Source organism: Saimiri boliviensis, chromosome 7 (genome assembly GCF_048565385.1).
Source record: "Saimiri boliviensis isolate mSaiBol1 chromosome 7, mSaiBol1.pri, whole genome shotgun sequence".
NCBI lineage: Eukaryota > Metazoa > Chordata > Mammalia > Primates > Cebidae > Saimiri > Saimiri boliviensis.
The window spans coordinates 12,397,236-12,459,041 of NC_133455.1; the positions used below are offsets into that span (position 1 = coordinate 12,397,236).

The 61,806-nt window shown below is 45.8% G+C and overlaps 2 protein-coding genes, 2 non-coding genes and 1 pseudogene across 5 annotated transcripts; 3 read left to right on the forward strand and 2 right to left on the reverse strand.

The window, feature by feature from the left end:
• Window positions 1-1,428: 1,428 nt before the first annotated feature.
• COQ5 (coenzyme Q5, methyltransferase) lies at window positions 1,429-24,680 on the forward strand. 2 transcript variants are annotated; one of them, XM_039471604.2, is made up of 7 exons: window positions 1,429-1,663; window positions 8,963-9,112; window positions 11,771-11,992; window positions 17,911-18,017; window positions 22,328-22,416; window positions 23,566-23,677; window positions 23,760-24,680. In XM_039471604.2, the coding sequence occupies exons 1-7, from the start codon at window positions 1,462-1,464 to the stop codon at window positions 23,859-23,861; spliced, it is 984 nt and encodes a 327-aa protein (XP_039327538.1). In that variant the 5' UTR covers window positions 1,429-1,461; the 3' UTR covers window positions 23,862-24,680. The 2 variants fall into 2 exon arrangements, with proteins under 2 accessions (XP_039327538.1, XP_074258255.1); XM_074402154.1 differs by lacking the exon at window positions 1,429-1,663 and adding an exon at window positions 8,077-8,178.
• Window positions 6,358-6,678, forward strand: LOC120364908 (large ribosomal subunit protein eL42-like; annotated as a pseudogene).
• On the forward strand, window positions 21,596-21,657 carry LOC120365171 (U7 small nuclear RNA). Its single transcript, XR_005580182.1, has one exon. It is a non-coding gene; the product is annotated as a U7 small nuclear RNA (small nuclear RNA).
• A 5,114-nt stretch (window positions 24,681-29,794) lies between the features above and the next one.
• On the reverse strand, window positions 29,795-32,781 carry DYNLL1 (dynein light chain LC8-type 1). Its single transcript, XM_039471605.2, has 3 exons — window positions 32,647-32,781; window positions 32,300-32,437; window positions 29,795-30,438 (listed from the first exon to the last, which is right to left on the reverse strand). The coding sequence occupies exons 2-3, from the start codon at window positions 32,429-32,431 to the stop codon at window positions 30,301-30,303; spliced, it is 270 nt and encodes an 89-aa protein (XP_039327539.1). The 5' UTR covers window positions 32,432-32,437; window positions 32,647-32,781; the 3' UTR covers window positions 29,795-30,300.
• Window positions 32,782-45,066: 12,285 nt separating this feature from the next.
• LOC120365104 (U5 spliceosomal RNA) lies at window positions 45,067-45,182 on the reverse strand. The gene has a single exon (XR_005580123.1). It is a non-coding gene; the product is annotated as a U5 spliceosomal RNA (small nuclear RNA).
• Window positions 45,183-61,806: the final 16,624 nt, after the last annotated feature.

Here is a 61,806-nt window from a genome sequence, read left to right on the forward strand (position 1 = left end):
TTTATTTCTTTTAACAAAGACATGAGAACTATGAGTACATAGATGAGTCATTTCTCCCTTGTATTATTCCTTTTTTTTTTTTCTCATTACTATATCAACGAGGATCTTCTATCATTCTTAAAATAAAAGAGAAAGAAACAGAAATCCCAGTGCAGTACTTCCCAAATGAGAACGGTAGGTGTCCATCTGTCAGGCTATATTAAACCAAGAAGAGAATTTTCATTTCAAAATAGTTTCTCCTATTGGCGCTTTCTCCTCGTGAAATATTTACAGGAAACATACATTTAAAATGGAATGAAAGAAACATACAGTAATCCAAGAGAAACTCAACGATATCCATTCTTTCTTTTGCACAAGATGGTCCACATTACCCTTTGCATTAAAAAAGAGTGAAAATCTGGGGCTGAAGTGAAACACTCATAACATGCCAGTTGGAGCTAGGAATGTAGCTTTGTGTCAGCAGGAGACCAAGTGAGCGGTATTTGGTTTTGGCTTGCTAAGTGGACCAGAACTTTCGTTACCATTTTTGAACTTCCTTTTTTTTTTTTTTTTTTTTTTTTTTTTTTTTTTTTGAGACAGAGTTTCGCTCTTGTTACCCAGGCTGGAGTGCAATGGCGCGATCTCGGCTCACCGCAACCTCCGCCTCCTGGGTTCAGGCAATTCTCCTGCCTCAGCCTCCTGAGTAGCTGGGATTACAGGCACGCACCACCATGCCCAGCTAATTTTTAGTATTTTTAGTAGAGACGGGGTTTCACCATGTTGACCAGGATGGTCTCGATCTCTTGACCTCGTGATCCACCCGCCTCGGCCTCCCAAAGTGCTGGGATTACAGGCTTGAGCCACCGCGCCCTTTGAGCTTCCTAAATTCATAAAATGGACAGACCAAAGAAGTCTGTCCCATGTTTATTTTTCAGAGGAGTCTGGCATATGTTTCTTATGAATTGTCTGCAAATCTCTTGCATGAGAATCGCCAGTTTGTTTAAACAGAGATTAAAGAGATATGCTAGATGTATTGATTCAAAATCTCTGGTTGTTGGAGACCCAGGAATCTGCATTTTAAAACTTAAACCAGGTAATTCTTATGCTCAACAAAGTGTGCAGGAATTGGCCCGTGATCTTGGGTTTTAAACCACACCATGCCTCAATTTCCCTCTTCTGCAACAGAAAACAAGAGTTCCTGGATATCTTACGAGTTAGTACTCTTCTGCCTAGCAGGATTCAAAGACATGGTCGCTAAGAGGTGACCCAGGGTTCTCCCAGAGGTCCCCTCCTTCCTGGTGAATTGTAAATTCAATTTGAGAAGAGAGAGAGGAACGGATCCGTATCCTAGAGATTTTGCATACAGACCTCAATATCAGATTTCAGGGCGCATTCGGCTAATAATGTTTCCGCCCAGCCGCCGTCGTTCGTCTGGTGACGCAACACGGCGTACCTTCTGGCCCTTGTAACTCGAGTATCAAGATGGCGGCCCCCAGAAGCTTGGCTCTATGGAACTATTGCGGTCGTAGGTGGTCGCGGGCGATGCGGGGCTGTCAGCTCCTCGGGCTTCGTAGCTCTTGGCCTGGGGCCCCACTAAGTGCGCGGCTCTTGTCCCAAGAGAAGCGGGCAACGGAAACGCACTTCGGGTTTGAGACTGTGTCGGAAGAGGAGAAGGGGGGCAAAGGTGAAAGGGGCGAGAGGGTGGATGGAAGGATCTGACCGTCCGTAGTCTCGTTTCTTCTGGCCAGTTAAGGTTGATTTAACATCCGGTTAGTTCCAGTGTTGTTGGCTGTGCTGTTCTGATTTATTTTTGTTGTTGTTTTTAAGACGGAGTTTCGTTCTTGTTGCCCAGGCTGGAGTGCAGTGGCGCGATCTCGGCTGATCGTAACCTCCCCTTCCCGGTTCAAGCGATTCTCCTGTCTCAGCCTCCCAAGTAGCTGGGATTACAGGCATGTGCCCGTCTAATTTTTTATTTTTAGTAGAGACAGGGTTTCTCCATGTTGGTCATGCTGGTCTCGAACTCCCGACGTCAGGTGGTCCGCCCGCCTCGGCCTCCGAAAGTGCTGGGATTACAGGCTTGAGCCACCGCGCCCGGCTGCAGTTCTGATTTCTAAGAAGTGTCCCCTGCCTGACCCGGCGGCGCTTAGACGCCCATTTTTTTAAAGCAAAATAATGTTAACTAAATGCCATCAACTGAGCGTTTGTGATGTGTCAGGCAATGTACAGACATTATTTTCAATTCTCATTTCACTATTAGTGGGAATTGTTATTACCATATTACACGTGAGGAAATTGAGACTTAAAGATTAAGCAAGAAGTTGCCCAATTGAACATATTTAGTAAGTGACCGAACCAGTATTCAAACCCAGTTTAATCTGAGTCCGAAGCCCACGTTCTTTTCTTTTTTCTTTGAGACGGAGTTTCGCTCTTGTCACCCAGGCTGGAGTGCAATGGCGCGATCTCGGCTCACCGCAACCTCCGCCTCCTGGGTTCAGGCAATTCTCCTGCCTCAGCCTCCTGAGTAGCTGGGATTACAGGCACGCGCCACCATGCCCGAGTAATTTTTTTTTTTTTTTTTGTATTTTTAGTAGAGACGGGGTTTCACCATGTTAACCAGAATGGTCTCGATCTCTTGACCTCGTGAGCCACCTGCCTTAGCCTCCCAAAGTTCTGGGATTACAGGCTTGAGACACCGCGCCTAGGCTGCCGAAGCCCACGTTCTTTAACTCTTGAGAAAAATAGGTTTTGTTTTTTTTTTTTTTTTTAAAGAAAGAGGGAGCCGGGCGCGGTGGCTCAAGCCTGTAATCCCAGCACTTTGGGAGGCCAAGGCGGGTGGATCACGAGGTCAAGAGATCGAGACCATCCTGGTCAACATGGTGAAACCCCGTCTCTACTAAAAATACAAAAAATTAGCTGGGCATGGTGGCGTGTGCCTGTAATCCCAGCTACTCAGGAGGCTGAGGCAGGAGAATTGCCTGAACCCAGGAGGCGGAGGTTGCGGTGAGCCTAGATCGCGCCATTGCACTCCAGCCTGGGCATCAAGAGCGAAACTCTGTCTCAAAAAAAAAAAAAAAGAAAAGAAAAGAAAGAAAGAGGGAAACTATCTTCTGTGAACCTCAGCTTCCAAATTTGCCGAGTAGGACTAACTGTAACCCTTCTTCTCTTGGAGTTCTTGTGAGTATCAAAATATTTGATACATGAAAGCACTTTAAACAGCCCCTGGCACTTAGTAATTGTTCAATAATGTTAGATACTGTTAAGCAGTTTCTTTTTGTCAGCACTGTGCCACAGGCAATAGGAAAAGAAAAGGATTTTTTTAATTTTTTATTTATTTTTTATTTTTTATTGCAAGGAAGGAGAGGCTCAAGGAAACATCAGGAAGTGGGTATATGAAGGAAAAGATCAGGACTGTTTTAAACTCTACCAGTAGTATTTATAATTATGAAGGTATAGGCCCATTTTACAGATGTATAAGGTGAGGTTCTGAGCAGTTTCTTTACTGAGTTACCCAGGAAATAAGGGAAAGTGCCCACAGTGGAATTTCCCATCCCCTTAAATACTGCCCACCTCAACCTTGCTAATACATAGCTCTACTTTAACACTTTGAACGTCAAATTCAAATTAATATTTTTGTCACAGGACTGCATACCCAGAATGCCAGGTTCATCCATTCCTATTTCCTCAGTGCCTGAAGCACATAAGGAGCTTGTAACTGCTTATGGAATGAAATAAGCAGAACCAAGTACAATGATACCAAACATTTTATTTTTTATTTTATTTTATTTTTTATTTTTAAGACTAGTCAAGTGTAGTAGCAAGCACTTATTAAGGGTCTGAAACCTTCTAAAATATTTCACTTTAATTCTTATTTATTTATTTATTTATTTGAGACAGAGTTTCGCTGTTGTTACCCAGGCTGGAGTGCAATGGCACGATCTCGGCTCACCGCAACCTCCGCCTCCTGGGTTCAGGCAATTCTCCTGCCTCAGCCTCCTGAGTAGCTGGGATTACAGGCACGTGCCACCATGCCCAGCTAATTTTTTGTATTTTTAGTAGAGACAGGGTTTCACCATGTTGACCAGGATGGTCTCGATCTCTTGACCTCATGATCCACCCGCCTTGGCCTCCCAAAGTGCTGGCATTACAGGCTTGAGCCACTGTGCCCAGCTATTTTTTTAATATTTTAACTTATCTTTCTCATGTTCATAGTGACACATTAATTCTTATGACTGAAACTGTAAGATAAGAACTATTAGTCCAGTTTTTTTTAGGGGGCATTGAGTCTCCCTCTGTCGCCCAGGCTGGAGTCCAGTGGCTCGATCTTGGTTCACTGCAACCTCCACCTCCCAGGTTTAAGCGATTCTCCTGCCTCAGCCTCCCCAGTAGCTGGGATTACAGGCATCTGCCACTATGCCCTGCTAATTTTTGTATTTTTAGTAGAGACAGGGTTTCATCATGTTAGCCAGGTTGGTCCCGAACGCCTGACCTCAAGTGATCCACCTGCCTCAGCCTCTGGGATTACAGGCATGAGTCACCATGCCCACCTTACCCTAGTTTTATAAATGAAGAAAATGTGAAACAAATATGTTAAATCACTTGCCCAAGATTCTCCTAATAAGAGGCAGAGCTGAGATTTGAATTGGGGTGGGTTACTCACAAAGTATATACTCTTATGGAGTAATTAGGAATAATAATAATAATGCCTAATTTCCTTATTGTGCTTTACAAAGTTTAATCAACATTTCACACAGTCGCAAGCAGGGAAGAAGTTACCTACTGGACTAAACTTTAGTTCCAGATTGGGGACTGAGATTGCAGTATAGACAGTCCTTGTCTTGCACAGTAATGCAAGACTGAAAATTGGCAAGCTGGCTGGGCGCAGTGGCTCAAGCCTATAATCCTAGCACTTTGGGAGGCCAAAACAGTCAGATCACCGGAGGTCAGGAGTTCAAGACCAGCCTGGCCAATATGGTGAAAACCCCATCTGTACTAAAATACAGCAGTTAGCCAGACATGATGGCAGATTCCTGTAATCCCAGCTACTCAGGAGGCTGAGATGGGAGAATTGCTTGAACCCGGAAGACAGTGGTTGCAGTAAGCCAAGATTGCACCACTGCACTCCAGCCTGGGCAGTTGAGCGAGACTGTCTCAAAAAAAAAAAAAAAAAAAGGTGGGGCATGGTGGCTCACACCTGTAATCCCAGCACTTTGGGAGGCCAAGACGGGCAGATCATGAAGTCAAGATATTGAGACCATCCTGGCCAACATGGTGAAACACCATCTCTACTAAAAATACAAAAAGTTAGCTGGGTGTGGTGGCAGATGCCTGTAGTACCAGCTACTCAGGAGGCTGAGGCAAGAGAATGGCTTGAACCCGGGTGGTGGAGGTTGCAGTGAGCCAAGATTGCACCACTGCACTCCAGTCTGGCAGCAACAGAGTGAGACTCTGTCTCAAAAAAAAAAAAAAAAAAAGAAAATGTGCAAGCTGAAGTTAGGCACAATGACCTTAATGGGAAAAATTATAATTATTCTAATAATTTTATTATTAGATATATCTAATATAGATATAATTAAAACCCTGTCAGTTACAAATGTATAGAGAAATGAAAAAATATACTAAATATATACTAAAGCTAATATTTATTTATGGCTGGGCACGATGGCTCACACTTGTAATCCCAGCACTTTGGGAGGCTGAGGTGGGCAGATCACTTGAAGTCAGGAGTTTGAGACCAGCCTGGCTAACATGGTGAAACTTCATCTCTACTAAAAATACAAAAAAAAATTAGCTGGGTATGGTGGCGCATGCTTGTAATTGCAGCTAATTAGGAGGCTGAGGTAGGTGGGTTGTTTGAATCTGGGAGTGGAGGTTGCAGTGAGCCAAGTTTGTGCCAGTGCACTCTAGTCTAGGCAACAGAGCAAGGCTGTCAAAGAAAAAAAATTTGAATAAAAAATTAGAAACCTTGAGAATTTGTTTTATTTCCTTGTCAAAAATTTGCCAAGAGTAGTTTGATCATTATTTGCTACCTTCTTGTCATATGTAATAGCTTTTCTATGCCTTGGCAAATTGCTGCTGTCTGTGAACTGAGTCACTGGTACAGTGACGAGTCACCTAAGGTCTGTGAAAGAAGTATGTGATTGGTTACTGATCATGCTGTGTATCTGTTATTTACATAATGATTTGTAGACTAAAGGATGTACTTTAGGGCCAGGCGCAGTGGCTCATGCCTGTAATCCCAGCACTTTGAGAGGCCGAGGCGGGAGGAACACCTGAGGTCAGGAGTTCAAGACCAGCCCAGCCAACATGGAGAAACCCCTTCTCTAGTAAAAAATACAAAATTAGCCAGGCGCTTTCCATGCCGGTAGCTCTCATGCAAAAATGGTAAACGTTCCTAAAACCTGCCAGACTTTCTGTATGTAGTGTGGCAAGTACCAACCCCACAAAGTGACACAGTACAAGAAGGGCAAGGATTCTCTGTATGCCCAGGGAAAGCGGCATTATGACAGGAAGCAGAGTGGCTATGGTGGGCAAACTAAGGCGATTTTCCTGAAAAAGGCTAAAACTACAAAGAAGATTGTGCTGAGGCTCGAGTGCCTTGAGCCCAACTGCAGATCTAAGAGAATGCTGGCTATTAAAAGATGCAAGCATTTTGAACTGGGAGGAGATAAGAAGAGAAAGGGCCAGATGATCCAGTTGTAAGTGTCATCTTTTATGAAGACAATAATATCTTGAGTTTATGTTAAAAAAAAAAAAATTAGCCAGACATGGTGTCAGATACCTGTAATCTCAGCTACTCAGGAGGCTGAGATGGGAGAATAGCTTGAACCCAGGAGGTGGAGGTTGCAGTGAGCCGAGATCGTGCCATTGCACTCCAGCCTGGGCAACAGCGAAACTCCGTCTAAAAAAAAGAATGTACTTTACGTAATTACTTACATTTGATAATACCATTGTACTTGAATTGTGGTGTTGGGGGACTGGTGTTATTTAGCTAATCCACAGTAACTGAAATTCATGCATATTGGAACATGCAAAGCAAGGACTATTTGTTTATTTTTGACACAAGGTCTCACTATGCTGCCCAGGCTGGAGTGCAATGGCTGTTTATAGGCACAATCATAGCACACTGCAGCCTTGAACTCCTGGGTTCAAGCAGTCCTCCCCCATAGACCCCCGAGTAGCTGGCACTCCAGGTGTATGCCACTGTGCCAGCAAGGACTGTTTATACTCAGTGGGTAAGCTTTAGTGTCCCTTAGATACCCCAAAAGATGCTCAAAAGAAAACAGCAGGCTGGACGAGGTGGTTCACGCCTGTAATCCCAGCACTTTGGGAGGCTGAGGTGGGCTGATCCTGAGGTCAGGAGTTTGAAACCAGCCTGGCCAACATGGTGGAACCCTGTCTCTACTAAAATACAACATTAGCCAGGCATGGTGGCAAGCACCTGTAATTGCAGCTGCTCAGGAGTCTGAGGCAGAATTGCTTGAACACAGGAGGCAGAGGTTGCAGTGAGCCGAGATTGTGCCACTGTACTCCAGCTTGGGTGACAGAGCTAGACTGCATCTCAAAAAAAAAAAACCCACAAATGAAAAAAGAGCACACTTGGAAATCTCAAGGTTGAGAATAGGCATTGAAGATTGAGTTAAAGGCGGGCTCTGTAGTCTGATTCAGCAGAAGAGAGTCATATTTGGATCTGTGCAGCACATTTCATCTTAGAAACTCAAAGCATCTCCTCTTCGTTATCCAATTCAACCTTCTGGCAGGGAGTTGGGAGCTGGCATTGATATAGTCATCTTATGGGGAGAGAAGCTGAGGTGCAAAACAGTTAAATGTAACTTCAAAGGGAAACACTTCTGAGAGTCTTGGATAGTAGACTCTTTCTCTCTTTAGCTATCTCAGATTCCAGTCTGCATTGATCCTATGGAGAAGACTCATGAGAGCCCTCTAAATTGTGATTTATCCCTGATTCACAGCTTGGTATGTAGGTGCCCATCAAATTGTACCTAAGGTTCTCAGTGATATAGGCAGACATAAGCTGAGGTCTTCCCATCCATTAATCATGCATCTTTCATCTTTTTTTTTGAAACAGAGTCTCTCACTCGCCCATGCTGGAATACAGTGGTCCAATTTCAGCTCACTGCAACCTCCACTTCCTAGGTTCGACTGATTCTCCTGCCTCAGCTACCCAAGTAGCTGGGATTACAGGTGTGCACAACCATACCTGGCTAATTTTTGTGTTTTTAGTAGAGACAGGGTTTTGCCATGTTGGCCAGGCTAGTCTTGAACTCCTGACCTCAAGTGAACCACCCACTTTGGCCTCCCAAACCAAGGCCTAGGCTGCAGCTCCAGCTTCAGTTCCAGCTCAGGCCTCTACAAAGGCTTCAGAGTAGGTGTCTCTTGTCTTTCAATGTGAGGACAGAAGGACTGGCATGACCCCGCCCGCTGCTGTCTGTATGGGGTTGGGATCCTCCTGTGCTATTTGTATAAATAAACCTGAGGCAGGAAAAATAAATAAAGAGGTAATGTTAAAGTGTAGATTTGGACATCAAGCATTATGACATAGTTTCATCTTGCAAAGACAGGCCATTTCAGGGGAAAAAAGCTTCTTCCTTTTTTGTTTAGGATTTTCCTTTTTTTTTTTTTTTTTTTGAGACCGAGTATCTCTGTCGCCTAGGCTGGAGTGCAGTGGCACAATCTCAGCTCACTACAACCTCTGCCTCCCAGGTTCAAGCGATTCTCCTGCCTCAGCCTCCTGAGTAGCTGGGATTACTGACGCACGCCACCACACTGGCTTATTTTTGTATTGTTAAAAGAGGTGGGGTTTCACTATGTTGGCCAGATGGTCTCGAACTCCTGACCTTGTGATCTGCCCACCTTGGCCTTCCACAGTGCTGGGATTACAGGCGTAAGCCACTGCGCCTGGCCTGTTTAGGATTTTTCTGAGTGAATACTGTTAATAGCACAATTGTATGTGTTTCTTCCATGTCAGTCTATCAGGTGTTTGAAAGTGTGGCTAAGAAGTATGATGTGATGAATGATATGATGAGTCTTGGTATCCATCGTCTTTGGAAGGATTTGCTGCTCTGGAAGATGCATCCGCTTCCTGGGACCCAGCTGCTTGATGTTGCTGGAGGCACAGGTAATAATTGAGTTTGGTATCCTACACTACCATTGAGCATGTTTTACAAAAATTAATTTGTCTTGTAATGAGCTAGCTCACCTAACAGGCTGAAGATGGTCATTGAAAATCAGCATACTTATAACTTCTGAGAAAGGCATTCACTTCTTTTTTTGACTGAATATCAATCGAAAGCATAGAATATCAGTTTTGTGCTTGTCACGTTTCTAAAATACACAGGATTGGCTGGGTGCAGTGGTTCACATCTGTACTCCCAGCACTTTGGGAAGCCAAGGTGGGTGGATCACCTGAGGTCAGGAGTTCAAGACCAGCCTGGCCAACATAGTGAAACTCCATCTCTACTGAAAATACGAAAAATTAGCCGCGCATGGTGGTTCGTGCCTGTAATCCCAGCTATTGGGAGGCTGAGGCAGGAGAATTGCTTGAACCAGGGAGGAGGAGGTTCCAGTGAGCCAAGACCACGCCATTGCACTCCATCCAGCCTGGGCGGCAGAGGGAGACCCTGTGTCAAAAAAACAAAACAAAACTGTTTAGTTTATATGTCACTTTAGGTTACCTTTTTTATGTAAGGCTTGGGGCAGAAGAAACTTCACTCTCATGCTAACTGAAGATTTAAACTGGCCTGTTTAGGAAATTGGCTGTGATCTCGCTCTCCTGGTTTCTTTTTATTTTTCTTTTTTTTTTTTGAGAAAGAAGTGAGACAATGGCTTGAGTATAGGAGACAAAGGTTGCAGTGAGCCAAGACTGCTCCACTGCACTCCAGCCTAGGTGATAGAGCCAGACTTTATCTCAGAAAAAGAAAGAAAATGAAAAATACTAGCCAGAGGCTGGGCACAGTGGCTTATGCCTGTAATTCCAGCACTTTGGTCTTGAACTCTTGACCTCAGGTGATCCACCCACCTCAGCCTCCCAAAGTGCTAGGATTACAGGCATGAGCCACCGTGCCCGGTTTAATTCCAGCACTTTGGGAGGCTGAGGTGGGAGAATCCCTTGAGCCCAGGAGTTCAAGACCAGCCTGGGCAACATAGTGTCACCCCATCTCTACAAAAAGTTATGTTTTTTGTTTTTTTGAGATGGAGTCTCGCTCTTTCACCCAGGCTGGAGTGCAGTGATGAGATCTTCACTCACTGCAACCTACACCTCCCAGGTTCAAGCAATTCTCCTGCCTCAGCCTCCTGAGTAGCTGGAATTACAGGTGCCCACCACCACACCCAGCTAATTTTTGTATTTTTAGTAGAGATGGGGTTTCACCATGTTGGCCAGGCTGGTCTAGAACTCCTGACCTCAGGTAATCCGCATGCCTCAGCCTCCCAAAGTGTTGGGATTACAGGCATGAGCGACTGCGCCCCGCCAACTACAAAAGGTTTTTAAAAATTAGCGGGATCTGGTGGCACACACCTATAGTCCCAGCTACTCAGGAGGCTGAAATGGGAGGATCTCTTGAGCCCAGGAAGTCAAGGCTGCAGTGAGCCATAATTGTGCCACTGCACTCCAGCCTGGGAGACAGAGCAAGACCTTGTCTCAAAAAAAAAAAAAAAAAAAAAAAAAAAAAAAAATATATATATATATATATATATATATATATATATATATATATATATAAATAAATAAAGAGACTAGTCAGTAAGGATGGTATATGCCTATAGTCCCAGCTACTTGGGAGGCTGAGGCAGGATGATTACTTGAGCCCAGAAGTTGTAGGACAGCCTCAGCAACATAGTGAGACCCTGATTCTACCAAAAAAAAAAAAAAAAAAAAAAAAAATTTTTTTTTTTCTGAGACGGAGTCTCACTCTATCCCCCAGGCTGAAGTGCAGTGGTGCGATCTTAGCTCCCTGTAACCTCCGCCTCCTGGGGTCAAGCAATTCTCCTGGCTCAGCCTCCCAAGTAGCTGGGATTACAGGCATGTGCCACCACACCTGATTAAGTTTTGTATTTTTTTTTTTTTTTTTTTTTTTTTTTTTTGAGACGGAGTTTCGCTCTTGTTACCCAGGCTGGAGTGCAATGGCACGATCTCGGCTCACCGCAACCTCCGCCTCCTGGGTTCGGGCAATTCTCCCGCCTCAGCCTCCTGAGTAGCTGGGATTACAGGCACGTGCCACCATGCCCAGCTAATTTTTTGTATTTTTAGTAGAGACGGGGTTTCACTATGTTGACCGGGATGGTCTCGATCTCTCGACCTCGTGATCCACCCGCCTCGGCCTCCCAAAGTGCTGGGATTACAGGCTTGAGCCACCGCGCCCGGCAAGTTTTGTATTTTTAGTAGAAACAGGGTTTCATCTTGTTGGCCTGGCTGGTCTCAGACTCCTGACCTCGGGCAATCCATCAGCCTCGGCCTCCCAAAGTGCTGGGATTACAGGCATGAGCCACCGTGCCTGGCCCAATTTTTTAAATTAAAAAAAAAAGTGTTGAAATGAGTAGAAACTTTCACGTTCACATACTCAGCTATGATTGTGCCTCTGCACTCCAGCCAGGGTGACAAGACTATGACCCTGTCTCTAACAGAAAGAAGAAAGGACTTGCCTTTCAGCCACACTGAGTGCAGTTAGCTAACACGTACTCCTGTGCCTCTGTTACCCCTTTTGGTTTTAGGAATGCTGCTTCTTCCTTTTTTACTTTTGTTTTAGTCTGCATCTTTCCTCGTGTTGGCTTCTCACAGGTGACATTGCATTCCGGTTCCTAAATTATGTTCAGTCCCAGCATCAGAGAAAACAGAAAAGGCAGTTAAGGGCCCAACAAAGTTTATCCTGGGAAGAAATTGCCAAAGAGTACCAGAATGAAGAAGATTCCTTGGGCGGGTCTCATGTCATGGTGTGTGACATCAACAAGGAGATGCTAAAGGTTGGAAAGCAGAAAGCCTTGGCTCAAGGATACAGAGCTGGTGAGTCCTGCAGAAGACAGACACAGGCGAAATGTTTGTATTTTCATAGAGTAAGGTGGTGTGTGTGAAATATTGAAATGCTTTATCTTCTGGCTTTCAGAAACTTACAGATGGGCAGGTTGAAGAGCATTTGCATGGCTGAATATAGTTTGTGTGGTGTTATATGCATTATTTATGCATAGCAACCCATTGAATGAGCTTACCTAGCCCTGTGTGACTGCGGAGATCACCAGAGCCCAAAGAAGTCAAGAATCTTTTTTTTTTTTTTTTTTTTTTTTGAGACGGAGTTTCGTTCTCGTTACCCCAGGCTGGAGTGCAATGGCGCCATCTCGGCTCACCGCAACCTCCGCCTCCTGGGTTCAGGCAATTCTCCCGCCTCAGCCTCCTGAGTAGCTGGGATTACAGGCACACGCCACCATGCCCAGCTAATTTTTTGTATTTTTAGTAGAGACGGGGTTTCACCATGTTGACCAGGATGGTCTCGATCTCTTGACCTCGTGATCCACCCGCCTCGGCCTCCCAAAGTGCTGGGATTACAGGCTGAGCCACCGCGCCCGGCCAGAAGTCAAGAATCTTAACCAAGTCACACAACTTCTCAGTGACACATCCCAAACTGAAGCTGAATCTTCAGATCTCAGCTCTCAGACCCTGAGAAAAGTTTTGCTGTCATTTCCCAGGAGCTTCAGGGTGACCTTGGTATATCATTCCCATTCTTGAACCATCTATTCTCCTGTCCATTCTATACTCCTGTCCAAAGATAGTTTGATTGCTGTGCAACTGGACCTCTCATTTCCTGTAAAGAAAGAACTCGAGGCTGGGCCCATATTATAGGTGGGCCCATGGCTCACACCTGTAATCCCAGAACTTTGGGAGGCCAAGATGGGATGATTACTTCAGCCCAAGAGTTCCAGGCTGCAGTAAGCTATGATTGCACCTCTGTACTCCAGCCTGAGTGACAGAGACCCTGTCTCTAAAGAAATTTAATTGCCTCATGAACAAGCCACACACACACAAAAAAGAAAAGAATTTTAAAAAATAGAAAAATAAATAACTTGCCCTTCAGCCACAAGGAGTATAGTTAGCTAGGATTACAGGCATGAGCCACTGCGCCCAGCCATTTTTTTGTGTTTTTAGTAGAGATGGAGTTTTATCGTGTTGGCTAGACTAGTCTGGAACTCCTGGCCTCATGTGATCCACCCACCTCTGCCTCCCAAAGTGTTAGGATTACAGGCATGAGGCACTGTGGCCGACCCAGCTTTGCAGAGCTGCTACTCTGCCCTCTTCCACGCTGGCCAGGTGCCACAGATGGCCACTGAAGGGCAGTGGTATACAACAAAGAATGTCCCTCAGGTCTACTTCAGCATTTCTCTCCTTCTCCTCCCCCATCAAGAGTGTCTATGGTTATTTTAGCTCAATTCTTCCTCCTTCTCCTCCTCCCACCCCCAGAAGGAGCTGCTTAGATGAACTGCAGCCCACTTGGCCCCCAGGCTGAAGGGTTCCTTTGTTAACCATCAATACTGGTCAGAAGACAGAGAGTCACTAGTGTTTTTAGACAAAGGCACTGTATTTCCTTACTCCTACTGACAAATGTGTTTCCTTCTCTCTGGTACTCAGCCATAAAGAATGGAAAACAAAGATATTGAAATGATAGGCAGTGTTCCATTTCTGGAATCATCTCTTCTATTGCATAGCCTGCCCTTTGAGCTTTCCTAACCACCAAGACAAATGCACGCTTAGCCATTATTTATTATTATTATTAATGGTTTTTTTGAGACAGAGTCTCACTGTTGCCAGGCTGGAGTGCAGTAGTGTGATCTTGGCTCACTGCAAACTCCGCCTCCTGGGTTTAATCAATTCTGCCTCAGCCTTCTGAGTAGCTGGGATTCCAGGCATGTACCACCACACCCAGCTAATTTTTTTGTATTTTAGTAGAGAGAGGGTTTTACCATGTTGGCCAGTATGGTCTTGATCTCCTGATCTCTTGACCTCATCTCCTGACCCACGGCGCCCGGACTGTGTAAGAATTATTAAGTGCCCCATAGTACAGTTTTATCTTTCATCCTTGCTCTATCAGTTTCCAATAATCATACCTTTGCAAAAACATCATGGAAAAAAAGTAGAAACTAAGTAGGAGGACCCTAGAAATTATTTAATAAATATAAAAGTTATAGGCCAAGTGTTGTGGCTCACACCTAGAATCCAAGCCCTTTGGAGGCCAAGGCGGGCGGATCACCTGAGGTCAGGAGTTCAAGATCAGCCTGACCAACATAGCGAACCCCTGTCTTTAAAAAAAAAAAAAAAAAAAAGTTAGGCTGGGCACACTGGCTCATGCCTGTAATCACAGCGCTTTGGGAGGCCAAGATAGGTAGATCATTTGAGGTTAGAAGTTCAAGAGACCAGCCTGGCCAAACCCCATTTCTACTAAAAATACAAAAGTTAGCTAGGCATGGTGGTAGGCTCCTGTAAGTCCAGCTACTCGGGAGGCTGATGCAGGAGAATCATTTGAACCTGGGAGGCGGAGGTTGCAGTGAGCCAAGATTGCACGATTGCACTGCAGCCTGGGCAACAGAGTGAGACTCTCTCTCAAAAACAAAAGAAGAGCCGGGCGCGGTGGCTCAAGCCTGTAATCCCAGCACTTTGGGAGGCCGAGGCGGGTGGATCACAAGGTCAAGAGATCGAGACCATCCTGGTCAACATGGCGAAACCCCGTCTCTACTAAAAAATACAAAAAAAATTAGCTGGGCATGGTGGTGCGTGCCTATAATCCCAGCTACTCAGGAGGCTGAGGCAGGAGAATTGCCTGAACCCAGGAGGCGGAGGTTGCGGTGAGCCGAGATGGCGCCATTGCACTCCAGCCTGGGTAACAAGAGCGAAACTCCGTCTCAAAAAAAAAAAAAAAAAAAAAAAAGAAGAGAGCCGGGCATGGTGGCTCAAGCCTGTAATCCCAGCACTTTGGGAGGCCGAGGTGGGTGGATCACGAGGTCAAGAGATCGAGACCATCTTGGTCAACATGGTGAAACCCCGTCTCTACTAAAAACACAAAAATTAGCTGGGCATGGTGGCGCATGCTTGTAATCTCAGCTACTCAGGAGGCTGAGGCAGGAGAATTGCCTGAACCCAGGAGGCGGAGGTTGCGGTGAGCCGAGATCGCGCCATTGCACTCCAGCTTGGGTAACAAGAGCAAAACTCCATCTCAAAAAAAAAAAAAAAGGAAAAAAAAAAAAAATAGACTCTGGGTTCGAGTCCATCTGTGTCCTTGGGCAAGCAACTTTTAACGTTTCTCTTTTTGCTTTTTATTGTTTCAAGATATGGTCTTGCTGTGTTACCCAGGTTGGTCTTGAACTCCTGGGTTCAAGCTCTCCTCCTGCCCTAGCCTCCTGAGTCTCTGGGATTACAGGTGCATAACATTGGGCTCAGCTCAGACTTTTAACCTTTCTGATACTCACTTTGCTGACCTGAAACATAACAACTATCTCACAGAGTTGGTATGAGGGTGTACTAAGATCACCTATCTAAAGATGTACGTAAATAACTCAGACCCTGTAGTTGATAAAGGCCCCATGGCAGTAGCTATGATGGTGATGTCAGTGTCCTTTTCGTAAAAATCAGATCATTGGGTCAAAAGGTATACTTGTTTTTAAAGCCTTTGTTAGATACTGCTAATTTACTTTCCAGAAGGGTTATTTTCATTTACCTTTCTCTATAGAGTCTTCTTTTTGTATTTTACATCTAATTTGCTGTAGATCTTGATGTTAAAGCCAAATCAAGATCCTTGGAGGACATAGCGACCCTGATAGGGGGCCCTCTGGTGATCTCTGAATTTATGACCTGGCCTCAGACCTGGACACTTTGATGCTCTGTGATTCCAATAAAACCAGGATAACTATGCTAAATTCCATACTTAGAGCAACTCAGTTAATACTTCCAGTACCCCTATAAAGTAGGCACTAGTTTTTCTTTTTTTATTTTATTTTTAGACTAGTCAAGTGCAGTAGTGAGAAGGGGGGAAAGAGTAGAACAAGGAGTTCAATCTGTGACTGACTGTGAACAATCAATTGAGATAACTCACTACCTTCAGACCAGTCGTAGGCACTAGTTTTTGTTTTTGTTTTTGTTTTTGTTTTTTTTTTTGAGACAGAGTTTCACTCTTGTTACCCAGGCTGGAGTGCAATGGCGCGATCTCGGCTCACGACAACCTCCGTCTCCTGGGTTCAGGCAATTCTCCTGCCTCAGCCTCCTGAGTAGCTGGAATTACAGGCACGTGCCACCATGCCCAGCTAATTTTTTTTTTTTTTTTTTTTTTTTTTTTTTTTTTTTGAGACGGAGTTTCGATCTTGTTACCCAGGCTGGAGTGCAATGGCACGATCTCGGCTCACCACAACCTCCGCCTCCTGGGTTCAAGCAATTCTCCTGCCTCAGCCTCCTGAGTAGCTGGGATTACAGGCACGCACCACCATGCCCAGCTAATTTTTAGTATTTTTAGTAGAGACGGGGTTTCACCATGTTGACCAGGATGGTCTCGATCTCTCGACCTCGTGATCCACCCGCCTCGGCCTCCCAAAGTGCTGGGATTACAGGCGTGAGCCACCGCGCCCGGCTTTTTTTTTTTTTTGAGACGGAGTTTCGCTCTTGTTACCCAGGCTGGAGTGCAATGGCACGATCTCGGCTCACTGCAACCTCCGCCTCCTGGGTTCAGGCAATTCTCCTGCCTCAGCCTCCTGAGTAGCTGGGATTACAGGCATGCACCACCATGCCCAGCTAATTTTTTTGTATTTTTAGTAGAGACAGGGTTTCACCATGTTGACCAGGATGGTCTCTTGACCTTGTGATCCACCCGCCTCGGCCTCCCAAAGTGCTGGGATTACAGGCTTGAGCCACCGCGCCCGGCTAATTTTTTGTATTTTTAGTAGAGACGGGGTTTCACCATGTTGGCCAGGATGGTCTCGATCTCTTGACCTCGTGATCCACCCGCCTCGGCCTCCCAAAGTGCTGGGATTACAGGCTTGAGCCACCGCGCCCGGCAGCACTAGTTTTAAACTCCATTTTACAGATGAGGAAACTGAGACAAAGAAGTTTATTCAAGAATATACAAGGCTGGGCACGGTAGCTCATGCCTGTAATCCCAGCACTTAGGGAGGCCGAGGCGGGTGGATCACGAGGTCAAGAGATCGAGACCATCCTGGCCAACATGGTGAAACCCCGTCTCTACTAAAAATACAAAAATTAGCTAGGCGTGGTGGCATGTGCCTGTAATCGAAGCTACTCAGGAGGCTGAGGCAGGAGAATTGCTTGAACCTGGGAGGCAGAGATTGCAGTGAGCCGAGATCGCACCACTGCACTCCAGCCCGGTGTCTGGCAACAGAGCAAGACTCTGTCTCCAAACAAACAAAAAAAAGAATATACAGGCCAGGCACAGTGGCTCACATCTGTAATCCCAGCACTTTGGGAGGCCAAGGCGGGAGGATTGCTTGAGCTCAGGAGATTGAGATCAGCTTGGGCAAGATGATGAGACCTCATCTCTCCGGAAGACATTTTTAAAAATTAGCTGGACAGAGTGGTGTGTGCCTATAGTCTCAAGTACTGGGGATGCTAAGGCAGGAGGATCATTGAGTCTAGGTGTTTGAGGATGCAGTGAGCTGTGATTGTGCCACTGTTCTCCAGCCTGGATGAGAAAGCAAGACTAACCCCCCATGTCTAAAAAATGATAATTAATTAAAAATAAATTAAAAATATAAAAGGGAAAATATGTATACATAAGGAATATGCCGCTAATAAATGGTGAACCTGGGATTCTACTCCAGGAAGCCTAACACCCAGGACTTAGGCTCTCAAGCACAGTACTCTGCATGAAGTACATTCACTGGGTACAGGAAAAACAGCTGCTGAGACTGAGACCTCAAACTCATTTTCTCTTTCAGGACTTGCATGGGTATTAGGAGATGCTGAAGAACTGCCCTTTGATGATGACAAGTTTGATATTTACACCATTGCCTTTGGGATTCGGAATGTCACACACATTGATCAGGTACCAATGGCTGCATCCAGAGCTTGTGTGATTCTCAGGAAATTACCTCTGTTGTAGAGCTACAGTGAGTGAGGAAAGAAGGAGAGTTTTATTTATTTTATTTTTGAGATGGAGTCTCACTCTGTTGCCCAGGTTGGAACACAGTGGTGTGATGTTGGCTCACCACAACCTCTGCCTCCCGGGTTCAAGTGTTTCTTCTGCCTCAGCCTGCGAAGTAGCTGGGATTACAGGTACCTGCTACCATGCCCAGCTAATTTTTGTATTTTTAGTAGAGATGGGGTTTCACTCTGTTGGCCAGGATGGTCTCGATCTCTTGACCTCATGATCTACCTGCCTTGGCCTCCCAAAGTGCTGGGACTACAGGTGTGAGCCACCACACCTGGCCAAGTTTTATTTTTTAAGATGGGGTCTTGCTGTGTTGCCCAGGCTGGTCTCAATCTCCTGGGCTCAAGTAGTCCTTCCACATCTGCCTCCCAAGTAACTGGGATTACAGATACCCACCACCACACCACCCAGTGAGAGACTAACACCACACAGCTGATCTCCATAGAAGTCTGTCTGTCTTGGATTGGTATTCACATATTTGGGATTTCTAGTCATGCTCTGGCCTTTTGTGTATTTCCTCATACTTGTGAAGCTCTCTGACCCTGGGAATTTGCAGAAGATCAGAGACATGTCAGAGGCTGACAAAGACAAGGGCCCTCAAACACTATTTTGACAAAAGATAGCTGGATTCATGGCTTTTCTACAGGAAAAGGGGAATGTTCAGCTCTTAATCTGATGGAGCTCTTCTTTGTTCCTACTTTGTTTTTGTTTGGTTTTTGTGTTTTTGGAGACGGAGTCTCAATCTGACTCCCAGGCTGGAGTGCAGTGGCGATCTCTGGTGACTGCAACCTTTGCCTCCCAGGTGCAAGCAATTCTCTTGCCTTAGCATCCTGAGTAGCTGGGATTACAGGTGCATACCACCTTGCCTGGCTAGTTTTGTATTTTTAATAAAGACCTGGTTTCACCATGTTGGTCAGTCTTGTCTCGAACTCCTGACCTCGTGATCTGCCTGCCTGGGCCTCCCAAAGTGTTGGGTTTACAGGCGTGAGCCACCACACTGGGCCACTATTCCTACTTTATTTTTTATTTTTATTTTTTATAGAGATAGAGTTTCACCATGTTGCCTTGGCTGATGTCAAACTCCTGAGCTCAAGCAATCCTCTTGCCTCAGCCTCCCAAAATGCTCGGATTACAGGCTTGAGCCTCTATACCTGGCCTTTATTCCAACTTTAATATATTCTGTTCAAAACACTTGAAGACCATGTGCAAGGCAAAGAGTTTCATTTCAGTAACATGGTCTCCAGCTGCCTGGGTCCTCTGGTTGAGTGTTTTTTTTTGTTTCTTATTTTTGTTTTTTTAACACAGTCTCGCTCTGTTGCCCAAGCTGGAGTGCAGTAGTGCGATCTTGGCTCACTGCAACCTTTGCTTCCCAAGTTCAAGCGATTCTCTTGCCTCAGCCTCCCCAGTAGTTGGGATTACCGGCGTGCGCTACTATGTCCAACTAATTTTTGTATTTTTAGGAGAGACAGGGTTTCACCATGTTGGCAGGCTGGTCTCAAACTCCTGACCCTGTGATCCATCTGCCTCGGCCTCCCAAAGTGCTAGGATTACAGGCATGAGCCACTGTGCTTGGCCATGTGGTATGTTCTTTACAGCGTTCTTCAGTTTTGTTTGTATCACCTTTCCTGTGTCAGTAGCCAGTTTATTATTATTATTATTTTTTTTTTTTTTTTTTTTTTTTTTTTTTTTTGAGACGGAGTTTCGCTCTTGTTACCCAGGCTGGAGTGCAATGGCGCGATCTCGGCTCACCGCAACCTCCGCCTCCTGGGTTCAAGCAATTCTCCTGCCTCAGCCTCCTGAGTAGCTGGGATTACAGGCAAGCGCCACCATGCCCAGCTAATGTTTTGTATTTTTTAGTAGAGACGGGGTTTCACCATGTTGACCAGGATGGTCTTGATCTCTCGACCTCGTGATCCACCCGCCTCGGCCTCCCAAAGTGCTGGGATTACAGGCTTGAGCCACCGCGCCCGGCTGCCAGTTTATTATTTAATTGAATTTAAAAAAATTTTTTTGACTGGTCAGAGGTTGCAGTGAGCAGAGATCACGCCACTGCACTCCAGCCTGGGCGACAGAGTGACACTCTGTCTTTTTTTTTTTTTTTTTTTTTTTTTTTTTTTTTTTTTTTTGAGACGGAGTTTCGCCCTTGTTACCCAGGCTGGAGTGCAATGGCACGATCTCGGCTCACCGCAACCTCCGCCTCCTGGGGTCAGGCAATTCTCCTGCCTCAGCCTCCTGAGTAGCTGGGATTACAGGCATGCACCACCATGCCCAGCTAATTTTTTATATTTCTGGTAGAGACGGGGTTTCACCATGTTGACCAGGATGGTCTCGATCTCTCGACCTCGTGATCCACCCGCCTCGGCCTCCCAAAGTGCTGGGATTACAGGCTTGAGCCACCGCGCCCGGCGCGACACTCTGTCTTAAAAATAAATAAATAAAATAAAATAAAATAAATAAGTAACTGATGGGGTCAGGTTCGGTGGCTCTTGCCTATAAACCCAGCACTTTGGGTGGCTGGGGCAGGAGGACTACCTGAGCCCAGGAGTCAAGAGAACAGCCTGGGCAACATGAGACCCCACCTCAAATAATAGATAGATAGATAGATAGATAGATAGATAGATAACTGATCAAGTTCAGTGACACATGCCTGTAGTCGGAGCTACATGGGCGGCTGAGGCGGGAGGACTGCTTGAGCCCAGGAGTTCAAGGCTGTAGTATGATCACACCTGTGAATAGCCACTATACTGCAAGCTGGGCAACATAACAGGGAGACCTTGTCTCTAAAAAATAAAAATAAAAAACGAAGTAGTTTATTTATATCAGGCTACCTCAGGCTATCTTTTTTGTGTAAGGATTAAAGCAGAAGGAACTTCATTACCATGTGAATTACAAATTTAAACAGGAGCATTAGAGAAATTGGCTGTATCTCTTTCTCCTGATCTCGCAGAAGGTCAGCTGACAGCTTAATTTGGGTTTGGTGACATGGAACTTGTGGAGTCACAAGACGATGACTCCATTTTGATGCTTAGTCTGGTCTCTTGGAACCTAGTGCAGAAACTTAGTCCAAAACAATGGCTTCCCATAATTTTATTTAAAAGTGAATAACCTGGAACAGCAGTGCAGCACTTGTCTGTTCCAATAGAAAAGAAAAAAGAGGAAAAAAAAAAGTGAATAACCAGCTAGGTGCAGTGGCTCACACCAGTAGACCCAGCACTTTGGGAGGCCAAGGTGAGTGGATCATTTGAGGTCAGGAGATTGAGACCATCCTGGCTAACATGGTGAAACCCCGTCTCTACTAAAACTATAAAATTAGTTGGGCTTGGTGGTGCATGCCTGTAATCCCAGCTACTTTGGAGGCTGAGGCAGAAGTGCTTAAACCTGGGAGATGGAGGTTGCAGTGAGCTGAAATTGTGCCATTGGACTCCAGCCTAGGCAATACGAGTAAAACTCCATCTAAAAAAAAAAAACAAAACCAGTGTTACAGCTGTTTTAGAATTTGTCTAGCAGGCTTTCTGGTTTTTGCCAGAAAGCCCCTTTAAAACAAACAAACAAACAAACAAACAAACAAACAAAAAATTCGCCAGCCTGGGCAACAAGAGCAAAACTCCATCTTGGAAAAAAAAAAAAAAATTAGCTGGGCCTGGTGGCAGGCATCTGTTAGCTGGGCCTGGTGGCAGGCATCTGTAGTTCAGTAACTTGGGAGCCTGAAGCAGGAGAACCACTTGAACCTGGGAGGTGGAGGTTGCAGTGAGCCAAGATCATGGCACTACACACCACTCTGGGTGACAGAGGAAGACTCCATCTCAAAAAAAATAAAATAAAAGTGAATAACCCACATACATGTCATTTCCACAGTAAAAACATTTCTGTAAGATAGCTTCCTTGAAGTAAAATTGCTTTATCAGAGAGGATATCCATAGCAACTTTGATAGGTAACTCTAAACTTGCCTTTCATGGAGTTGTACCAATCTGTAGTCAGTGTAGATGACCCCAGCTACCTTTGTATAGTCACGGGCAGCAGAATGCCTGTAGTATTTGGGATATGTGGGGTTACTGCTGCTGTTACAGTTTCCCAAGTGAGAACAAACGAGATGTGTGGGCCATGATACCTCTTGTAATGCCTACAGAAGCTAAAGCTGTCTTGGCCTCATGGAACTGAGTGAGTCTACTGAGGAGCGTGTCCTGTTGTTCCTTGTCTTGCTCAGGCACTCCAGGAAGCCCATCGGGTGCTGAAACCAGGAGGACGGTTTCTGTGTCTGGAATTTAGCCAAGTGAACAATCCCCTCATATCCAGGTTGGCATTGTTAACAGGACTTTATCTTCATTGGATAGCCCAGGTTTCCCACCCTGAAATGGATTGAAAATAGCCAGTAAACTATAAGCATGAACTTTGTGGTTCAGAGTACCAGAGATCAGCCAGTTCTGAATGACAATACCTAGGCCAGAAGGGTACATCCAAGCAAACTATATCCAAGTTGGCTTACATATATATTTTAAGAAATTGACTTAAAGAAATTGACATATTTAAAAATCAGGAAATGGCTGGTCCAATGGTAGTGGGTTATCAGAACTTACTACTGGCACTCATGTTGTTACTCAACCCCCTACTGCTACATTTGACTGGCTTAAAAAGAAAATCAGGAAATTTGGGCCAAGTACAGTGGCTCATGCTTGTAATCCCAGTACTTTGGGAGGCTGAGGGGGGAGAACCGCTTGAGCCCAGAAGTTCAAGACCAGCCTGTGCAACACAGTGAGACTGTATCTCTACAAACAAACAAACAAACAAACAAAAACCAATTTAAATTTTACGTAAAAATCTGGATTTCCAGCTTCACTTGAGAAATTAGATACATGGCAGCCCTGGGTAGGCCCGTATCCCCACATGCCATAGAAAGGGCTGAGTAGGCCGGGCGTGGTGGCTCACGCTTGTAATCCCAGCACTTTGGGAGGCCGAGGCGGGTGGATCACGAGGTCGAGAGATCGAGACCATCCTGGTCAACATGGTGAAACCCCGTCTCTACTAAAAATACAAAAAAAATTAGCTGGGCATGGTGGCACATGCCTGTAATCCCAGCTACTCAGGAGGCTGAGGCAGGAGAATTGCCTGAACCCAGGAGGCAGAGATTGTGGTGAGCCGAGATCGCGCCATTGCACTCCAGCCTGGGTAACAAGAGCAAAAACTCCGTCTCAAAAAAAAAAAAAAAAAAGAAAAAAGAAAGGGCTGAGTAGTAACTGTCCCTTCTCCACTTTATAGTACTTCCTAACTGTACCTTTCACTACTCCTACTGGTCTCATATCTGGCCCACTTAATTCAGGCTCTTCTTGATTCCTAGAGGCATTTGAGTTTGTGACCCCAGGTTTTAGTCCTTCCTTCTTATCTTGGGAAGAAATGAGGGGAATGCTCTAATCTTAATCTTAATTTTTGACCTTTTTGTTTGCTTAGGCTTTATGATCTATATAGCTTCCAGGTCATCCCTGTCCTGGGAGAGGTCATTGCTGGAGACTGGAAGTCCTATCAATACCTTGTAGAGAGTATCCGAAGGTTCCCGTCTCAGGTATGAAACTTCTCTAGCTTAAAACAAAGGCCCTACAGTTGAAATCCAGGCTACCCTGGCTGTATCTTTCCTTTTGTTTTAGGAAGAGTTCAAGGAGATGATAGAAGATGCAGGCTTTCACAAGGTCACTTATGAAAGTCTAACATCTGGCATTGTGGCCATTCATTCTGCCTTCAAACTTTAATTCCTTTCCTATCATGGAGCATGAACCAATCACACCCTGTTGAAAGCCTGGAACTGAAGGATATTCTGGCAAATGAGACAACAGCAGAGCATCTCCTCTTGAGGATACATACCTTGGACTCATGTTTGAATCGAACACTCTCCAAGTAGAACAAATTCCTGTCACTTTTTTATAGCTTTCTTTGGAGTTGCTTCAGTCCATCTCCCAGAGGCATTTGGTCTGTATTTTTGCTCAACCGCTAATTTCTCTTGGCTATAGAGGGTGTGGTTAAGGTACAACCAGCACTAAGGCTCAGTTTTTTTGTTGTTGTTTTTTGTTTTTTTTTTTTTGAGACGGAGTTTCGCTCTTGTTACCCAGGCTGGAGTGCAATGGCGCGATCTCGGCTCACCACAACCTCCGCCTCCTGGGTTCAAGCAATTCTGCCTCAGCCTCCCGAGTAGCTGGGACTACAGGCACGCACCACCATGCCCAGCTAATTTTTTTGTATTTTTAGTAGAGACGAGGTTTCACCATGTTGACCAGGATGGTCTCGATCTCTTGACCTCATGATCCACCCGCCTCGGCCTCCCAAAGTGCTGGGATTACAGGCGTGAGCCACCGTGCCCGGCCTAAGGCTCAGTTTTGAAGTGTATTTATAGCTTCTCTGCTGGTGCTGCCTTCCAGAGTGGGTGATAGATCATTTGAACCCAATGATGACTTTAACCAGAAAACTTACCTGAATCAACCTTTCAGCCTACTAGGACTGAGTCTAGGCCCAAGTCAGAGGACTAATGATCATGACAATTGTGTGCTGAACCAGTAAACGAGTTTGCCTTTTGATGATACTTGTTATTTTTTTTTGAAGGGGGTAAGGAAAATATATATTTCATTTTTCTTTCAGTCCTCCTCCACAAAAAGCTACTATGTGGGTTGGGCATGGTGGCTGACACCTGTAATCCCAGCACTTTGGCAGGCTGAGGCAGGTGGATCACTTGAGGTCAGGAGTTCAAGACCAACCTGTCCAACATGGAAAAACCCCATCTCTGAAAGGATACAAAAATTAGCTAGGCGTTGTGGCATAGGCTTATAAATCCCAGCTACTTGGGAGGCTGAGGCAGGAGAATCACTTGAATCTGGGAGGCAGAGGTTGCAGTGAGCCAAGATCACGCCACTGCACTTCAGCCTGGGCAATATAGCAAGCCTCTGTCTCAAAAAAAAGCTACTATGTGACCCAGTACTTGTCATATAGAAAACTGTTCACTAGGCTGCGCATGGTGGCTCACACCTGTAATCCCAGCCTGGCCAACATGGAGAAACCCCATTTCTACTAAAAATACAAAAATAGCCGTGCATGGTGGTAGGTGCCTGTAATCCCAGCTACTTGGGAGGCTGAGGCAGGAGAATTGCTTGAGCCTGGGAGGCAGAGGTTGCAGTGAGCCAAGATCGTGCCACTGCACTCCAGCCTGGGCAAGAGAGAGAGACTAGTCTCAAAAAAAAAAAAAAAAAAAAAAAGAGGCCAGGCGTGGTGGCTCACGCCTATAATCCCAGCACTTTGGGAGGCCAAGACGGGTAGATCCCGAGGTCAAGAGATTGAGACCATCCTGGTCAACATGGTGAAACCCCATCTCTACTAAAAATACAAAAATTAGCTGGGCATGGTGGCACGTGCCTGTAATCCCAGCTACTCAGGAGGCTGAGGCAGGAGAATTGCCTGAACCCAGGAGGCGGAGGTTGTGGTGAGCCGAGATCGCGCCATTGCACTCCAGCCTGGGTAACGAGCTAAACTCCATCTCAAAAAAAAAAAAAAAAGAAAGAAAACTTCACTAAATTCTTGTTGGAAAATAAATGTACCAGCAAACTCCTAATAGGGAGCTTTTTTGTAAGCATAAGCTTGTTTTATAGCAAAAAAAAGTTTGAAAACTGTATAAGCTAACCTCCTTCAGTACTCAGAGATGGAGCTGGGATGACATCTTGTCTCATTATAGTCCACTATTTTCTTTTTCATTTTTTGTCATTTTTCAAACTTCTCCATGAATGCAGTACACTGATGTTAAAATGAGGCCATAAATTTTTCTTTTTTTTTAAAGATGGGGTTTCACCATGTTGGCCAGGCTGGTCTTGAACTCCTGACCTCAGGTGATCCACCCACCTCGGCCTCCCAAAGTGCTAGGATTACAGGAGTGAGCCACCACGCCTGGCCGAGGCCATAAGTTTTTTTGAGACAGAGTCTTGCTCTGTCACTCAGGCTGGAGTGAGCCAAGATCACTTGTGATCACTCCAAGATCATAGCCCACTGCAGCCTAAACTCCTGGGCTCAAGCAATCCTCCCACCTCAGCCTCTCAAATAGCTGGGTCTACAGGCATACGTCATAGTGCCTGGTTAATTTTTTTATTTTAATTTTTATTTATTTATTTATTTTGAGACTGAGTCTCCCTCTGTCGTCTAGGCTGGAGTGCAGTGGTGCGATCTCAGCTCACTGCAACCTCTGCCTCCCAGGTTCAAGCAATTCTCCTGCCTCGGCCTCCCACGTAGCTGGGATTACAGGCACCTACCACCATGCCTGGCTCACTTTTGTATGTTTAGTAGAAACAGGGTTTTACCATGTTGGTCAGGCTGGTCTTGAAATCCCGACATTAGGTGATCTGTCCACTTCAGCCTCCCAAAGTGTTGGGATTACAGGTGTGAGCCACTGTACCTGGCTGCTATAACTTTTTTTTTCTTTATAGAGACAGGGTCTCCCTGTGTTGCCCAGGCTAACTCCTAGGCTTACATGATCCTCCCACTTTGGCCTCCCAAATTGCTGGGATTAAAGACATGAGCCACTGCACCCAGCCGTAACTATTTTGAGTGTGGATGAATCTTAAGGTTTTAAAGGGGCCTTGCTAAGAAATTGCAGAAATCAGCCCGGCACAGTGGCCTACGCCTGTAATCCCAGCACCTTGGGAGGCCAAGGAGGGCAGATTGCTTGAATCCAGGAGTTTGAGACTACCCTGGGCAATGTGGTGAAACCCCATTTCTACAAAAAATTTTAAAAAATTAGCCAGGTGTGGTGATGCACACCTGTGGTCCCAGCTATTTGGAAGGCTGAGGTGGGAGGATCATCTGATCCCAGGAGGCAGAGGTTGCAGTGAGCCGAGATCATGCCACTGCACTCTAGTCTTGGTGACAGAGTGAGATGAGACCCTGTCTCAAAAAAGAAAAATCAGTCTGTGACTTGGCTAACAGTTTGTGGATAACTTAGTTCAAAGGTATGGGAAAGGGCTTCAGATATGTTGCTTCCTGGCACGGCACAGTAAGGATCATTTATGTGCCTTCACTTACAAGATCTTGCCCTGTCACTGAAAGACTTCCAGATACAGCTAGCTATATACAACTCTCTCAAAGAACAGCAGCTAAGAGCATTTGATAAATGCTTAGAAAAACTCAGCTTACATTTTCTTTTCAGCCAGCTGGAGCCTATTGGCTTTTGAAATTAACAGGAAGGAACAGGCATTGGAAGGAACTTCATAAACCATCAACCCTGTCTTATCTCCATAGTAACGTGGTTTTCTCACATCTGAATAAAAAAACAAAAAAGCTGCCAACTTCTTGACAGTAAATATGGGACAGATCAAATTCAGCTAAAACTGTCAGTGTCTAGCTATCAGTCTTTTTTTGGGGGGGGCGGCTCACCTGAGGTCGGGAGTTCAAGACCAGCCTGGCCAACATGGTGAAACCCACTGTCAGTCTTGAATCAGCTTTTGGGTCTATAGCTAGAGACAGATCATCTGTTCGGACTAGGGCTTAACTGGACAAGCTAAAGCTTTGGAGGCCAAATTCCTTGTGGGCTTCAAACAGAAATATAGCCAGGTCACTAAAGAGGGAAAAGGGATAGAAAAGATATAAATTAAACCAGGTGTGGTGGCTCATACCTGTAATCCCAACACCTTGGGAGGATCACTTGAGCCCAGCCTGGGCAACACAGGGAGACTCCAGCTCTACAAAAAATTCAAAAGTTAGCTGGCCATGGTGGCAAACACCTGTGATCCCCGTTACCTTGGAAGCTAAGGTGACAGGATCACTTGGGCCCAGGAGGTTGAAGCAGCAGTGGGCTGTGATCGCACACACTGCACTCTAGCCTGGGCAACAGGTGACCTTGTCTCAAAAAAAAAAAAAAAAAAAAAAAAAAAGAAAGTTAGAAAAAAGATAGAATTATGGGAACATTTTCAGTTTATGTGAGAACAAACATAAATTACCCCAATTGCAATCTCCTGTTTATTCCATAGTACCTCATCCTTTTTTGCAGACAGCAGGGAAAAAACTGCTACAATAGTCAAAATTGCCAGGCGTGGTGACTCATACCTGTAATCCCAGTACTTTGGGAGGCTGTGGCAGGCAGATCACCTGAGGTTGGTAGTTTGAGACCAGCCTGACGAACATGGAGACACCCCATCTCTACTAAAAATACAAAATCAGCTGGGTGTGGTGGCGCATGCCTGCAGTCCCAGCTACCTGGGAGGCTGAGGCAGGAGAATTGCTTGAATCTGGGAGGTGGAGGTTGTGGTGAGCCAAGATTGCACCATTCCACTCCAGCCTGGACCACAAGAGCGAAAGAGCGAAACTCATCATACACACACACACACACACACACACACACAAATTTTGCACCTCTACCCTGAAACTCTTCCAGTCCTAAAGTAGCAGAACTTTACTAGGATTCTTAAAGCCACACATTCTGAAGAAAAATAAACTTCCAAAGAGGTTACTGACCTAATGCTCTTACGATGGGAGTTACTACCCATCAACTCCAATCTATCGCCCTCTTCCATGTAGCAGTTGCCTGGCTGCTGAGAAATCCCAATGGCATCGTGGGAACAGTTTCCCAAGATGGGTGTGGGTTGTTTCAGCCTGTCGTATTTCCTTTCTTCCTAAAAGTCTGCCCTATTTGCTTTTCTAAAACTGTAGTCCTCTAAAATTGATAGCAGGAAACCTTTGATGGTTACCCGTCCCCAGCTTAACTGAGTCTTTTCAGGAAAAGGCATCAATTCACACTCGTTCCTGACCACAGCAAAGCAAAGCATAATATAAATTCCTGCCAAGACTATTAGGAGACGGCCGGGCGCGGTGGCTCAAGCCTGTAATCCCAGCACTTTGGGAGGCCGAGGCGGGTGGATCACGAGGTCAAGAGATCGAGACCATCCTGGTCAACATGGTGAAACCCCGTCTCTACTAAAAATACCAAAAAAATTAGCTGGGCATGTTGGCGCATGCCTGTAATCCCAGCTACTCAGGAGGCTGAGGCAGGAGAATTGCCTGAACCCAGGAGGCGGAGGTCGTGGTGAGCCGAGATGGCGCCATTGCACTCCAGCCTGGGTAACAAGAGCGAAACTCTGTCTCAAAAAAAAAGAAGACTATTAGGAGAGCATGAAGAATGCTGCTCAAAAACATTTACTTTCCCTTTTAAGGCCTCCTTCTTTCTAGGCAGGGGAGGGGGCTAGCCAAGGGTCCTTGAATCCATTTCATTATCCCAACTTTGAGTTTATTTCCATTTTATAGCCATAGAAAGCTTAAAGTAGTACTAAACATCCACTACCACCACCCAAGCCCAAAGGCCCAGAGCATTCTGTAGAAGTGTCTAACAAATATCCTTAAACACTGATTTTTTTCAGATTAGGACTAAGATTTAAATGTTTCTCTGCCATGCATTGCATTTCTCAACATGCACAACAGTTGCAGGATGGGTGAGAATGTGACTTAGAGTACTGAAATACCCCACAGAAACTTCTTTAAGGACTGACTCATCCCAACCAACCTGGAGATCTCATCAAGTGACCATCTTCAACACTATATTATTTGAAAAAATTGTAATTCACACATATACACATATGCAACATTTATTTTTTAAAGGAATGGATTTTGAGAGAAAACAACGTGGCGCAGAAATATGGAATAGAAAATAAATACAAATGTAGGCTATTTTGCTAATTGTTTTATAACCACAACAAACTAGTACAGAGAATGCCCTGTACAAAAAACAAAGGTTCAAACATCAAGGTGTTCCCTTAGCAAGGCTGAAAATTTCAGTCTCTGGTATTTGGAATTTAGGCTGCAGTCCTTGTTTTTGGATGGATCACTGGGTGTGTGGCACAACAGTCCATGCTTTTTTTTTTTTTTTTTTTAATGAGATGGAGTCTCACTCTGTTGCCCAGGTTGGAGTACAATGGCCTGATCTCAGCTCAATGCAGCCTCCACCTCCCAGGTTCAAGTGATTCTCCTGCCTCAGCCTCCCAAGTAGCTAGGATTACAGGTGTGCACCACCACACCCGGCTAATTTTTGTATTTTTAGTAGAGATAGGGTTTCACCATGTTAGCCAGGCTGGTCTTGAACTCCTGACCTCAGGTGATCCACCCACCTCGGCCTCCCAAAGTGCTGGGATTACAGGCGTGAGCCACCATGCCCGGCCTTTTCAGTCCATGCTTTTAACCAGATTTGAACAGAAGAATGGCCACTTGGCCCAGGTAGAAGTAGATGAAGTGTTTGGTTTCATGTGTCACGTAACTACCGAAGTTCCTCCCCACGATGCAATGCCAGGTAGGATTGTACTTCTTATCAAATTCCTGGGGAAAAAAAAAAGAAAAAAAGTAGAATTTTAATTTACCAGAGGTGTTTGAATTTTAATTAGCTCCCAGATAAGCCAGAGCCTGTAGGGGCAGAAAGGAAGAACGTTAGCATCTGCAAATTCTTCTAATGAAAGAATGTTCCCCAGCTCCAAGTCGCCTACACTGTGCATTTATACAAACATACTTGCAGTCTGAGCTAAGATGAGAATGGAGGCTGAGGAGGTCAAAGGAAGAAAGGTCAGCCTTAAAGACAGGATGCTTTGTTATTCCAGTAATTACACCTTCATACCTTCTATAGTGTTCTTACTCACTGACAGAAGGTGACATCAACAAGTGTAGTTTATCATGTTCCCTGTAAAGAACTAAACTACCCGACTGTATTTGCCATGCCCCCCAATCCAAGAAAATGGTTAAAAAAAAAAGAAAAAAAAAAAATTAGCCCTTCCAATTCCTCATCACAAAGATCTTTTTTTTTTTTTGAGACGGAGTTTCGCTCTTGTTACCCAGGCTGGAGTGGAATGGCGTGATCTAGGGTCACCGCAACCTCTGCCTCCTGGGTTCAGGCAATTCTCCTGCCTCAGCCTCCTGAGTAGCTGGGATTACAGGCACGCGCCACCATGCCCAGCTAATTTTTGGTATTTTTAGGAGAGACGGGGTTTCACCATGTTGACCAGGATGGTCTCTATGTCTTGACCTCGTGATCCACCCACCTCGGCCTCCCAAAGTGCTGGGATTACAGGCTTGAGCCCCTGCGCCCGGCCTCACAAAGATCTTAACTGCACCCCTGCAACACTCAAACAAGACTTCCAAAAGGATAAAACTTATAACAGTATTGTATACCAAATGACTGCTCATCAAAATTAAATTTTCATGGACACGATACTTACGCACTCCACCTTGCTGTAAACAATCTGACAGTCAACTGGCTCAATTTTATCCTTAATTATTATCCAAACAGCCATCCTCTCCACATCTATCCGGATGATCCTAACCTACTACCCTGTCCACTAGGTTAGCAAGTTGTAGGAACATCTCTTTACCATTTCCCCCACCCTAAGAGGTACTGGGAGTAGAATGCCTGTGGGGGGCAGAGGGCGGCAAAGGTAATCTTTCTCTACAAAATTCTTACAAGTGTTTGCGGAGAGTCACACAAGATTTAGCTACTCTAACTGCACGCAGTGCGAAAGCCTCTTTTAAAGCTATGAAGAGGAGTAACGCTCTTGCAAGCTAGACGCACGCACTGCTGCGTTTGTCAAAAAAGGCATTTATTTCTGTTCCATCTAAAGTCTTTCATCTTTCCATTCTCGACTGGAACCCTCCCACGGCTTAGGCTGCCAGCTTTCTTCCCTTCCAGCAAACATTGCTAGAGAAGTTGGCAGTCCTGCCAGCTTTCTACAGACTGCCATTTACCAAGCCCCCACCCCAGTCCCCAGCCCCGCCACCACCCACTTTCCCTCAACTGCCGACTAACTCCCCACTGGAAGGCTGGCAAGATCTCCCGGCCCGGCTGGAAACACCCACGCAGCTCCCCCCTCCGGAACACCCAGATGGATCCTCGGCGCAGGAACCACACAGAAGGGGGAACCGCTGCTCCCTGATCTTAGATACCGTTGCTAGGTGGCGCTTCCCCCCGCCGAGCTGGGTAATTTAAAAAAAAAAAAAAAAAACTTCGGACGCCGAGGGTCTAGTCTTCTCCAGAGGAGCGCAAAATGCATCTGCGTCCTTTCTGGAAGCTTCTACGACCCGAGACGCCCGGGGTGCTCCCGGGACCTGTCAGGCGCCCTCGGAACGCAGGATCGGGGAAGGGGAAGGAAACCCCTGCTCCCGGCTGCGCCTCGACCCCCGCGCCCGTCCTCACCTTCTTGATATGAGCCGCAATGTCCTTCTCGATGTTGTATTTCTCCAGCGCCTGAGTAGCGCACTCCACAGAGTCCTGTTGCATCTCTTCCGACATGTCCGCATTTTTGATCACGGCCTTTCGGTCGCACATGGTTACCTAGTGGGCAAGGCCCCGGGTAAGGGCTGGAGGAGTTGGGCCGCGCCCCCCAGGCACTAGCTGCACAACCCCCCGCCCCCCGGCCCGCGCCACCACGGGAAGACGCCCCCCACCCCGCTACTCAGGAAGCGCGGGCTACGCGGCGGGCTAAGTCCGGAGGGGGCGAAATGAGGCAGCGAGGACACCCCCTAGCCCCCAGAGTTTCTCACCGTGGAGAAGGGGGCTGGCTGACAGCAACAGTCTCCTGGAGGAGGTGCTAGCACTGCTCAGCCACAGATTGAGCTGCTGTCGCTACCGAAGCCGTGGCGCATCTAAACCGCCCCACGCCAGTCGCCGCCGCCTAGTGCTCAGGCCCCGCCCTGCTCCCACCGACCCCGCCCCTCGCCGCGCGTCCCTATTGGCTTGACGCAGTCCACGGCATTCTTCCATTGGTCCATGGACTCCATGGTTCCCTCAGGATCTTTCTCCTGCATTTTGTTGCAGACCATAATGCACCTCTCACGGCGTCGGTTGCCCAGGCAATAGGCCCCACGCGGCGAGGCCCACACGCCCAGAAGGTGGAGCCCCGGCCCGGCTGCGAGGACCACCCAGCTGTCTGGAGAGGTAGGAAGCGAGCTTCTGCGGGGGCCAAGGGAGGTGATCCCAAATTCACGGAGGTTGTCCCAGGGTGTGCTCTCGAACGAAAGTCTCTAGAAGTTGGCGGCTACCACTGCCCCACTCCCCCAAGTCGGGTCGCAGGATCTCCCACTCTAGGTCAGCAGGATTATGACAAAGGTGGCCTCTCCCTTTACGGAAAGGGTATCTGTGAAGCAGGGCCGGCTTCGTGGGCAAACCAGCAGGGCAGTCGCACAGGAGGGGCCCTTAAAACGCTTTCATTTTGCATTGGGCCCCATTTGTAGTCGGTACCGCTGTGAAATATTTGGAAGAGAACATCCTCAGGATGGAGGGAGGATGTTTCCTTAAGAATTAAGGGATGAGCCCCAAGAGTGGGGTCTCAGCCAAGCAATGCAGAAATCCTTTAAGGGGGTGGGGATGGGGATCCGGATGGATTTGGGAGTGTTGAGCCCCGGGGTTTTTGTCCAGGGTGAGGCTTGTTGCTCAGGTGAGGCAGAGATTCTTGGTTGGGTTTTATCTCAGAGGAGGAGGTATTCTAACGGACGAAAAAGCGACTATTCAAAAGATGATGTCCCCTCTACCTTAGGGAGGAGACACGAATTGGTTAAAAAAGTAAGATCTGGCTGGGCGCGGTGGCTCAAGCCTGTAATCCCAGCACTTTGGGAGGCCGAGGCGGGTGGATCACGAGGTCAAGAGATCGAGACCATCCTGGTCAACATGGTGAAACCCCGTCTCTACTAAAAATACAAAAAATTAGCTGGGCATGGTGGCGCGTGCCTGTAATCCCAGCTACTCAGGAGGCTGAGGCAGGAGAATTGCCTGAACCCAGGAGGCGGAGGTTGCGGTGAGCTGAGATTGCGCCATTGCACTCCAGCCTGGGTAACAAGAGCAAAAGCTCCGTCTCAAAAAAAAAAAAAAAAGTAAGATCTTGGGGGAGTTGAGGGACAAGTCAGATCTGTATTTAAATCCCAACACTGTCATTTACTAGCTATTTGAACGTCGTCTTTATTTAATTAAAGGGGGACTAAGTGTAAAAGGAAACCACTTCATATGCATGTTAGTGTTAAACATTTGATCATAGTAAATGATCAATCAATCTTATCAATAATTAATAATTGTTTATAGAACCATCCCAAAGGCCACAGCAAGGTTTTGAACAACTAACTCTGAAATGCCTATAATTATTTTTGAGCCTGCATAAATAAATTATCAGGTTAATCATGTAACTGGAAACTTCCTATTTACATTTCTGCATTTTCCTCTTGACCCCCTACTCTCATTACCCTTTTAAACAATTTGTGGCTGGGCATGGTGGCTCACACCTGTAATCTAAGCACTTTGGGAAGCTGAGTCGAGGGGATCGCTTGAGCTCAAGAGTTGGAGACCAGCCTGGGCAACATGGCTAAACCCCATCCCAAAAAATAAAAATAAAACAATTTGAGCAGAGTTGCACAACAGCTTTTTCCAGTCCTATATTTCTAATGGTGAGATTTGAGGTTTTAAGAGTTATAATATTCCTATATAGTATCTCTCTTGAGGAAGAAGTAGGGTAAGGACAAGTGAGGACCCTATGCATATGACACTAAAGTAAAGCCACGGTGACTCCACTAAGTAGAAACCCCAAATAAATTTCCTAAATCATCCTCATGTGTTTCTTGCTTTCCGTGTCTACACTACCTCTACTATTATTTATTTAATTTTTACTGTAATAATATTATCATTGGCCGGGCATGGTGGCCCACGCCTGTAATCCCAGCACTTTGGGAGGCCAAGGCAGGCAGATCAGGAGGTCAGGAGATCAAGACCATCCTGGCTGACACAGTGAAACCCCATCTCTACTAAAAATACAGAAAATTAGAGGCTGGGCACAGTGGCTTATGGCTGTAATCCCAGCACTTTAGGAGGCTGAGGCAGGTGGGTCATGAGGTCAGGAGTTCAAGACCAGCCTGGCCAACATGGTGAAACCCTGTCTCTACTAAAGACACAAAAAATTAGTGGGGCATGGTGGCACACCCCTGTAATCCCAGCTACTCGGGAGGCTGAGGCAGGAAAATCTCTTGAACCCGGGAGGTGGAAGTTGCAGTGAGCCAAGATTGTGCCATTGCACTCCAGCCTGGGCAACAGGGTGAGACTGTCTCAAAAAAAAAACAAAAAAACCCAAAAAAACCCCTGTATAATTATATATATATATATATATATATATATATATATATATGCATTCATATATATTTATATAGATAGATACCTCTATATATATAGGATACTATTATATATAATATAGGATTCCTCTCTCTATATAGGATACCATTATATATAATAGTGTAATTGTTCATTAATAATACTTCATAGAATATATTGTTTAATATTTTCTTTGAACGCCCTTTATTTATTTATTGTATTTTTAGTAGAGACAGGGTTTGCTGGTCTTGAACGCCTGACCTCAGGTAATCCACCTGCCTTGGCCTCCCAAATTGCTGGGAATACAGGCGTAAGCCACCGCGCCCAGCTTTATTTTTTAAAATAAGTATACTTTTTATTTTATTTTATTTTTTTGAGATGGAGTCTTGCTCTGTCACTCGGATTGGAGTGCAGTGGTGTGATCTGGGTTCGAGCAACTCTCCTGCCTTGGCCTACTGAGTAGCTGGGATACAGGCTCACGCCACCATGCCCAGCTAATTTTTCTGTTTTTGTAGAGACGGGGTCTCACCATGTTGGCCAGGCTAGTCTTGAACTCCTGATCCACCTGCCTTGGCCTCCCAAAGTTCTGGGATTACAGGCGTGAGCCATCACTCCCAGCCTAATAGGTATGCTTTTAAAAGACAAATTTATATCATTACCATAAATGGAAAGCCAGTCTCATTTGCCATAAATAGAAGGTAACTATAAAATATAAATATTAGAGTATAAAACATTGGTCTTTGCATTGTTAAACTGATCTCTGACACTACTAGTGATCTGTGTCCTGCACTTGGAAAATGCTGCCCTAAAAGAGGGTTCTTTAGGTATCCACGGCTGGATTTCAAAGATTTCACAAGCCCTCTGCAGTTGTGCACAAAAATATTTGTAGTGCTTACAGGCATTTTTCCAGAGAGGATCCTTAGCGTCCATCAAATTCACAAAGGGATTCAGAACCTAAGAAGGATTAAAAAAAAAAAAAAAGTTCTAGAATAACCCAAACTCCTAGAATGAATGTGAGATTCCTTCCCCCTGAAGTGGCCCATATGGGGTTCTGTAGCATCACACATTTTGGCAACTTACACTATCTACTCTTGCCTGGTAAACTTGCTTGAAAATCCTTCTAAGCCTGAAAACCTGCATTTCTCATTCTTGCCACAGGAAATTATAACTAGGGCTTCTTAATGTTTCTAAGAGCACAGACTTTGGAATGAACCTAAGCTATGAGCTCCTACAAATTAATTAACCTGTCCAAGGTACAGGTTCCTGATTTTTAATTTTAATTTAATTTAATTTAATTAATTTATTTATTTTTGAGATGGAATCTCACTCTGTCACCTAGGCTGGAATGCAGTGGTGCGATCTCGGCTCACTGCAACCTCTGCCTCTCGGGTTCAAGGCATTCTCCTGCCTCAGACTCCCAAGTAGCTAGGATTACAGGCACACACCACCACGCCTGGCTAATTTTCGTATTTTTAGTGGAGACAGGTTTTCACCATGTTGGCCAGGCTCTGGCCTCAAACTCCAGGCCTCTGGTGATCCACCCACCTCTTAAGTTACTCGATTTTTTTTTTTTTTTAAATAAATACAGGGTTTCACCATGTTGGTCAGGCTGGTCTTGAACTCTCAACCTCAGGTGATCCGCCTGCCTTGGCCTCCAAATGCTTGGATTACAGGTGTGAGCCACCACGCCTGGCCTAGTTCCTGATTTTTAAATGGAGATCACATCTTCATTATAGGTTGGTGGCAGGATTATATTAAATAATGCATCTGAAGACCTAGCCATGATATAATAAATGGTAGCTATTGTCACTATATATTGAGACCCTACCATGTGCCAGACATTTTGGACACATTATCTCATTGGCTTCTCATAACGATTCTACAAGGTAAGAACAGTTTGTCTCTTTATTAAACAGATGAAGAAAATGAGGTTCAAAGAGATAAAGTCCCTTGCCTAAAGTCACAGTTAAAGGAAGTGACAGAGCTGAGATTTGAATCTTGATCTGTCTGACTTCACAGTTTCACATGGTAGATGGAACCTCTGAGCTATACCCTAAACAAAGGGACCTGATGCCTCAGAACAAAGTGACATGCCTGGAGACACTACGCATCCTCGGCCCCTGGCAGGAGCTCCCTAAATATATGTTAGGTGGATGGATGGATGGATGGATGGATGGAAGAAAGGATGTATAGTTCAGACTAATTCAGAATTGATTCCTCAACAACAAATACCTCAAACTTGACCCTAGATTGGTCCTTGACTGTCGTGATCTTCCCTTGGACAGAATCATCTTTCAGCTCCAGTCATCAGACTTTCCAAGGGCCCTCAGAAAGCCCTTCAGAGTTGTTATTCACAGGCAGACTGAGGGATCCCTTGCAGGGCCTGCAGCTCTCCTCACCTCATCCACAAATAGGACAGTGGCCTGTGCCTCACTGCTACCCCAGGATCATTCTGTTCCCAGCCCAGTCCAGCAATCACTTGTCTAGCTTTCTGGGACCTTGAGTACTTTCTTGGACCATGAGTCCTGTGACCATCCTAGCAGCTGTAACCCTTCCTTATCTGAAAGGAAGTGTGAGGTGACCTTGCAGGCCCCAGAGTTGATTGAAGACCCCCATCCAGAAAGGAGGCACCCTGTAGGAGGGAATGCAAGGTCTAGGTCTCAATCTGGAAGCTTCCGCCCCATGGAGAAGGGCTGGCATCAGCTTGGGTCTGGCAGGGGAGCTAAGCTTTGGAGCCAAGGACTGTACTGCAGTGCAGGGAGAGTGGAGCCAGACAGGCTTAGACAACTCAGGAAAGGAAAACCTCCCTTCTGACTAATAGCCAAGCATCTCCCAAGTGGACTGACACTCCTGTCCATGGGGGCAGCAGATAAAAGACACATCCAGCCGGACGCGGTGGCTCAAGCCTGTAATCCCAGCACTTTGGGAGGCCGAGGTGGGTGGATCACGAGGTCAAGAGATCGAGACCATCCTGGTCAACATGGTGAAACCCCATCCCTACTAAAAATACAAAAAAATTAGCTGGACATGGTGGCACGTGCCTGTAATCCCAGCTACTCGGGAGGCTGAGGCAGGAGAATTGCCTGAATCCAGGAGGCGGAGGTTGCGGTGAGCCGAGGTCGCGCCATTGCACTCCAGCCTGGGTAACAAGAGCGAAACTCCGTCTCAAAAAAAAAAAAAAAAAAAAAGACACATCCAGAGAGGACTAACAGGCCCCCTCAGCTCCCAGTCAGTGGGCAGAGAAATCCAGAACAGACATTAAAGGAACAGACTTTGAGGTTAGGCACCTTGGGTGTATATCTGTCCCTATTAAGGCATGTGACATCAGGCAAGTGAGTCCACCTTACTGAGCCTCAGGTTCCTCATCGGTAAAATGGGGATTGTAAGAGTCCTTGTCTCTCAGGGACAGTGTGCAGATTAAGTGAGATGGTGCACATAGAGAATGTAGTTCAGTACTGGGCGCATGGCAAAGATCAATGATGCTAGCTACCACTTATCATTAGTGTTCCTATAGACCAGAACTTCTTAACCTTGGCACTATTCACCTTTTGGGCCAGAAAGTTTTTTTGTTGTGGGGAGCTGTCCTATGCATTTGAGGATGTTTGACAGCACCCCTGGCCTCTACCTACTAGATGCCAATCACACTACACCCCAAGTTTCAACAACCACAGATGTCTGCAGATGGTGCCGAATGTCTTCTGGAGGGTGAAATCACTCCCCCGCAGTTGAAAACCACCACCCTAAACAGTCCGGACTGAGTTTGACTGTCACAGATCCCAAGCTCACAGCTCCATGTAAAGGCCACAAGGCAGGCAGGCCTACTTACAGATGAAGGATCGGAAAGAGCAACAGTTACAGATCAAGCTGGCTAACTCCCCTGTAGACTAAAAGGCAGGATCTGTAGTCTGCTCTAAGAGCTAACAAGGCCTCTGTGACTCAATAGGTGACCTCAGTGTCACTCTTTAACTATATGCAAAATGGTTTTGAGTTAACTCTCAATTATTCTAGGGCTCCAAGCAAGAGAATAGCTAGTTGGTATCTGATTTCTGGCACCTGGATTCTGATTCACTGGGAGAAAATCTGACTCTCCAAAACTCTTTTAGAGTTCATATAGCCCTTCATTTATGACTGTGGGGAGATTTCTGAGTGAGAATTAGGTGTCAGGCCCTTTTCTAGGTGCTGGGGATGCACAAGAGAACAAAACAGGCAAAGTTTCTACTCCAGCTCTCTCCTGAAAAAGAAGAAAAAAAAATAGGCAAAGGTTCTTCTTCATGGAACTTATTTATTTATTTATTTATTTGAGACGCAGTTTTGCTCTTGTTACTCAGGCTGGAGTGCAATGGTGTGATCTCAGCTCACTGCAACCTCCGCCTCCTGGGTTCAAACAATTCTCCTGCCTCAGCTTCCCGAGTATCTGGTACTACAGGCGCGTGCCACTATGCCTAGCTAATTTTTGTATTTGTAGTAGAGACGGGGTTTCACCATGTTGACCAGGATGGTCTCGATCTCTTGACCTCGTGATCCACCCGCCTCAGCCTCCCAAAATGCTGGGATTATAGGCGTGAGCCACCGCGCCCGGCCAGGAACTTCTAACAGGAGAAAAAAGATTAAAACAGGCAAAAATACTTAGAGCCTGATAAAGACAATGGATAAAAATAAAGTAGAATAGGCCAGGAATGGTGGCTCACACCTGCAATCCTAGCACTTTAGGAAGCCGAGGTGGGTGGATTGCATGAGCTCAGGAGTTCGAGACCAGCCCAGGCAACACAGTAAAACCCCATCTCTACTAAAATACAAAAAATTAGCCGGGTGTGGCAGCGTGCACCTATAGTCTCAGCTACTTGAGAGGCTGAGGCAGGAGAATTGCTTGAACCTGGGAGGCGGAGGTTGTGGTGAGCGGAGATAAAGCCACTGCACTTCTTCAGTCTGGGCGATAGAGTGAGACTGTCTCAAAAAAAAAAAAAAGTAGAATAAGAGAACCAAGCATGACTAGGTGAGGGGTCTTGTGTTTGCTTTTCTTTCTTTCTTTTTTTTAAGACAAGAGTTTTACTCTTGTTGCCCAGGTGCTGGAGTGCAATGGCACTATCTTGGCTCACCACAACCTCCGTCTCCTGGGTTCATGTGATTCTACTGACTCAGCCTCCCGAGTAGCTGGGATTACAGACATGTGCACCATGCCCAGCTAATTTTTTGTACTTTTAGTAGAGACAGGGTTTCTTCATGTTGGTCAGGCTGGTCTTGAACTCCCGACCTCAGGTGATCCGCCCACCTCAGCCTCCCAAAGTGCTGGGATTACAAGCATGAGCCACCACGTCCAGCCCGAGGGGTCTTGTTTTAAAGAGTTTTCTGGGAAGACCTCTCTGAGAAGGGACTGTTTGAGCCAAGACTTGAAGACCTGGCTCCTGCATGGAGGGTGGAATGTGGAGAAGCTGATGGGAGCAATAAGAGAGGTAGGAGCAGTTAGAGGCTATTGTGACAGTCCAGGTAAGAGGGAATGATGGCTTGGACAAGGAAGGTAGTGGCAGAAATGGGGCAGAGGTGGCCAGATTCCAGATGTAATCTGAAGGTAGAGTTGAGATTTGCTGAGGAATTGGATGCAGACTAGGAGGAAGCCAGGGGCAGTCAAGGATGACTCTGGACTTGTGAGGTGAACAGTGAGAAGAATAGATTGAGATGGGGGAGTCTGGCAGAGGAAACAAAAAGTTCGGTTTTGGCCATGTGAAGTTTGAGATGCCTACTAGATATTCCAAGTGGAGATGTCAAATATGCGGTTGGATATATGAGTTCTGGGAAGATGGCCAGTCTTGCGCTATAATTTGGAGAGTCATCAGCTTATAGATGACATTTAAAGCCATGGGACTGGATGAGATCACCACTGAGGGCAGAGTAAGTGTATATGGAAGTAATGCTTATTCAGCTAGCAACATTCTCTGAGCATTTACCATGGGCCAGGCCCTGAGCTAGGTGCTAGGTAGAGAGATGGACTTCCCTTGGCACCTGCCCAAAAGAAACTCTATTACTTACTTAATTTTTCCTGCCTAAGTGCTTTGGCCATGTAGAGGATGAGCCTTGAATTCCTGCCCTGCCTCTTACTCACTTAGTCACTTATTCTTTTTTTTTTTTTTTTGAGATGGAGTTTCGCTCTTGTCACCCTGACTGAATCGCAAGGGCACAATCTTGGCTCACCTCAACCTCCACCTCCTGGGTTCAAATGATTCTCCTGCCTCAGCCTCTCAAGTAGCTGGGACTACAGGCACGCGCCACCATGCTCGGCTAATTTTTTGTATTTTAGTAGGGACGGCGTTTCATCATGTTGTCCAGGATGGTTTTGATCTCCTGACTTCGTGATCCACCTGCCTTGGCCTTCAAAAGTGCTGGGATTACAGACAAGAGTCACTGTGCCTGGCCAATTTTTAAATTGTTACTAGATATAGGGTTTCTCCATGTTGGTCAAGCTGGTCTCGAACTCCTGACCCCAGAAGATCCACCCACCTTGGCCTCCCAAAGTGCTGGGATTAGAGGTGTGAGCCACCACCCCGGCCTCATTTTTTCAACAGACATTTGTTGAGCACCTGTTTGATACAAGGCCCCCATCTAGGCACGAGGGACATGAAAGGAAGTGAGTCAGACACAGTTCCTATCCTCTTGGAGTTTACATTTTATGTGTGGAGGCAGACATTGAACAGGATGCACACACAGGATGTGACAAATGTAGTGGAGGAAAAAGATAGGCTGGTGTGAGAGCTGTTAATGGGGGCTCTGCTCTAGCCTGGGAGGCAAGGAAGGCTTTTCCAGGAGTCACATTAGAAGAACAATCTATCCAAGCAGGGAACTGGGCTGGGGGAAGTGCAGGGAGCTTTTTAGGTGGAAGGAACAGCATGTTCTAAGGCCTGAAGCTGGAAAGAGGCTGACTTGGCTCCAGAGAAGCTTTTGGGGGAGTGTGGGAGAGACAAGGCAAGGAGTAGGGGTGGGCAGCAGCCAGACCTTTGGAGTCTTGTGAGCCTGCTTAAGACACGTGAACTGTATTCTGTGGCCACTATTAGCTCTGAAAGGTAGTGGGTAGGGATTCACATGATCAGAGGGCCACTGAGATGGGTGGGTTAGTGGAGCAGGCAGGACACCAGTGAGGAAGTTATTGATTGTTGCCTCTTTGCTTTAGGCTCTTGGTTTCGGCTAAGGCAGGAGGATGGCTTACCCAGGAGCTGGAGACCAGCCCGGGCAATATAGCAAGACCCCATCTCTACAAAAAAATAAAATAAAAAATTATCTAGTATAGTGGGGTGTGCCTGTACTTCCAGCTACTCAGGAGGCTGAGGCAGAAAGATCACTTGAGCCCAAGAGTTCAAGGGTACAGTAAGCTATGATTGTACCACTGCACTTCACCCTGGGCAACAGAGCGAGACCCTGTCTCAAAAACAAAACAGAAACATCTGTTTGCAAAGCTCTGGTTCTCTCAGGGGACAGAGAGGGGGATGCAAAAAAGCTGTTGTTCTCTCTCAGTAAGAGCAGAACCCTTGGTACCCCAAACTTATCATCTGGGGATCACAAAGCCAGAGCTTAAGGCTGTACATAAAAATTTGTTTATTATAAGAGCCACTTCCCCCAAGAAGCTCCAAAGGTATTATTTCATTAGCAGGGGTGCCAGGTGGTTTTGGCCAGAGCCTCTGCAACTCTTTTCTCTGTGACCATATTCCATTTCAGCTCATATAAATCAGCCTACCTGAATTTATGGGTCCTTTACTGCCAAGCTATAAAGTAAAATAATGTAATTAGTGCAGCCAACTGCAGCTGTTCTCAAACTCAGTGTCACAGCCATTACACATGTGAAATATAGGGGTTTAAATCAGTTTTCTTTCCTGACACCCGTTTTTAATTAAAAATTACAAAAATAAGCCGGGCACGGTGGCTCAAGCCTGTAATCCCAGCACTTTGGGAGGCCGAGGCGGGTGGATCACGAGGTCAAGAGATCGAGACCATCCTGGTCAACATCGTGAAACCCCGTCTCTACTAAAAGTGCAAAAAATTAGCTGGGCATGGTGTCGTGTGCCTGTAATCCCAGCTACTCAGGAGGCTGAGGCAGGAGAATTGCTTGAGCCCAGGAGGCGGAGGTTGCGGTGAGCCGAGATCGCGCCATTGCACTCCAGCCTGGGTAACAAGGGTGAAACTCAGTCTCAAAAAAAAAAAAAAAAAAAAATTGCAAAAATAATAAATGTACCAGGTAGAAGATACAGAAGAACACAAGGAATAAATTATGTTAACTGCACAGAGATAACCATTGTCAATATTTTGTCCTAAATACATCTAGTATTTTTTTTTTGTTTGTTTTTGTTTTTGTTTTTGTTTTTGTTTTTGAGACGGAGTTTCACTCTTGTTACCCAGGCTGGAGTGCAATGGCGCGATCACGGCTCACCGCATCCTCCGCCTCCTGGGTTCAGGCGATTCTCCTGCCTCAGCCTCCTGAGTAGCTGGGATTACAGGCATGCGCCACCATGTCCAGCTAATTTTTTTGTATTTTTAGTAGAGACGGGGTTTCACCATGTTGACCAGGATGGTCTCAATCTCTTGACCTCGTGATCTACCCGCCTCAGCCTCCCAAAGTGCTGGGATTACAGGCTTGAGCCACAGTGCCCGGCCTATTTTTTCTTTTTAAAAAAAAATTTTTTTTTTTTTATTTAAAGACAGGTTTCACCATGTTGGTCAGGCTAGTCTTGAACTCCCAACCTCCGGTGATCCGCCCGCCTTGGCCCCCAAAGTGCTTGGATTACAGGCATGAGCCACCACGTCCAGCCTAGTCTTTTTTCTACATATAAATACACATTCATATCACATGATACCTATCACACTATACGTATCTTTTTTTTTTTTTTGAGACGGAGTTTCGCTCTTGTTACCCAGGCTGGAGTGCAATGGCGCGATCTCGGCTCACGACAACCTCCGCCTCCTGGGCTCAGGCAATTCTCCTGCCTCAGCCTCCTAAGTAGCTGGGATTACAGGCACGAGCCACCACGCCCAGCTAGTTTTTTGTATTTTTAGTAGAGACAGGGTTTCACCATGTTGACCAGGATGGTCTCGATCTCTTGACCTCGTGATCTCCCTGCCTCGGCCTCCCAAAGTGCTGGGATTACAGGCTTGAGCCACCGCGCCCGGCCTTTTTTTTTTTTTTTTTGAGACAGAGTCTTGCTTTGTCAAATAGACTGGAGTGCAGAGAGGCAATCATAGCTAACTACAGCCTCAACCTCCCAGGCTCAAGTGATCCGACTGCCTCTCCCAAGTAGCTGGGATCACAGGTGCACAGCACCACACCTGGCTAATTCTTTTGATTTTTAGTAGGGATGAAGTATCACTATGTTGCCCAGGCTGGTCTCAAACTCCTGGGCTCAAGCAATCTTCCTGCCTCAGCCTCCCAAAGTGCTGGTATTATAGGCATGAGCCAGTGAACCCGACCAGTGTATCATTTTTGTTACCTGCTTTTTGTAATCCCAGCTACCTTGGGAGGCTGAAGTGGGCGGATCATCTGAAGTCAGGAGTTCGCGACCTGCCTGACTAACTTGGAGAAACCTCGTCTCTATTAAAAATACAAAAAAATAGCCGGGTGTGGTGGTACATGCCTCTAATCCCAGCTACTTGGGAAGCTGAGGCAGGAGAATCGCTTGAACGTGGGAAGCAAAGGTTGCAGTGAGCTGAGATCGCACCACTGCACCCCAGCCTGGGTGACAGAGTGAGACTCTGTAGCCAAAATAAATTAATTAATTAATAAAAGCCTTCTACAACATAACTATTTATAGGGTTTTTTGGTTGTTTTTTTTTTTTTCTTTTTCTTTCTTTTTTTTTTAATCAGCCCCGCAGAAACAGGGCCTCAAAAAATTGGATTAAGTCTTAGAATTATTTCTCTCCACAGAAATCTTTAGTAAAAGATGAAAGATTTATACAATTTGAAGAGAAACCAGAGTATTTTTGTTTCGTTTTTTGAGACAGCGTCTCAGTCTGTTGCCCAGGCTAGAGTACAGTGATGCTATCTTGGCTTACTGCAACTTTCACCTCCCGGGTTCAAGTGATTCTCCAGTCTCAGCCTCCCGAGTAGCTGAGATTACAGCACATGCCACCATGCCTGGCTAATTTTCGTATTTTTAGTAGAGATGGGGTTTCACTATCTTTGCCAGGCTGGTGTCGAACTCCTGACCTTGTGATCTTCCCACCTCAGCCTCCCAAAGTACTGTGATTATAAGTGTGAGCCACCGCACCTGGCCTATTTCCGTATTTTTAATGATGGGGTCCCACTCTGACACCCAGGCTGGAGTGTGGTAATGCGATCCTAGCTCACTGCAGCCTCGAAACTTCTGGGCTCAAGCAGTTGTCCTGCCTTAGCCTCCTAAACTGCTGGGATTACAAGTGTGAGCTACTGCACCCAGCCCAATTTTAATAGCTTCTTAATAGTCCATGCATAACTTTTGGAAACAATCCCTTATTGATGGACACTTAGGTTGTTTCTGGTTTTTCTTTTTTTATTTTTATTTTTTGAGACGTAGTCTCACTCTGTCACCCAGGATGGCGTGCAGTGGCTTGATCTCCGCTCACCGCAACCTCTACCTCCCAGGTTCAAGTGATTCTCCTGCCTCAGCCTCCTGAGTAGCTGGGATTACAGGTGTGTGCCACCACGCCCAGCTAATTTTTTATTTTTAGTAGAGACAGGGTTTCTCCAGGTTGGTCAGACTGGTCTCAAACTCCCAACCTCAGGTGATCCTCCCGTCTTGGCCTCCAAAAGTTCTGGGATTACAGGCTTGAGCCACTATGTCTGGCCTTCAGTTTTTCAATATTTTAACAGTGCTTTGTTCTGAGTATCTTTCAAAGATAAAAATAATCTTTTAAATTCTACTTTCAGAAGTAATAGGAACTCATTGTATAAAAGTGAAACACTGTAGAAATTTAGAATCTGAAAAAGACAGTTCCTTTCTAAGATTTGTGATTTTACAACTCAAAGATAATGTTAAAATTTGATTTTTTCCCCCTGCATATAACAGGCTTTTTCCTTTTTGCCAAAATGGGATGATTCTGAGTTTTCCCTGTTACGATATATAAATCTACTTTATTCTTTTCATAAACTTCCATACGTTTCCACCACCTGTCTCCACCCGCCCACCCACATCTGTATACACACATTCTGCCTCCCTTGCTGTTACCCTGTGTGAACCATTCATGCTCCTATCTGAGGCCCTCTCCTCTCATTCCTATGATGGTCTCTTCTCCCTCTCCTGCATCATCGCTTTCCCCTGTCTGCTGGATTATTCATCAGCATGCAAACAGGCTGTAATATTCTTTTAAAAATGCTTCCCTTGCCTACACATTCCCCTCTAGCGACCACCCCATCTCGGCTCTCCTCCAAGTCGTCTGTACTCTCTGTCTCCGATTCCTTGTCTCCCATTCTCTCTTTAATCGACTGCACTGAGACAGCTCACCAAGGTCACCGGTGACCACCATGCTGCTAAACGCCCTGGCCAGTTCTCAGTGCCTTCATGGCCATACTTGTCACAGTAGCTCTCTTCCTCTGAGTCCTCCCTTGACTTCCAGGACCCCACACTCTCTCAGTTCTCCTCCCGTCTCATTGGCTGCTCCACCTCAGGCTCCTCTGTTTCTCCCTTTCTCCCTGATGTCTGAGGGAAGGAATGACCTAGGCCTTCTCTATTGGGCCACTTTTCTATTTAAACTCCCTTGGGCGTCTCCATTTTCATGGCTTTAAATACCATCTCTGTGCTCACGACTCCCAAATTTGTATTTTCACCCCAAACTTTGCCCCTGAATGCCCATCCCATATCTCTAAGTCCTACTTGAAATAGCTCTAGGATGTCTAACAGGCACCTGGCTCAAACCTAACACATCCACAACAGACCTGCTTTACTCCCAAACCTGCCTGCCTATCCCGCAGGCTTCCTCATCACTATAAATAGCCACTGCATTTTTCCAGGTGCTCAGGAGAAAGATCTAGAAGTTTTCCTTGATGTGTGTATATTCCTTACACCTCATATCTAATCCATCAACAAATTCTTTATTTTATTTTATTTTTTATTTACAGACGGGATTTCACCATGTTGGCCAGGCTGGTCTCGAACTCCTGACCTCGTGATCTGCCCATCTCAGCCTTCCAAAGTGCTGGGATTAGAGGTGTGAGCCACTGCACCCAACCAAAAAATTCTTTTTTTTTTTTTTTTTTTGAGACGGGAGTTTCGTTCTTGTTACCGAGGCTGGAGTGCAGTGGTGTGGTCTCGGCTCACTGCAACCTCTGCCTCCTGGGTTCAGGCAATTCTCCTGCCTCAGCCTCCTGAGTAGCTGGGATTACAGGCACACGCCACCATGCCCAGCTAATTTTTTGTATTTTTTTAAGTAGAGACGGGGTTTCACCATGTTGACCAGGATGGTCTCGATCTCTTGACCTCATGATCCACCCGCCTCGGCCTCCCAAAGTGCTGGGATTACAGGCTTGAGCCACCGTGCCCGGCCCCAACAAATTCTTTAAGCTTAATCTTGAAAACATATCTCACTACCTTCACTCTGATGATTTTTTGTTTTTGTTTTTTCTGGCTGATCTTTTTTTTTGAAACAGAGTTTCGCTCTGTCATCCAGGCTGGAGTGCAGTGGCATAATCTCAGCTCACTGCAACCTCCGCCTCCCAGTTTCAAGCAATTCTCCTGCCTTAGCCTTCCGAATAGTTGGGATTACAGGCATGTATCACCACACCCAGCTAATTTTTTTATTTTTAGTAAAGACAGTGTTTGCCATGTTGGCCAGGCTGGTCTCAAACTCCTGACCTCAAGTGATCCACCTGCCTCAGCCTCCCAAAGTGTTAGGATTACAGGCATGAGCCACCTCGCCTGGCCACTCTTCTGATTTTAGTTCAAGCTACTGTTTTCCATATAGACAATTACAGTAGCATCCAATGGGTCTTTCTGTGTCCACCTTTGCTGGGCTACAGACGACTCTTCACCAAGTGACCACAGCGAGCTTTTTAAAAATCCAGTCAAACAAAAGATAAATTAAAAAAAACTCAAGTAAGGTTGGGCATGGTGGCTCACACCTGTAATCCCAGCACTTTGGGCAGCTGAGGTGGGCGGATCACCTGAGGCCAGGAGTTGGAGACCAGCTGGCCAACATGGTGAAACCGTGTCTCTACCGAAAACAGAAAAAAACATTAGCCAGGCTTGGTGGCGGGTGCCTGTAATCCCAGCTACTTGGGAGGCTGAGGCAGGAGAATTGCTTGAATCCAGGAGGCAGAAATTGCAGTGAGCAGCTTTAAGAGATGAGGCTTGCTCTATTTTCCAGGCTGAATACTGTAACTTTTTTTTTTTTTTGAATACCGTAACTTTATAGTGAGTCTTGAAGTGGGGTAATGTGAGTATGTGAGTCTATTTTTTTTTTTTCCAGAATTGTTTTGGCTAATCTAGTACCTTTGCCTTTTTCTGTTGCCCAGGCTGGATTGCACTGGTTACTCACAGGCATGATCTTGGTGTATGATAGCCTCAAAATCCTGACCTCCAGTGATCTTCCTGCCTCAGCCTCCCAAGTAGCTCCTGACTGTGCAATTGGGACTACAGATGTACAACACAGTGCCATGGCTTCTGTGTAAATTTTAGAATCAGTTTATAGACAGTGTCTGGGAGGAAGCACTCTTTACCTACCCTCAGGTGTAGTCTTTGGGGGCCTGTGAATTAAACAGAGAAAAAATATATTAACAAGAAAAGGCCAGGCATGGTGGCTCACACCTGTAATCCCAACACTTTGGAAGGCTGGGGCAGGAGGATCCCTTGAGTCCAGGAGGTCGAGGCTGCAATAAGCTAGGATCATGCCACTGTACTGCCTCCTGGGCAACAGAGCAACACCCCTGTCTCTAAAACAAAACAAAAAGGAGAAAAGACAAAATCATTTATTTTATTAACATGCATATGGAAGTTCACCAGAAAGACCATCCACATTATTAGAGGTGGGAACTTTCAGCTACATCCCCCAACTTCCAGGCAGGGGAGTGGCGCTAGAGATTGAGTTCCAAACACTCTTGAACAGGAGGTTCAGAGAGTCTGGAATGATGAACATACTGATGTGTTGGGAAGGGGGTGCACCTGGAAAGGACACGGAAGCTCTGTCCCCACCTCCTCCCACTGTGCCCTGCCCCATGCCTTGCCCTATGCATCGCTTCCATTTGGCTGATCCTGAGTTGTATCCTTTTATTTTTGTCGTCGTCGTCGTCGTCGTCTTCTTCTTTTGCTGTTTTTATGGTGGAAATTTATTAGGATCCTTTATAATAAACTGGAAAATGTAACAAAGGTACTGTCCTGAGTTCTGCGAGTCACTCTAGTAAATTACTGAACCTGAAGGGGGTGAATGAGAACCTCTGAATTTGTAGTAGGCCCAACGAAAATGCAGGTATCTGGGGTACCTCATTTGTGCAGGCATCTGAAGTGGGGGCGGTCTTGTGGGATTCAGTTCTTAACCTTCGTTTGGGGTCTGTGCTAACTCTGGGTAGTTAGTGTCAGAACTGAATCGAATTTTCAGAGGCCCAGTTAATATCAGAGAATTGAATACTTGATGTGGAAAAATAACACGTTTCTGGTGTCAGAGAAAAACACCACACATTTGGTGTCAGATATACTGTCAAAGACAAGACATCACAGGAAGTCACTGGGTATTAGCACAGTGTTATATATACAGACTTCAATAAATATAAAAATCATAAATTACAAATAGGAAAAAAGAAATTTAAAAATATGTGAATAGATGGAAAGTGATATGCTTCTGGATGGGAAGGCCAAACAGAGAAAATTTTTTTTTTTTTGAGACGGAGTTTCGCTCTTGTTACCCAGGCTGGAGTGCAATGGCGCGATCTCGGCTCACCGCAACCTACGCCTCCTGGGTTCAGGCAATTCTCCTGCCTCAGCTTCCTGAGTAGCTGGGATTACAGGCACGCGCCACCATGCCCAGCTAATTTTTTGTATTTTTAGTAGAGACGGGGTTTCACCATGTTGACCAGGATGGTCTCGATCTCTTGACCTCGTGATCCACCTGCCTCGGCCTCCCAAAGTGCTGGGATTACAGGCTTGAGCCACCGCGCCCGGCAGAAAATTTTTTAAAAATCCCCATGTAAATTTAGAGATGTAACACCATTCCAATGAAAATACTACAGGATGCCATACAGAACTTGACAAAATGATTCTAGAATGTTTCTAGAGAAAAACGCTTTGAGGAGGAACAGAAGGAGTAATGGGAGACAACGAGGCCTTTCAGAGGTATAAACTCAAAGGAAAGTTCTAGATAGGTTCACACAGGTCTGAGCACCTTACCAACAAGGACCTGAAGGCCGAGGAGGGCTTGGTGGGGCAAAGACTGTGGAGGCAGAGGTGGATGGAGCAAAACAGTGTCCAGGGAGAGGAGGCAGCCCGTGCAAAGACCTGGAGGAAAGAAGCACAGGCTTCCAGACTGCAGATCCTAGAGAAGCTGCCAGGAGTATCAGGAGAGAAGGAGAAGCTGCTGCAGGCACATCCTAAAGGCCAAGGTAAGTGTGTGGAGATGGTGCTGTCTTCAGGGGGCAGACACTCCATCCCCCCTGCTGTGTCCCAAGCATCTAGCACAGTACACACTGCAGATGTCAGTATCTTGGAGATCTTTTCATATGTGCTCATATGGATTTGGTATTTCTCATGTCTGCTTAGTATTCAGAACTAGAACTGCACATTTCCTGCTTAACCAGCCCCCTCTGGGTGCAGATTGAGATGGCCAGATCACCTGAGGTTGGGAGTTTGAGACCAACCTCTAATTTTGGGGGGAAATCATAGGTATTAATAAACATCCTCACATTTTGAATCCCGCTCCCCCTGAGGCCCATCTTCCTCACACGAGGAGGGATGATTATAGTTTTGCTTTGTCCCATTCTGCTCTGCCTCTGCCTTCCAAACAAGTACCCTTTTGCTATTCACAGCTCTCTGTTGGGCACTGTGAGACCACACTCCCCTCAGGGCCCCTGCCCCCGGACTGGTCATGCCACCCCTTTACAATCATCCTATTCAGGGATATACAATAAACATTTGTATGATAAAGGCAACTCATACTGATTGCCACTGAGCATCTGAAATACTTAGGACTGACATGTGTAATCTAACCCAGCCAGGCTCTGATTTACATTAGGGCATCTCACTGTAAGTAGCTTGTGGCTCTAATGCAAGGAAGAACAGCCCTCACCTCCACCCCGTGCTCTAACTGTGCTGAACTATTTAGCTTCCTGAAAGCCTCAAGCTTGCCTCTGTCCTCCCAGTTTTCTTTACAGTGCTTTCCTTCTGTCTGGAAGGCTTTTCTTTCATTTACCTGCCTAGCACCATCTGGTTCTTCAGGTCTCAGTTTAGAAGCCACTCCCTCCAGGAAGTCTTTCCTGAACACTCCCCTCCAGCCTGAGTTAAGACCTACAGGAGCACCCTGAATTTCTTGTAGCACATATCTCATTTTGTTATAATTGCCTCTTTAAATTTAAATTTCTTTTTTTTTTACTTTATTGCTATTATTTTTTAGATGGAGTCTTGCTCCATCACCCAGGCTGCTATGCAGTGGCGTGATCTCGTCTCTGCAACCTCTGCCTCCCAGGTTCAAGCAATTCTCCTGCCTTAGCCTCCAAAGTACCTGGGACTACAGGTGCACGCCACCGTGCCCAGCTAATTTTTTTTTTTTTTTCTGCTCTTGTTGCCCAGGCTGGAGTGCAATGGCACAATCTTGGCTCACAGCAACTTCCACCTCCTGGGTTCAAGCTGTTCTCCTGCCTCAGCCTCCTGATTAGCTGGGATTACAGGCATGTGCCACCACACCTAGCTAATTTTGTATTTTTAGTAGAGATGGTGTTTCTCCATGTTGGTCAGGCTGGTGTCAAACTCCCAACGTCAGGTGATCTGGCTGCTTTGGCCTCCCAAAGTGCTGGGATTAGTTACAGGTACGAGCCACTACACCTGGCCTTAATTTTTCTATTTTTAGTAGAGACACAGTTTCACAGCCAGGCACAGTGGCTCACACTTATAATCCCAGCACTTTGGGAGGCCGAGGTGGGTGGATCACTTGAGCTCAGGAGTTTGAGACCAGCCTGAGCAACGTAGTGAGACCCTGTCTCTGTTTAAAAAAAAATGGATGGGTGCAGTGGCTCACACCTGTAATCCCACCACTTTGGGAGGCTGAGGTGGGTGGATCTCCTGAGGTCAGGAGTTCAAGACCAGCCTGGCCAACATGGTGAAACTCCATCTCTACTAAAAATACAAAAAAAATTAGCTGGGCATGGTAGCACATGCCTGTTAATCCCAGCTACTTGGGAAGCAGAGGCTGCAGTGAGCCAAGATCTCACCATTGCACTCCAGCCTGGGCAACAAGAGCGAAACTCTGTCTCAGAAAAAAAAAAATATTTTATTTTTCAGAGATGGGGTCCAAGCATACCTCCAGATTAAAAAAACAAAAACAAAAACAAAACTGCTCTTGGCCGGGCGCAGTGGCCCACACCTGTAATCCCAGCACTTTGGGAGTCTGAGAGAAGCAGGTGGATCACTTTAGGTCAGGAGTTCAAGACCAGCTTGGCCAACATGGTGAAACCCTGTCTCTACTAAAAATACATAATTAGCCAGGTGTGGTGGTTGGCACTTATAATTCCGTTACTTGGGATGTCGAGGCAGAATTGCTTGAACCTGGGAGGCAGAGGTTGCAGTGAGCCAAGATCACACTACTGCCCTCCAGCCTGGGCAACAGAGCAAGACTCCATCTCGAAAATAAGTAAATAAATACAAGCAAAAAATCTGCTGTCCTTCTAGCACCTTCAAGGAGTGTGCCACAACAAGACAAACTGGCAGGCCACGAGAAGGATGAAATTACAAAAGGAACTGGTCCCCAGCTGCCTAGCAAGGAATGTCTGTCAATGTGACATTCACAGAAGCCCTGCACATGTGCTGGCTGAGAGCCAGCCTCAGGCAGACAGAAGGAAGTTCAGCCACTGTGCATGTGTCAGCATGGGGGGGATGTATAGCCTAGAAGCTTCCCGGCTCTCAGTTAATTTTTGTTTTAACTTAAAAAAAAAATCTCAAATAGGGCCGGGCGCGGTGGCTCAAGCCTGTAATCCCAGCACTTTGGGAGGCCGAGGCGGGTGGATCACGAGGTCAAGAGACCGAGACCATCCTGGTCAACAAGGTGAAACCCCGTCTCTACTAAAAATACAAAAAATCAGCTGGGCATGGTGGTGCGTGCCTGTAGTCCCAGCTACTCAGGAGGCTGAGGCAGGAGAATTGCCTGAACCCAGGAGGCAGAGGTTGCAGTGAGCCGAGATCACGCCATTGCACTCCAGCCTGGGTAACAAGAGCGAAACTCTGTCTCAAAAAAAAAGAAAAAAAAATCTCAATTAGCCTGGTGCGGTGGCTCATGCCTGTAATCCCAGCACTTTGGGAGGCCAAGGTGGGCAGATCACAAGGTCAGGAGTTTGAGACCAGCCTGACCAGCATGCTGAAACCCCATCTCTACTAAAAACACAAAAATTAGCTGGGCATGGTGGTGCGTGCCTATAATCCCAGCTACTCAGGAGGCTGAAGCAGGAGAATCGCTTCAACCTGAGAAGTGGAGATTGCAGTGACCTGAGATCACGCCACTGCATTCTAGCCTGGGCAACAAGAGGGAAACTACGTCTCAGAAAAAGAAAAATAATCTCCAGATAATTCCCATATTTGTTTTTTACCTTTAAGGAATGTACTTGCCTTGGAGGTGCCATTACTGAATTATATTAACACAGTTCATTAAAAATCTTCTTAGTATAAAACTGACTTGGATCTAAAATGTTTAAGATGCTACTAAATAAATATGTCCTTTTTTGTTGCATTGAAAAAGACTGTTATTAATCTTTTCGTACCTCCCTACCCTTTGCTTATGTTTCTGAATTACTCTGCTGTAAATAAAGTTTCCAAGGTATGTTACAGTGGAAAACATTTTGGACAAAGTTCTGGGTTGAGGGTAAGAAATTTAAGTCTTAGGAGATGAAATTTGGTGAACCTGATGAGCTCATTTGCCATTTTGTACTTCAGTTCCACTTTTCTGGAGCTAGAGTAACTCTTCTTTATATACTAGTTAATAAAATGAACAGGTATTTATTAAGCACTTACTATGAGCCACTACTGTAGGGCTGTAAAGGGAAGTGATTGGTTTCAGTGATTCTTGGCCTTTTTGGGGAGAAAGTGGGGGTACGGCTTACAGACCTTTGAGAATGATAAATGTCTACGCTGCCCTGTATGGGAGCCACTAGCCAGGTTTGGCTTTTATAATTAAAATTAATTATTGTTAAACACAATTTTAAAATTCAGTTTCTCATTTGCAGTAGCCACATTTTAAGTGCTCAATAGCTACCTGTAACCAATGGCTATCAAGTAGAACTCAAATATAGAATGTTTTCATCACCCTAGAAAGTTCTGTGGGACAGTGCTGCATGGATATTCTTTTCAGAATAAAAACACTTTTCTGCTCACATACAATGTTTTGTATACAACTGTTACAACTTTGCAGGATCAGGGTCAGAAGGTGGAGGATGAGGGGGCAGGGAGGCAGTAGTTTACAAAGTCCAGAAGCCCATTAGTCCGGGAAAAGGAAGCCCTGATATAAAGAGCTGTTTGAGGACTCCATCTCAGAATTTAACAAGTTGGTAAAAATACAGCAACCGAGCTGATACAAATAAGGTATGCTCACTTTAAGTAATTTCATATAAAATCAGGCCCTTGTCCCATCCGTTTGGCCGTATTCAAAGAAAACACCAGTTCATTATCCAAAAATAATTGAAAAATAATGTTGAAGATTTTCTGCAATCTCTGAAAAAAAAAAAAAACACTAGAGGAGAATTATATTCACAATACACTGCACATCTTGAATTATCTTTCTCATCTTTCTCTTCTCATCCTCCCACACTTGACACTTGCTTTCCTAAGGCTCACCCCCATTCCAAACTCTAGTTCTGCTGTTTCTCTTCCTCCCCTGCATGGCTCAGTTCTTTATTATGTAGCTTTCCAGAATATGTTTTATTTTACTCCATCACACAAGTACAGTGGTAGAGAATGACAGAGAGAAAGCTCCCAGGGTGCTGTGACCATGAACATGTTTCCAGTGACTCAACCCATAGCTCTCCTGCCAGGCTGGACCAGTTCCTCATTTTCTCACGGATGGTCTACTCCCCCATCACTTCCTCTCTGCCCACTGATACCTAGGGCCAGCGTCTGGGAGGAGCTCATGACTGAGCCTGACAGAGAGGAAAATATTTGCTGGGATGCCAGAGGGGACTGATGTCACAGGGAAAAGGAGAAAACCAGATGCGCAGGTTTGCAGCATGTTTTATGCCTGGCATTGTTGGTTTTGTTTGTTTTAAAGTTTTATTTCAGTAGGTTTTTGGGGAACAAGTAGTTTGGTTACATGTATAAGTTCTTTAAGTTCTTTAGTGGTGATTTCTGAGATTTTGGTGCACCCATGACCCGAGCCGTTGTTGGTTTGGGGTTTTTTTTGGGGTGGGGGGAGTGTTTTTTTTCATCTGAGCACTGCGCTACTCTCTGGTGGAGAATAAATGGCTTAGTGTGGGAACTGCATTAATTCTTTTTTTTTTTTTTTGAGACGGAGTTTCGCTCTTGTTACCCAGGCTGGAGTGCAATGGCGTGATCTCGGCTCACTGCAACCTCCGCCTCCTGGGTTCAGGCAATTCTCCTGCCTCAGCCTCCTGAGTAGCTGGAATTACAGGCACGTGCCACCATGCCCAGCTAACTTTTTTGTATTTTTTTAGTAGAGATGGGGTTTCACCATGTTGACCAGGATGGTCTCGATCTCTCGACCTCGTGATCCACCCACCTCGGCCTCCCAAAGTGCTGGGATTACAGGCTTGAGCCACCGCGCCCGGCCTGCATTAATTCTTAATAGTCTGCCAACATCAAAGGTTTCTTTTCAATTTGGTGAAAAGAAGGACAAGCTCATTTCTGTGACAGGATCTCATTCTGTTGTCCAGGCCGGAGTACAGTGGCGCAATTTCAGCTCACTGCAACCTCTGCCTCCTGGGCTTAAGTGATTCTCCCATCTCAGCCTCCCAAGTAGCTGGGACAATGAGTGTGTGCCACCACGCCCAGCTAATTTTTGTATTTTTCTGTAGAGACAGGGTTTCGACATGTTGCCCAGGCTGGTTGTGCCTTTCTTATAATCATATAAGGAAGCAGGAATATTATTGAGCTTCTATGTATTTTAAGTGAAAGCTACTCCTCATAGCAAAGGCAGTCCTGTCCCAAGGAGCTGAGGACTGCAATGCCCATTTACCTCATCAGGTCATGCACCTAGAGTTCTGTTCTCAGCAGAGAAGGCACATAGAGCTAGGACCATTGTACATCTTGTCTTTCCTTCTTACATTGACAGGCAGCTGAACTCATCATTGTCCATCCCCTGCAGGTCAGTTCTTCTGCTTTATATCTCAGACTGATACTATTGACCAACCAGTTCCTCAGGGCAGGAACCTGGGATCAACATGGACTCTTCCTCCTTCCTCAGCTCCCACGTCGAATCCACCTCCAAGTCCTGTGATTTCATCTCCTTGGGATCTCTTTTTTTTTTTAATTAATTAATTAATTAATTTTATTTTTATTTATTTATTTATTTATTTTTTTGAGACGGAGTTTCGCTCTTGTTACCCCAGGCTGGAGTGCAATGGCACGATCTCGGCTCACCGCAACCTCCGCCTCCTGGGTTCAGGCAATTCTCCTGCCTCAGCCTCCTGAGTAGCTGGGATTACAGGCACACGCCACCATGCCCAGCTAATTTTTTGTATTTTTAGTAGAGACGGGGTTTCACCATGTTGACCGGGATGGTCTCGATCTCTTGACCTCGTGATCCACCCGCCTCGGCCTCCCAAAGTGCTGGGATTACAGGCTTGAGCCACCGCGCCCGGCTTTATTTATTTATTTTTTTTTTTGAGACAGAGTTTCGCTCTTGTTACCCAGGCTGGAGTGCAATGGTGCAATCTCGACTCACTGCAACCTCCGCCTCCCGGGTTCAAGCAATTCTCCTGCCTCAGCCTCCCGAGTAGCTGGGACTACAGGCACGCGCCACCATGCTAATTTTTTTGTATTTTTAGTAGAGATGGGGTTTCACCATGTTGACCAGGTTGGTCTCGATCTCTTGACCTCGTGATCCACCCGCCTCGGCCTCCCGAAGTGCTGGGATTATAGGCGTGAGCCACTGCGCCCGGTCTGGGATCTCTTATCTCCTCAGTATCTCTGCATCTTCATCACCCTACATCAGGCAGTGGGCATCTATCTCTTGCTTGGAGGACTGGCGGTCTCTCAGCGGTCTTCCTGCACTCACTCCCGTGCCTTCCACTACCCCATTCCTTTCCCCTGTAGCCTGCTAGTCAATGGGCCATGTGGGACTAGCCCTTACCCTGTACTCATTTTTAGACTAATCTGAGCACACTGGCACATTCCCTCAAAACAATAAGAATTCAACTCCAAAATCATTAATGGGTAATGTAAATTTTTAATAAAAGGATCTGTGAAGTCACAGGACACCTACACTGCAGTTACACAGTGATACTTCTTACACTGTCCCTTTAGTTAAGGCTCCCCTTTCCCCAAATTATCCCATAATAGCATCTGTTGCCACATCTTTCCCTCACTCCAGTTCCCCTATCCTGCAGCCGCCCTCTAGTCAAATTAGCTTTCTCCTCGCCTACCCCATTTCTCCAATCTCTTCTGCTGCTAGTTCCAACTGAGAGGGTATCATCCAATCATAACGCCTAAACCCTCAGTAGAGTCCAAATTTTCATAAAATGCTCCACTAGGCCTTACTCGCCCCAGCCTCAGCTCCTTCCTTCTTCCCTATGTGAACTCCCTGCCCCAGTCACACTGGTAGGGACTTCCCCTGGTCTGCCACGTTCCCTCCTATTTGGGTGATCTCTCATGGTGGTTTTTTTTTTTTTTTCCAGATGAAGTCTCACACTGTCACCCAGGCTGTAGTGCAGTGGCGCCATCTCGGCTCACTGCAATCTCTGCCTCCTGGGTTCAAGCAATTCTCCTGCCTCAGCCTCCCGAGTAGCTGGGACTACAGATGTGCACCCGCCCCCATGCCCAGCTAATTTTTTTGTATTTTTAGTTGAGATGGGGTTTTACCATGTTGGCCAGGATGGTCTTGATCTCCTGACCTTGTGATCTACCTGCCTCAGCCTCCCAAAGTGCTAGGATTACAGGCATGAGCCACCGCACCTGGCCCATGGTGGCCTTTTTTATGTTTTGAGACAGTCTCGCTCTGTTGCCCAGGCTGGAGTGCAGTGTGGTGCAATCATGGCTGACTACAGCTTCAACCTCCCAGGCTCAAGCGATCCTCCCACCTCAGCCTCTTAATAGCTGGGACCATCGGATCCAGTGGCTCATGCCTGTAATCCCAGCACTTTGGGAGGCCAAGATGGGTGGATCACTTGAGCTCAGGAGTTCGAGATCAAGTAGCTGAGACTACAGGTACTCTACCATGCCTAGGTAATTTTTTATTTTTATTTATTTATTTATTTTTGAGACAGAGTGTCGCTGTTGTCTAGGCTGGAGTTCAGTGGTTCAGTCTCAGCTCACTGCAACTTTTCCATTCTGGATTCAAGCAGTTCTTCCTGCCTCAGTCTCCTGAGTAGCTGGGATTACAGGTGTGTGCCACCACACCTGGATAATTTTTGTGTTTTTAGTAGAGATGGGTTTTGCCATGTTGACCAGGCTGGTCTCAAAGTCCTGACCTCAAGTGATCCACCCATTTTGGCTTCCCAAAGTGCTGGGATTATAGGCGTGAGGCACTGCGCCTCGTAATTTTTAAATTTGTTGTAGAGGTAGAGGTATCATTATGTTGCCTAGACTGGTCTCCAACTCCTGGACTCAAGCCGTCCTCCTGTTTCAGCCTCCCAAAGTGCTAGGATTACTGCCGCTGCACCTAGCAGTCATGCCTTCCATTTTGTCTGAAATGCCCTTCCCTCTTCACCCTGGTTAACTCCTACTGGTTCTTCAAGACTATCTAAACCTCTCCCAGAAGCCTTCCTTAGAACCTCTAAGACTGTGATAGGTGGCCCTCCAATGTAGTGTCAAGCAGCTTATCCTTATCACAGCTGTACTCTACATGACCGAATACCAACTTATATATACAGCTTGAGGATGGAGCTGCATTATTGCATGTCCTGGTCCTCAAACAGGACCTAAATCACAAATGATGTTGAATATCTAGATAAGCAGCAAATTGAAAAGGGGTCCCTGCCTAGAATCAGTGGGCTTAGCAGAGCATGCAACCCATGAATTCTTTGAGCAGGAAGTCATAATTGTGGCCTCGTTTGTGTTCTAACCTGCAAAGTCGGTACAGGAATAAAGGGGTTTTCATGGATGATCATAAATGCCTCCTAATGATTTAGCTGTGCTCTGTCTAATCCAAGAAGCCTGTACGTACCATAACCCTTATCTGGGCTCAACATTTTCTAGATTGGGTAACTGAACTCCTTTGGAGATTGCATGCTGCAGCACTTTGTACAGTTAAAGCAGAATTACTATTATTTGCAAGCAGTCCTCCACCTACAGTCCTGAGTCACTTAGCTGACTATTTCTCTCTCCCTAGGAGACTGCCCAATTGTCTCCAACAGCACTGTTTTTTTTTTTTTCTTTTTTGTCTTTCCAGGCAACAATCACATAGGAGTGGTAGGATTCAGAGAATGGTATAAATACACCTAGGCATACTACCCAAAATGAGGTGGCATCTGGACTTTTGGATGCCTTTAGGATATGTTAGCTCCTAGAAGGCTGCATACTTAGATTCCAGATCACATATTTGGCCAGGGCTCTTTCCTGCTTGGCTTCTGAAGCCCAGGAGAGAACAGCTAGAAGCTTTACACAATCCAGAATACAACAGACAGTTCTAATTGTTTTATTTTAGGAATCATTTATTGTGTTTTATTCCAGTTATAAAAGTAGTACATGCTAATTACAATTTAAGAAATGCAGAAAAGCATAAGTAAAAATATAGAAATCACTGCCATCAAGATATCTCCACAATATTTGGAAAGCTTTTCTCTTCTATTTTTTCTTTGTTGAAAGCAGCAAGTATACTATATATATGTATACATTAAACACCACTTTTAATTCACTTTAGTGTGACTTTAACATCTGAATGTCATATTAAAAAAAAAGACTTTGCCAGGCGCGGTGGCTCAAGCCTGTAATCCCAGCACTTTGGGAGGCCGAGGCGGGTGGATCACGAGGTCAAGAGATCGAGACCATCCCGGTCAACATAGTGAAACCCCGTCTCTACTAAAAATACAAAAAATTAGCTGGGCATGGTGGTGCGTGCCTGTAATCCCAGCTACTCAGGAGGCTGAGGCAGGAGAATTGCCTGAACCCAGGAGGTGGAGGTTGCGGTGAGCCGAGATTGCGCCATCGCGCCATCGCACTCCAGTCTGGGTAACAAGAGCGAAACTCCATCTCAAAAAAAAAAAAAAAAAAAAAAGACTTAATAATTGTGTAACATTCAATGTTGTTAATGTGTTGAGCCACTCCCTTATCAAGTTTAATTTTTTTAATTGCACAGAATGCAATGACAAATATATACATGTAATTTGTGAGAATCTCTTATTTCCGTATGATAAAAATCCTACAAGCAGAATTACAGGATCAAACGGTATAGGTGTATTATGAAAGGCTGATGTATACTATCAATTTGAATTCCAAAAAGGACATGTATTCAGTGGTATATGTGGGTGTCTAATTTTTGGTTTGTTTTGATTTTAAAACTCTCAGATGGTATAATGATAATCAGCTACCTTGATTAAATGTTTGGTTTTAGTCCCTTTTTGTTTGTTTTTGTTTTGTTTTGTTTTGTTTTGGAAACAGAGTCTCCCTCTGTCGCCCAGGCTGGAGTGCAGTGTTACAGTTGTGGCTCACTGCAACTTCTTCCTCCCAGGTTCAAGGGATTCTCATGCCTCAGCCTCCCAAGCAGCTGGGACTACAGGTGTGCCACCATGTGAGGCTAGTTTTTTTATATATATACATATATTTTTAATAGAGATGGGGGTTTTACCATGTTGGCCAGACTGGTCTCAAACTCCTGGCCTCAAGTGATCCGCCCACCTCAGTCTCCCAAAGTGCTGGGATTACAGGTTGGAGCCACCACACCTGGCCAGGTTTCATTTTTAACAAGAAAAATATTTATTTTTGAGACAATCTTGCCCTGTCGTTCTGTCACCCAGGCTAAGTGCAGTGGCCTGATTTCAGCTCACTGAAACCTCTGCCTCCCCGGTTCAAGCAATTCTCCTGCTTCAGCCTCCCACGCAGCTGGGTTTATAGGAACATACCACCACGCCTGGCTAATTTTTGTATTTTTAGTAGAGACGGGGTTTTACCATGTTGGTCAGGCTGGTCTCAACTCCTGACCTCAAGTGATCTGCCTGCCTTGGCTTCCCAAAATGCTGGGATTACAGGCACGAACTACCGCACTCAGCCTGAAAAATCTTTAGGAGTCTTCCAGACGGGTGCAGGGCTCACCTGTAATCCAACACTTTGGGAGGCCAA

What these genes read in the sequence shown, in the direction of transcription:
- COQ5 (XM_039471604.2), top strand. Translation starts at nt 1,462, where the DNA reads ATGGCGGCCCCCAGAAGCTTGGCTCTATGGAACTATTGCGGTCGTAGG. An exon ending in GGCTCAAGGATACAGAGCTG is followed by an intron (nt 11,993 to 17,910) that starts GTGAGTCCTGCA and finishes TTTCTCTTTCAG; the next exon opens with GACTTGCATGGGTATTAGGA. An exon ending in TCCGAAGGTTCCCGTCTCAG is followed by an intron (nt 23,678 to 23,759) that starts GTATGAAACTTC and finishes CTTTTGTTTTAG; the next exon opens with GAAGAGTTCAAGGAGATGAT.
- DYNLL1 (XM_039471605.2), bottom strand. Translation starts at nt 32,431, where the DNA reads ATGTGCGACCGAAAGGCCGTGATCAAAAATGCGGACATGTCGGAAGAG. An exon ending in TTGCGGCTCATATCAAGAAG is followed by an intron (nt 30,439 to 32,299) that starts GTGAGGACGGGC and finishes TTTTTTCCCCAG; the next exon opens with GAATTTGATAAGAAGTACAA.